The sequence below is a fragment of the Spermophilus citellus genome (assembly GCF_964194105.1).
Source record: "Spermophilus citellus genome assembly, chromosome: 4".
Classification (NCBI taxonomy): Eukaryota; Metazoa; Chordata; class Mammalia; order Rodentia; family Sciuridae; genus Spermophilus; species Spermophilus citellus.
The window spans coordinates 185,724,720-185,796,808 of NC_138185.1; positions in this window are offsets into that span (position 1 = coordinate 185,724,720).

Consider the following 72,089-nt stretch of genomic DNA (forward strand, 5'->3'; position numbering starts at 1 on the left):
ACTTTTTGAGTTTTCTCTTAACTCTAAATTCCCTTCCACTGATCAAATATCACAGTCGAATTTCTACATTTTCTGTTTCCAGTTATTTATCTTTTACTTCTCAACTCTCTCCATTCTGGCTTTTGCTTCTACCACTCCAGCAAAATTGCTTTCAAGTTCCCCTGCTAAATTCTAAGGTAGTAGTTAAGTCCTGATTTTTTTTTTTTTGCCTTTTGACAAGATTTATTTTTTAGCCTTTTATTGTTTTATTTCTTTTTTTTAATTGGTTGTTCAAAACATTACAAAGCTCTTGACATATCATATTTCATACATTTGATTCAAGTGGGTTATGAACTCCCATTTTTACCCGGTATACAGATTGCAAAATCACAACGGTTACACATCCACGTTTTAACATATTGCCATACTAGTGATTGTTGTATTCTGCTACCTTTCCTATCCTCTACTATCCCCCCTCCCGTCCCCTCCCATCCTCTCTCTCTACCCCATTTACTGTAATTCATTTCTCTCTCTTGTTTTTTTTCCCCTTTACCCTCACATCCTCTTATATGAAATTTTGTATAACAATGAGGGTCTCCTTCCATTTCCATGCAATTTCCATTCTTTCTCCCTTTCCCTCCCACCTCTCGTCCCTGTTTAATGTTACTCTTTTTCTCATGCTCTTCCTCCCTGCTCTGTTCTTAGTTGCTCTCCTTATATTAAAGAAGACATTCCTTTTGACAAGATTTGATATGCTTAGTTCTTCTTTTCAAAATACTTTCTTCTTTATGCCCAAGTTAGATCTTACAATATCCATCACACTTTAATATTATTTTATTGGCTTTTCTGTCATTGTAAATTTTGTGAGACCAGGACGATATCACCACTGTATTAGTGTCTAGCATGAAGTTTATATTTAATATTTATTGAGCAAATGGGTAGTTGAATGAGTTTGAGAGGCTTAAAATACAAGTAGGAGTAGTAGGAGTTGTGAAAAAGAAAGTCTTTTTTTTTTTTTTAACATGATAGGTGATTGGGAAGCATTTGAGCATCTGAGTGACATGCTGAGGTTTGAAGGTCAAGTTACTCCAGTGGCAGTGTAAAGAATAGGTTAGATAGGGGATTTAGGGCAACTGACATTACAGTCGCCTATGCAAAAAGGATGATTGCTGTAGAGATGAAGCAAAAATCAATGGGGAACTAATAAGTATTAAAGATGGTCTTCTTACAGGGGGTGGGAGAGAGAAGTCTTGTGTGCATAGGAAGTACAGGAAAAAAGGCAACTTGGGAGACAAATTCAATATTGGACCCAATGAGTTTTAAATTCTTCAGATTTCAGTCTGAGTGCAGAAGTTATTACATTATAAACTCTAGGAGTTCAGGGAACATGTCAATTTAATCACACATGTTGGTGCTAGATAAATTCTTCTGATGGTATTGATAGAATACCACATTTGCTGATCCTAAATTGTTGGTCCATTTAGGGGAACCCCTCTATACAAAGTCCGTGTGTTTATTTACTCACCCCAGTGGGGCTTTATGACTAGGTTGCCCTTTAGATGAACATTATCTATTTTTGCAGATGCTGTTTCAAAATTGATTAGTTCTCCGACTCACCCACTGAAATCATCCAACCTATTGAGGAAGCAGAATAGGATGTGGATTATAGGGTTTCAGATAACACCAAGTCCCTAGTGAAAGGTATGTTATTTCATTGCTTTGTTCTGCTTTTGGAAAAGTGTAGCTGTGTTTTCTTTTCTCCAACTGTATAGGTCACAGCAATTTTTTTTTCCACTGGGAATTACAAGCTATACGGAAGATTTCCAGAGTAGAATCACAGTCTCGAATGAATGCTAAATACAACTAATCAGAGCCTGGAAGGTACACTACACAGAGGGTAATTAGTAGGTTATATTTGGGTCAGTACTAAGGTCATTTATGAGATACTACAAGAATAAAAGACCTTTTGACTTTCTGGGGAAAATGGACATATATTTATTTTGTACATTATAATGTATGCATTAAAATGATTAAAGGCACTTTTGATAATCTCATGTGTCTCTGTAAGATGGTTTAAAAACCAAAATGAAACATTGTCCTATGTTCTTAATAAGAGTATTAATCTTGGGAACAAGAAACTGAATAGCTTGTCCAATGTGCCCTTAACATCAGAGCTAACAAAAGAGGATTCTCACCACTAGCTTAGTATGCTTTCTGCTATGGAGTCATTTATATGATAGTCTTAAAGTCTCCACTGTACAACCAAAACAAATAAATTCATGGTAATGGGGCATGTTTATATTGGATCTTAGTTCCCAAAGCCTGTGTGGGATTTTAGGGGCTTCCCTGACCAATAGGAACATCCAATGAGAGGAAGTAATATAGTTTTTTTTAAAAATTATTTTATTGTTGGTTGTTCAAAACATTACATAGTTCTTAATATACCATATTTCACAGATTGATTCAAGTGGGTTATGAACTCCCATTTTTACCCCGTATACAGATTGCTGAGTCACATCAGTTACATTTCCAATGATTTACAAATTGCCTTTCTAGTGACTGATGTATTCTGCTGTCTATCCCATTCTCCACTGTCCCCCCTCCCCTCCCCTCCCCTCCCCTCCCCTTCTCTCTCTCCATCCCCTCTACTATAAATCGTTTCTTCCACTTATATAATTTTTCTCCTACTCCTCCTTTCCTCTTATATGTAATTGTGTATAACCCTGAGGCTCACCTTCCAGTTCCATGCAATTTCCCTTAACTCTCCCTTTCCCTCCCGCCTATCATCCCTGTTTAATGTTAATCTTCTTCTCCAGCTCTTCGTCTCTACCCTGTCCTTGGTTACTCCCCTTATATCAAAGAAGACATTTGGCATTTGTTTTTTAAGGATTGGCTAGCTTCACTTAGCATAATCTGCTCTAGTGCCATCCATTTCCCTCCAAATTCTATGATTTTGTCATTTCTTAATGCAGAGTAATACTCCATTGTGTATAAATGCCACATTTTTTTAATCCATTCATCTATTGAAGGGCTTCTAGGTTGGTTCCACAATCTTGCTATTGTGAATTGTGCTGCTATGAACATCGATGTAGCAGTGTCCCTGTAGCATGCTCTTGTTAGGTCTTTAGGGAATAGACCGAGAAGGGGAATAGCTGGGTCAAATGGTGGTTCCATTCCCAGCTTTCCAAGAAATCTCCATACTGCTTTCCAAATTGGCTGCACCATTTTGCAGTCCCACCAACAATGAACAAGTGTACCCATTTCCCCGCATCCACGCCAGCACTTGTTGTTGTTGGACTTCTTAATGGCTGCCAATCTTACTGGAGTGAGATGGTATCTTAGGGTGGTTTTGATTTGCATTTCTCTGACTGCTAGCGATGTTGAGCATTTTTTCATGTACTTGTTGATTGATTGTATGTCCTCCTCTGAGAAGTGTCTGTTCAGGTCCTTGGCCCATTTGTTGATTGGGTTATTTGTTATCTTATTATCTAATTTTTTGAGTTCTTTGTATACTCTGGATATTAGGGCTGTATCTGAAGTGTGTGGGGTAAAGATTTGTTCCCAGGATGTAGGCTCCCTGTTTATCTCTCTTATTGTTTCTTTTGTTGAGAGAAAACTTTTTAGTTTGAGTAAGTCCCATTTGTTGATTCTGGTTGTTAACTCATGCGCTATGGGTGTCCTATTGAGGAATTTGGAGCCTGACCCCACAGTATGTAGATCATAGCCGACTTTTTCTTCTATCAGACGCCGTGTCTCTGATTTAATATCGAGCTCCTTGATCCATTTTGAGTTAACTTTTGTGCATGGTGAGAGAAAGGGATTCAGTTTCATTTTGATGCAAGTGGATTTCCAGTTTTCCCAGCACCATTTGTTGAAGATGCTATCCTTCCTCCATTGCATGCTTTTAGCCACTTTATCAAATATAAGATAGTTGTAGTTTTGCGGATTGGTTACTGTGTCTTCTATTCTGTACCATTGGTCCACTCGCCTGTTTTGGTACCAGTACCATGCTGTTTTTGTTACTATTGCTCTGTAGTATAGTTTGAAGTCTGGTATCACTATACCGCCTGATTCACACTTCCTGCTTAGCATTGTTTTTGCTATTCTGGGTCTTTTATTATTCCATATGAATTTCCTGATTGTTTTATCTATTTCTACAAGAAATGCTGTTGGGATTTTGATTGGGATAGCATTGAACTTATAGAGAACTTTTGGTAATATCGCCATTTTGATGATGTTAGTTCTGCCTATCCATGAACAGGGTATATTTTTCCATCTTCTGAGGTCTTCTTCTATGTCTCTTTTTAGGGTTCTGTAGTTTTCATTGTATAGGTCTTTCACCTCTTTTGTTAGGTTGATTCCCAGGTATTTTATTTTTTGGGAAGATATTATGAATGGAGTAGTTGTCCTCATTTCCGTTTCAGAGGATTTGTCGCTGATATACAGGAATGCATTTGATTTATGCGTGTTGATTTTATATCCCGCCACTTTGCTGAATTCATTTATTAACTCTAATAGTTTCTTTGTAGACCCTTTTGGGTCTGTTAGGTATAGAATCATATCGTCTGCAAATAGTGATAATTTAAGTTCTTCTTTTCCTATTTTTATGCCTTTAATTTCTTTCATCTGTCTAATTGCTCTGGCCAGTGTTTCGAGGACCATGTTGAACAGAAGTGGTGAGAGAGGGCATCCCTGTCTTGTACCAGATCTTAGAGGGAATGCCTTCAATTTTTCTCCATTCAGAATGATGCTGGCCTGTGGCTTATCATAGATTGCTTTAACAATGTTGAGGTATGATCCTGTTATCCCTAATTTTTCTAGAGTTTTGAACATAAAGGGATGCTGTACTTTGTTGAATGCTTTTTCTGCATCTATCGAGATGATCATATGGTTCTTATTTTTAAGTCTATTGATGTGGTGAATAACATTTATTGATTTCCGTATATTGAACCAGCCTTGCATCCCAGGGATGAATCCTACTTGATCATGGTGTATAATTTTTTTGATACGATTTTGAATCTGATTCGCCAGGATTTTATTGAGGATTTTTGCATCTAGGTTCGTTAGAGATATTGGTCTGTAGTTTTCTTTCTTTGAAGTGTCTCTGTCTGGTTTAGGTATCAGGGTGATGTTGGCCTCGTAGAATGTCTTTGGAAGTTCTCCCTCTTTTTCTATTTCCTGAAATAGCTTGAAAAGTATTGGTGTTAGTTCCTCTTTAAAGGTTTTGTAAAACTCTGCTGTATACCCGTCCGGTCCTGGGCTTTTCTTAGTTGGTAGTCTTTTGATGGCTTCTTCTATTTCCTCTATTGTTATTGGTCTGTTTAGGCTGTCTATATCTTCCTGACTCAATCTGGGCAGATCATATGACTTAAGAAATTTATCGATGCCTTCACTATCTTCTATTTTATTGGAGTATAAGGATTCAAAGTAATTTCTGATTATCTTCTGTATTTCTGAAGTGTCTGTTGTGATATTGCCTTTTTCATCCCGTATGCTAGTAATTTGGGTTCTCTCTCTTCTTCTCTTCGTTAGCATGGCTAAGGGTCTGTCGATTTTATTTATTTTTTCAAAGAACCAACTTTTGGTTTTGTCAATTTTTTCAATTGTTTCTTTTGTTTGGATTTCATTAATTTCAGCTCTGATTTTAATTATTTCTTGCCTTCTACTGCTTTTGCTGTTATTTTGCTCTTCTTTTTCTAGGATTTTGAGATGATATATGAGATCGTTTATTTGTTGGTTTTTTCTTTTTTTAAGGAATGCACTCCAAGCAATGAATTTTCCTCTTAAAACTGCTTTCAATGTGTCCCATAGATTCCGATATGTTGTGTCTGTGATTTCATTTAATTCTAAGAAGTTTTTAATTTCCTCCTTAATGTCTTCTATGACCCATTGATCATTCAATAACCTATTGTTCATTCTCCAAGTGATGCATGATTTTTCCTTCCTTCTTTTATCGTTGATTTTCAGTTTCATTCCATTATGATCAGATAAGATGCATGGTATTATTTCTACTCCTTTATATTATCTAAGAGTTGCCCTGTGACATAATATATGATCTATTTTTGTGAAGGATCCATGTGCTGCTGAGAAAAAAGTGTAACTACTTGATGTTGGGTGGTATATTCTATATATGTCAATTAAGTCTAGGTTGTTAATTGTGTTGTTGAGTTCTATAGTTTCCTTATTTAACTTTTGTTTGGAAGATCTGTCCAGTGGTGAGAGAGGTGTGTTGAAGTCTCCCATGATTATTGTATGGTGGTCTATTAGACTCTTGTACTTGAGAAGAGTTTGCTTGATGAACGTAGCTTCACCATTGTTTGGGGCATATATATTTATGATTGTTATGTCTTGTTGGTGTATGGTTCCCTTGAGCAGTATGCAGTGTCCCTCTTTATCCTTTTTGATTAACTTTGGCTTGAAATCTATTTTGTTTGATATGAGTATGGACACTCCTGCTTGTTTCTGCAGTCCATATGAGTGGAATGATTTTTCCCAGCCTTTCAACTTCAGTCTATGTATATCTTTTCCTATCAAATGCGTCTCCTGTAGGCAACATATTGTTGGATCTTGTTTTGTGATCCATTCCACTAGCCTGTGTCTCTTAATTGGTGAGTTTAAGCCATTAACATTTAGGGTTATTATTGAGATTTGGTTTGTTCCTCCAGTCATATTTGTTTATTTATGTTACTAAACCTGATTAGTTTTCCTCTTTGATTACTTTCCCCCCTTTACTGTCCTACCTCCCACTGATGGTTTTCAATGTTATTTTCAGTTTCCTCTTCCTGTAATGTTTTGCCAAGGATTTTTTGAAGAGATGGTTTTCTAGCTGCAAATTCTTTTAGCTTTTGTTTATCGTGAAAGGTTTTAATTTCATCTTCCATCCTAAAGCTTAATTTCGCCGGATACACGATTCTTGGTTGGAGCCCATTTTCTTTCAGTGTTTGAAAAATGTTATTCCAGGATCTTCTAGCTTTCAGAGTCTGTGTTGAGAGATCAGCTGTTATCCTGATTGGTTTGCCCCTAAATGTAATCTGCTTTCTTTCTCTTGTAGCTTTTAAAATTCTCTCCTTATTCTGTATGTTGGGCATCTTCATTATAATGTGTCTAGGTGTGGATCTCTTATGATTTTGCACTTTTGGCGTCCTGTAGGCTTCTAGGATATGGGATTCTGTTTCATTCTTCAAGTCTGGGAAGTTTTCTCTTATTATTTCATTGAATAGATTGTTCATCCCTCTGGTTTGGAGCTCTGTGCCCTCCTGTATCCCAATGACTCTTAAGTTTGGTCTTTTAATGTTATCCCATATTTCTTGAATGTTCTGCTCATGGTTTCTTAGCAGTCTTGCTGAACTGTCTATGTTCTTCTCAAGTTGAAATACTTTGTCTTCATTGTCTGATGTTCTATCTTCTAAGTGATCTATTCTGCTGGTAGTATTGTCAATTGAGGTTTTAAGTTGATTTATTGCTTCCTGCATTTCTAGGATTTCTATTTGTTTGTTTTTTATTACTTCTAACTCCCTGTGAAATTGATCTTTTACTTCCTGGATTTGTTTCTGTAGTTCCTTGTCAATGTGATCTTTCATTGTCTGATTTTGCTGTCTCATGTCTTCCTTGAGAGTCCAGATCATCTGAAGCATGTATATCCTGAACTCTTTATCTGACATTCCATCTGTTGCAGCTATTACCTCTTCTAGAGTTGAGTTGACCTGCATTGCTTGTGGTCCTTTCTTTCCTTGTCTTTTCATGTTGCTTGCGTTTCTTTCTGCTTGGTGAAACTGTTGTGTTTTTGAAATTTTTCTCCCTGTTTATTTATGTTGCTCTTGTATAGTTGGGATATCTCTCTTGTAGGGCGGGTAGTGGCTGTGATCCTCCTCTAATCAGGGTGATCTATTCACTACGCTGGTTGGTCGTAGGTCTGCCCGCCCTGCGGGCACGGGTGGCTGCTCTACTCTGCCCCCACTCCAATTGCGGTGACGTTCCTACCACGTCCTCGGATCGTTGGTCCTGATCCGGATGTGGGCGGCAGCTCTTCTCCACCCCTACTCCAATTGATGTGACGTGTCTACCACACTGGTCGGCCTCCAAGCCTGTTCCGCCGGTGGGTCTCAGATCTGCCCACCCTGCGGGCCTGGGCGGCAGTTCTGCTCAACCCCCACTCCCAGTGGGGGTACCTAACTGCCTCTCCAACGGGTCTCTGGGCTCCTTCCGGACGCTGGCGGCGGCTCTGTTCAACCCCCACTCCAACCAGTGTGACGTGACTGCCTCGATGCTACTCGTCTACCACACTGGCAGGCTGCCGAGCCTGTCCTGCCAGTGGGACGCAGGACTGCCTACCTTGCAGGATCAGACGGCAGCTCTTCACGGCCTCCGCTCCAAGTGGGTTGACTTGGCTACCCTGCCGTCGGATCGCTGATCCTATTCCAGGCGTGAGCGGCTACTCTCCTCGGCCCCAGCTGCAGTTGGGGTGTCGCGATACCACACCGGTGGGACCCTTAGCCTGCTCTGGGTGCAGGAGGCAGCTCCACTTTGCCCCCCAGGTCCCCGCAGCACCCAGCAGGACCCGGACTAAGAAGCAGTCCCTGTAGGATCCCCAACCCTGAGCCAGATCCGCTTCGGGAGCCAGGAGCCGGTCTCTCCGATCCCCGCCACGTTCTGCTAGGAGCAGGCTCCTCAGAGCAACCGCTGCGGGTTCCCCAATCCCAGGCCAAAGCAGCCCCGGGAGCCCAAGCCTGGCCGCACCAGACTCTCCCTGTTCGGTGCCCAAGCCTGGCCGCACCAGACTCTCCCTGCTAGGTGCACGCTCCGCTGGGAGCAGAGCCTAAGACGCACTTCCCGCGGGCTCCCCAGCTCCGGGCCAAAACTGTTCCAGGAGACAGAGTCCCGCTGCCCCTCGTCGCAAGTTTCACTTGTGGCTGGCCTCAGCTCGCGGTCCCCGCAGGCTCCGCGGCCCTGGGCTCAAGCAGCTACGAGAGCCAGAACCCAGCCTCTCTGATCCCTGCCACACTCTGCTAGGAGCAGGCTCCACAGAGGTACCCCAGCCTCAGGCCCAAGCAGCCCCGGGAGCCTGAGCCTGGCAGCTCCAACCTCTCTCAGCTCAGTGTATGCTCAGCCAGGGGCAGGGTCAAAGACGCAGTCGCCGCGGGTTCCCTAGCCCCGGGCCAAAACTGTTCCGGGAGTTAGAGCCACGCCGCCCCTCAGCGCACAATCCACTTGTAACTGGCCTCTGCCTGGAGTCCCCGAAGGATCTCCCGCCCTGGGCCAAAGCAACCCGGGGAACTAGAATCTGGCCGCTCAAAGTCCGGCGCCCGCCTTGCCAGGGGTGAGGCCTGAAGAGTATTCTCCTCAGAGTTTCCAATCCCGAGCCTGAGCGATCTGTCTGCGCGACGCAGGCAAATACCAGCCTGGAATCACCTGTTCCGTAGTTGAATGAGCTGAGATCAGTAGAAAACAGGGATGATTGCATCAGCTCTCCATGATGGCGGCTGCTGTCCTCCTCCATGTTCCGACCGGTGTCGGGAATCGAACTGGACCGGTTCTCTCCTCTGTTTCAAAGCTGGAACTCAGCACTCAGCGCGGCCAGTGCGCCACTGGCAGGAGCCTCCAGAATCTGCTTCGCTGTAATCCCACTCTGGTACCTCGCGGCTAATTAACTAGGGCGCATCCCAGACTCCATCCACGGGGCGGTCCGCCGACCAGGTACTGCTTCCCTCCGTGCGGAGAAATCGCCCGCGACCAAGCCCCTGTAGCCGAATCCCGCGCGCTGGAATTCTGTCCTCTAGATTCTGGAGCACCTCAATTTCACTGGGGATTCCCACCAAGGTAGCCTTCAGCCGTTTCACCTCGTGTTTCTCCCGCACAGTGGCGCAGCGCACTGGGGTGCTGCACTCCCTTCGCCGCCATCTTCTAGAACCCGCAACTACTTCCTTTTTCTACCAAATAATAAGGTTTGGTTTGCTTGCATGCGTGCGGCCTGGGTTCGATCCTCAGCACCACATACAAAGATGTTGTGTCCGCCGAAAACATTATTTTGTGTCAGTGAAATAAAATCTGTAATGCTTGCAGAGGTACAATTCTCTTAAGAGAACAGAATTCCTGGAAGATCTTACCGCAGACAGCAGCGCCGGAACGAAGCTCCCGGGCTCGGGTTTCTTCCCCTCCGGCGGGACTCTGTGCGGAGTCAAGTAATATAGTTTTGAAATGATTCCTAGGATACTTAGGCATCATTGAATACAGTGAAGGTTATCATATTGGTGAATTACAGGATTGGACTGAAAATCAAGGCCATAAAGTCCCCATCTGTATACTTTTCTACAAACTGATCTCACCTACAACACCCTCTTTGTTTCAACCACCATTGCTGTGGGAACAGATTTTTCCCCACTTGCTCTATCTAGCTTACACCTTCTCTGCTGAACTCTGTATCCCCAAATCCCGTTGCCAGCCACATCAGTTTCTATTTAAATTTGTAACTTTATCAATATCTTTATATCTCAGTGTGTTCAAAGTTAAGCTAATTATCTTCTCCAAACTTCTCCCAGTGCCTGCCAAGATTTCCAATAACCCAAATGTCCTCTCTCTCCCTCATTGCTGATAACTAAGCAGTCATTTCTTAGAATGATTTTGATTATAAATATCTGTGGAAACCATCCCTTTATTTCCTCCCACTGTCATTGTCTTCATTTAGACCTTTATCATTTGTTCTCTGAATGACTCTGATAATCTGATAATGGTTCTCTCAGCTTCTAGTCTTTTCTCATCTTGTCTCTTTAATCTATTCCTTGAACCTCTATCAGACAGAGTGTTTTAAAGTATACATCTGGCCACGTTACAGCCCTCCTTAAGACCTATTAACTTCTACTTCTCACATAAAGTCGAGCCCATCCAGCCTGAGCTCTCTTTACTTCCTCCCAACCCTCCCCTACACAGATGTACTTGCACCATTACCCTATCTGTTTCCTAGCTGCTGCCAACCTCTGAGCCCGTGATCTCAGTCCCTTTCCTCCCTGCCTCCTTGGGGGCTCTCCGACCATCATTTGTAGGCTTTCTCCTCACCCTCCACTTCTCTACTGATTTGCTGTTCTTAACATACAGACATTTCCAAGTTTCCTTGATCTTATACGGCAAAAGTCATTCCTCAGATGCAACAGGCCACAACAGAACTCACCATTTCCTCACACCATCTGTGGTTAGCTACTCTGGTCCTTCAAGTTTGAGGTCCTGTTGCACTCCCCACCTGACCCCATGTTACTACTCTGTCACTTTGCATATTCATTCTACCAAACATGTCACATACCATAGTTAGCTATTTCCTTGCCTATCTTCTCTATTAAACAGTGAGACTTATCATTTTGTTATTATTACCAAAAATTCACTAATTAACCAATAACTATAAATTTCAAACTGTAAAGAAAGACCTGGACATCCTTCTTATCTTCCTAAATTCCTATTTCAAGTTCTCATTTCATCTTTATCAATTTAGGGTCTCCTACCCTGCCTTTTCCCAGCTCCCAGGGCTGTGTATGGGTTCCACACAGGTTATGAAGTACTGATGCTCCCCATCCCAACCTGGTTTCCATTTGCTGGACATTCCAATGGTTATACTCTCCTGATCTGGACCATAAGCCTCTCTGAATTGGCTTCTCAATCACTTCTATTTCTTCCCTGGAAACATGTAACTGGGATTTTTCTTATTCTTTCTTCTCCCTGGAATCAGGATAAGTGTTGAGCAGGGAGCAGGACTTCTTAGGAAATAACGATGTCTTAGCTTTCTTCCTTTCTGTTTTTCTGTCCCAAGAAATCAGCTTTTAGGTCAAACTGGCTTTGACCTTAGCTTCCAAATATGTTTATTTTGAATTGTGTAGGGACTGGGGTTTTGATTCTTCAAATCCTTCTTTATTTATTCGGATGCTTTCTACCTCAAGCAAAAGAAAACGTAACTAAAAAGTGGCCTCCATAATAAAAAAGTTTAATGATGTCAATGACAGGAGGTTGAGGCATAGGGGATAATCTTTGGGTTGGTTTATAGCATAGCAACGTCGATGAAGATTCAGGCCTTTTCTTTCTCTCCACTTCTCCATCCTTGGAAGATTGACTTTGTTCTCAAGTTTTTTTCCTCATGGTCTCAAGATAGCTGCCCCCTTATTATTAGGGAAGAATATTTAGTATGTTATATTTTTACAATAGGAAAATAAGTTATTACAAGATCAATTGTTGATAATGTAGTAGTACATAAAATGTTTCCATTTCTAGCAATTGGGAAACTGAATGATCAGGGCAAGTTCGAGATCACATGATATTTGCATAAGCAATGTATGTATGCTTGTGCACCTGAAAGCTGTATATGATATGATGGGTGTTATGTAGTTGGCAAACATAAAATCTCTACAAAATATACATATTCATCAAGTGCTATATATAGTGTGTGTATATATATATTGGTAATACATGGTAGTCAACAAATTTACCAAAGAAAAACAAAAAAAGGAATAACTTGTTTAATATGTAATTCCCAAACTGAATGCATTGGAGACCCATATTCTTATGTGAATATTCAAACATCATGCTTTGGTTTAAAAGTTATTATACAAGATTTTTTTCTGGTGCAACCTTTATCTGAAGTCTCATGTTACTTTTCTTATGATAAGCTTGTCCCCATTTTTGCTTACTTACAAAGCATTTTATTTCCATCTTTTAAGTAGTGCTTCTAGACTCATCTTACCTCTCTGGTGATGAATCTCTATAGGCTGCCAAGCCAGGTCCTATAGCAGCCAAAATTGAAGGCGTCTGGTCTCTTTTCATAATCACATTGAATCCCTGGATAGCTATATATTTTACTCCAGAAGGAGGAAATTGTTTATATCTGGCTCTTGTGCTTCCTTAGTTTGCATTATAACCAGAAAATTATGCATTCTTGAGTTGAACCAACTCACAAAATAACGAATGAGTAATGGTACTTGGCTCTTGTTTTCCTTTTTTAATTTTAAAGGACATAATGTGTGTTATCTCAGAGAATGTCAGTTTGCTGATTCAAATTTGGCCATGTGGTTGAATCTAGCTGCCCTTTATAACTCTACTTTCTATATATTTCAAATTTCTTCCACATTCCAAATAGAATCAGTGAATGCATTTTTAAGGCCAAAATTGGGATTCCTACTTGGATTCTTGTTGAGAACTATTCTAGCCTCAGTATTAGCTTCTGTAGGCCAAAACATGCACCTCCCCGCCCCCCAAACCTTAAAATCTGCAGCATGTAGGACTCCTGCATATTACCTGCCAACAAGTTTATCTAGCTGAGAATTCACCCAAATGTGTGTATTTCTTATAAAATGTAAAAATGAATTCCTAATATTATCCTTTGTCAATCATCTACTTATTATTTATTAGATTTCTATAGCACCTTTTCTCAATGTATCTTAAACACATGTTATAATGCACTTTAAATAGGTGTTACCAAATTTGGCATTATATGTGAGAAATATGCTAAAATTATGAATTCCAACTGCAAATTACTAAACGAATGAAAGGAAATTTCAGCATCATTTAAAAATTGTATCTTTCTCTCTCTCTCCTCTCTCTCTCTCTCTCTCTCTCTCTATATATATATATATATATATATATATATATATATATATATATATATATATATATATATATATTTAACAGGCCTGTTAGCCATGTCAGAACCTCTCTCTCTCTTAAAAAAAATTACAGAGGGGCTGGGGCTATGGCTCAGTGGTGGCGTGCTCACCTGGCACATGTGAGGCACTGGGTTCCATCCTCAGCACCACATAAAAAATAAATGAATACATAAAAATAAAGGTATCACGTCCAACTACAACTAAAAAATATTTTTTTAAAAATTGCAGTATTAGCTCTAGAACAGTGAATGTTGCCTATAAATACAATCACTTAAATGGTATTTGAAATGCTATGCAGTTTTCTTTTTTGCAAAGGTTCTGATATTTCCTTTGGTTTCTAGAAATACAACAGCTATGTCCACCTGAATGTCAAGGGATAGGCCCAATAGGCCTTGGGTGTTTATTTGGATGGACTTATAGGGGCTTGCAACTCTTTTGCAGTTAATATACTAGCTATTTTCTTTCCCTTTTGCCATCAGTACTGAAGTAGGACTGAGCACGAGGGAGCCGTCGTCAATGAGCTCCTGTCCCTTTGACAGCAGAGGGAGGAGAGCTGGAGGGTGACGGAGGCAATTACTATGCCCTCTCTTCTCCAGAGAGAAAAATAAACGTATTATAATCTTTAAGTTAGAGGTAATTCAGAAAGTCAGAGGCAGGGAGTGCCTTCTAATTTAGAGACATTTTCTCTTTCTTTGCCATAAAATACCACTCCCTCCCCAAACTACAACAATAATAAAAGAAACCCCACAATCAAAGAACCAACTCCGACCTCCCCATCCTAGATATCCCAAATTGTGGGCTTCAGTTGCATTTGCCCTTTTCTTTTCTTCCTTCTCCTTTTTATTGGGGTGGATTGCTTTCAGTTGGGGCCGTCTTCATTCCACATGAGCTTTGAAATCATATCCCTGGATCTGTATAGAACGGCAGTAGTTCAAGGTATTAGTAGCAGCCTTCCATGGTAATGCTGTCATTAGATCATTATGACTATTCTAAGGTTCTGCCTGTGAGCATGGCATGAATTTTATATATGGAAATAAAATCCTCCCGGGATACCACAAAGCTGCACGCCGGCCTTGCCCCTTCTCCCAGGCCGTTAGGATTGGCTGCCCTGCCTCTGTCTTGTGTTACGCAAGAATAAGTCCTGCCGTGTTTGTTTCACATAAGAACCCCTTCAATTTGTTTATAATGATCTGAATGATATTATTAGGTGAACAAAGCCGCTCAATGGTGACATTTATTAACCAGTCATATCATCTGTGTTTAAATCTCATATTACATTTCAGGGAAATTGTGTGAACCTAACTCCAGCATAACTTTTCTTTGGGGACCATTGCTTTGTATTGAGTTTGAAATAAAATAGAACATAGAAAGCAGATTTTATTTCCAGGACAGCATTTCACTTAAGAGGTTTAGACTGAGCCAGATTATATATAGAGGCCCACAGAAAGGGGACTCTTCGGCCTAGGCCTGGCTGGCTGTGTGTCTGTCTGAGTAAGGGAGCAAGGTCCTTTCTAATGGAGACCTTTGGGAACTGGAGCAAAAAGTCCTGTGAATGTAGAGGAGAGGAGTCAGGCAATGGATAGAAAAAAACTGTGTGTTTAAAAATGAAGTCTTTGTGTGGGGAGAGCAGTGGGCATACTGTGGAGATGAGTGTGCACTTGTGAGATGGTGCTCCTTGGGAAGAAGGCATGCAGGTATCAATGACGGTGGCCAGGTATGTGGGTGGATTAGAACATGGAGCAATTAGATTGAAGGATGATGGCCTTTTTATGTGAAAGCAAGGAGGACTGGCACATGTGGATGAGTTATGAATGAAATTAGAATGATGTGCTTTACATTGTTTTAGTATGGGAGATCATAAATATAACACAAGATTATTAGAGAGGGGGCTGGGGTTGTAGCTCAGTGGTAGAGTGCTTGCCTAGCATGTGTGAGGCATTGGGTTCGATTCTCAGCATCACATATAAATAAATAAAGTTCTATCAACAACAACAACAATAAAAAATTATTAGAATAGTCTAATGAACACTCATATATTCATTATCCAGCTTCAACCATAAACTCATGCCAATTTTTTTTTTTTTTTACAGCCCTGGGGATAGAATCCAGGGTCTTACACATGCTTGGCAAGTGCTCTACCACTGAACTACATCCTCATCCCTTTCAAAATTTCATTTTGAACCAATATGATTCTAAAATATGTATACTCAGAAAAATGAGAAATTATATCCCATCTATGTATGATATTCAAAGCATATAAGTGCATTCTATTGTCATGTATAACTAATTAAAACAAATAAAAAATTAATTTAAAAATTTTCATTTTGAAATTATAATGCACCAATAAAAATATGGGAAAAAATTTTATTTGCCCAAACTGGCCTTGAATTTGCAATCCTCCTTCCTCAGCCTCCAAAATTGAGTTGTCTGGATTACAGGTGGGCACCACTGCACCAAGATTATAGCCAGTTTTGTTTCATCTTCTTCTACATCAATGCTCTATTATTTTGAAGCAAATCCAAGATAACATATCTTTGCATTCATAACTACTTTTGTACAAGCCTATAAAAGACAACCTTTTAAAAGTCATAACCATGGTACCATAATTATACCTATAGAATCAATGATTTCTTAATATGATCAAATATTCAGTAAGCATTAAAATTTCTCTCTTTTTTTTATAGTTGGCTGGTCCAAATCAGAACATCAATAAAGTCCTCAGATTATATTTGGTTGTTATGGCTCTTAAGAATATTTTCATATGTAAGTTCTCCCTCTATTTTTTTCCTTGAATTTATTTTTTGACTAAAAGGAAGTCATTTTCTTTATACAGTTTCCCCATTTTGGATTTTGTTGATTGCACTTTTTTATCTTCTATGAAATACTAGTTAGATTTAGAGGCTTGATGTGATTCAGGTTTGATTATCTGGTTTTAGGTTTGATTACTCATCGGTGATATGGTGTTTTTATATCAAGAGGCACATGATGTAGAGGGAGGGATTTAGCAGATATCCATTCTTATTGCCAACATTCATTATTTTCTTAAGGGCTTGAAACATTGGGTTTTCTTTATCTTTTTATTTTTCTGAAATATGTCTTAGAAACTTTTCCTTTATCACTGTAATTCTCTGTGGGGCAGAATCCACACAGGAAAGGCAGGTTAAATATTTCTATTTAGGAGCTTGCCTAACAGTCTCTAAGATCAATGATGTTTGTTTCCTCCAGTAGTATTATGAATGTGTGGATTTTCATAATTCATTAATTTTAATACATAGAAATTATTTTTAGTACTCAAGCTGCATCACCTTTGGCTAGCAGGAGCCTTTTCAAATTGGCTCTTGAGTTCTTTGGCATATTAGCTTTGGAAAATGTTTTTGCCTTTTGGCATAACTATATATTCTATGCTCAACTTGTGCATTTCCTAAAAAAACACCTGGAATCAACCATTTCTTTAAGAATCTGTTTCCTTTTAGAGGCAAATGGAAATTAGGAGTGTTTATCCTTCTCATTGGTGGAAATGGTATATATGTTTTTGTACTAGGCTATGCCAATGTTTTTGAAGCACCCTGTGTTTGTTCAAATCACATCTGTTCAATGGTGATAATCATAATTGTATCAGGATGCATTGTTTTGCAATAAACAGAGAATCTGACCCAAACTGACATGAAAAAAATAGCAAATTTCTTTTCTTCATTTTTTTTCTTTCTCTTTTTTTTTTCTTTCTTTTCTTCATTTCTATCTTTCTTTCTTTCTTTTGTAACTGAAAAGTTCAAAGATAAGATTGGGTTCAAATGAGGCTTCTATTTTTCTTTCTGTCTCTGCTAGCCTTTCTTAATTTTGGCGGCATCCCAAGACTAGCTCTCCAATGCAAAGATTTCCAGATTCTGTAATTATTGTATGATAGATTTGTTATCATGTTAGAACCTATATTGGAACACTCAAACATTGAAACATTCTGAAAATAATACTCCTCAATGGATTAATCCAGAAAATTGTTTCATGTCTCTAGTATAGTGGTGTTGGCGGTGTAAGAATTAATCTGTGGAATTCTATTCCCATTTGCCTAGAAGAGATAGAATACTAAAACCCTTCCAGAAATGAGAGAAACCTTGGTTCTTAATATGGAGTTATATCTTTCTAAGTTGGTTCATACATCATCAGGATGCTATAGATTTATAAATTGAAAGAAAACAAGATGCCAAATCCAGATTGTTACTTTGGGCTGAATATAAATTTAGGTGCAGTATTTTGGATTACAACACTAAACTTCTCTACCACATGAGTTACGACAGAGCAGAATTTAGTAAGTAAATAGCTCTTAAATCTAATCTAGACAAGACACATTTTATAGAGCAGAGGGTGTTCCTTATAGAGAAGCCCCTCAGTAAAATATCTGGGTATGAGAGTCATAGTGATAAGACTATCATCATTCATTGAAAAATAAAATTTAATATAAATGAAATGGTAAGTAGATCATTAAATAATTTAAAGTAAAAAATCCTCTAATACTACATACTATTATTATTAAATATTATTAGGAAAGGCTCTCGTGATAGTTACTCTTTCTATTTTGTCAACTGGTGTGAGAATCTATTAACAAATTACAACCACAATTTACTCCATTAAATAACAGCTTTATCCTTTAAGTCCATGGAGTGTCACTTGTTTATTTTTTTAAATCCTTAATATGATCCATACATTCCCTTATCAACCCATTTTTTTCATCATTAAAATGGGTGGTACTTGTTAACAACCCTGGCTGGCATGTGTTCCCATTCCCATTTAAGATTTATTAACAATGTCTTAGAGACCTACCACATTGAATTACAGAAGGCTTATTGTGGTCAAGTTTGTGCTAGAAAATGCCCTGGCTGGGGTGGGGGAGGGGGAGTGAACAAAGCCAACAACCTCAAACCCAAACCCAACCATCTGTGCTATTTGCTGGGGCGTTCCTGACTTTGAGCATTAGTCCTAGCTGAGAGGTACCACAGAGTACAATTGTTTATGCTGTGCCACAGTGTAAAGCAGACAATACCACACAATCAAAGCCTTCACACTCAAACAGACATCACACTCTGTAATTATATTTGTCTGACAGATTATTATAATTGTACATGGCAGGTAGTGTAAGGCAGCTCCTTTTTACAGCCTAAATAATGTGGCATATTCTGCATACTCTAAATCAACCTTGCAGAAGGTAAATTATGAAAGCTAACTGCACGTTGAGTGTTTTTATTTACTCTTTCAGTTAGCATCTTATGTGGTGCTAGACAGCAAAAGAGCATTACCTTATTTTGCCTGGTACTATTTCACTTAACACTTTATTGTGCAAAGTTTCTTTCTGGCTGACAGCTTCTTTTGTTTTGGCATATTCAGGGCAACATGAGCAGTGATTATATATAATGCTTTTGCCCACACCTAACTGACCAGATCAGCCTGTGCTAAGTCAGCATAAGGACAAAATGCAATTCTTAGAAAAAGAAACAACACGGAAGTATATAGCCAATTCTGTGGTTTATTACTTCAACAAAGAGAATAAACCAATTCAGGGAGATAGCCACTCAGTCATTTGTAGAGTTCAAGGACTTTCTGTCAGCCTTCTGGATGAAGAAACATGCCTTGTGGTAGCAGGTCTAATGGTTTTCTCCATATCTAATTCTCCCTCCTTCCAAGCACATGGGAGGATTACTTTTATCTAGAAGAAACCATGGCGACCAGTGTTTGCAGTTGGTTGCAGGTAGAAGTGACATGTATCATTTCCAGTACTAATATGTACTTACCAATGTGAGACTCTCTGGTACCCTCTTACCGTGTTGGTGACTAAGGATACTACATGTTCCTGAAGGGGCAACTATTGGTCTCCTCTACCACCTCCAGTCCTCTACCAGCTCCAGACCATGAGTAACAGAAGCCCAGATCCTGCTAGCTGGATATAGATTTGTATAGTGGATGGGAAACAAACCTTTGCCCTGTTAGACCACTGAAATTTGGGCTTAATTTGTTATGTCAGCATTAATTTAGCCCTTTTCTGATGGATACATGACTCTTCAATATGTGTCTATGGTGGCCACATCTTACATTAGATTTGTGAATGTTATATCAATTTGTCATAGTTTCTACACATCTTTTCTTACAAAAAGTATGTCTGATAAAATAATAAAAGCTACCATATACTGAAGAGTTGACAAGTGCTGCCATTATATGTTCTCTATATACTTTATGGCTCATCCTCATACAAATTTGCAGAATGAGGTAATTCAGGTTAAAGCAAATAAATGATTCCCCATGTCCACACAGGGGCACTGTTCAAAACCAGTCCTGTCTAGCTCCCTATTTGTTCCATTTCACTACATTGGCTCAAATTATTTATATCCTGAAAATATCAGGTAGATTTAAAAATAAGAATATAAAAAGGTACATATAAAAAAGATTTTTATATTTCCCAACATTTGATAGTGTCCTCTTTGTCTATTAGGTACTGCATAAAACTAATCTTTTATATATATATAAAACTATTGTTAAATAGCAAAGCACTGAGACGTCAGAAACTGTTAATATAAAAGAAAGCATGAAACAAACACAGACGTATTCAACTAAAATCATTTCAAATAATCAATGCAACTGGGTAGTTTTATCAGATGTTTCCATGAACTTCTTGGACATACTCTTTAAAATAGAGATCGGTTGTGATTTCTGTTGTTACTAAAACTTCTTTCTGATCTGATCTTGAGGTCTCTTAAGAACTGCTATAAACCAAGATAGCCACTCTCTAGGAGAACCCTGACCAGAGCATGTTATGTGTGGGGGTCAAGTGTGTCGGTTCTGGTGAAATACAATGGTGAATTTCTGGTGAAATACAAAGTACATGAAATAGAATGAATTTATTATTCACATGTTCCAGAGATGTTAGGAATGTGGACAGCAGGCTGGAGGAAGTCTGGAAGTGGCAGAGAGCTCAAACTGACGGTAAGAATGAGAAAGGAAGAATCTGTAGACTATGCTTGTGAAAGGTCCCTGATGTAATCCCTCAGGCTTTCCCTTGGGTGTTGTGGATCTGATGGTTTGGAAGACACATGTGAAGGGGGAGTTTACTTACCTGACTCTGGTTTTGACCATGAAGTTTTATCATGGTTCAGTAAGTACCCCTGGAAGATGTTGGGTTTTGAGTTAGTTGGATGAAGAACAGATGGGCTATATTGCAAACAACCATATAGACAGGAGAAGTTTTAATTAGGTTGAAGGTGACCAGGTACGACTGGAGTTCAACCACTGAAGTCAGGCCTAAAAATGAATGTTGGAGCAGTGACTATATTAAACAAATTCACAACAAAGTTATCTTCACATGTTCATATCAGAGGAACCTATTCATGCTGCTACTGAAGCCCACTTTAACATTTTCTTGATAAGAACATTTTCCTGATTTCTCCAATTTTTCTTGTTGTTCTAGTTTTTATTGTTGTTGTTGTTGTTTAGAAGACAATACTAAATTTTTTAAAAAGATTTTATTACTAACTTATGGAAATAGATTTCCCTACCCCCAAACTGCTTTTGAGGTAACATTAAAGTATTAAAAATTCTTTCTGCCTTTATGTATTTATAACTTTCTTAATGTGTGCCATTTGATATGAAGCTGCCCTCAACTGCCAAGTTAGATTAGATTAATGGTGGGCACTTAATTTAAGGGAAGTTGGTCCATTGGAAGTTAGTCAACTTGGATTTTGGCCTGTATATAAAATTTGTATTTATTTCTGAAAGTAGAGCATTAATTTTCAGGATATATAAGGAACTCAAAAAACTTAATACCACCCCCCCCAAAAAAAACCAAACAAACAACCCAATCAATAAATGGGTTAAGGAGCTGAAGAGACACTTCTCAGAAGAAGATATACATTTGATCAACAAATATATGAAAAAAACGTTCAACGTCTCTAGTAATTAGAGAAATGCAAATCAAAACTACTCTAAGATTTCATCTCACGCCAGTCATAATGGCAGTTATCAATACAGACAACAGTAAATATTGGCAAGGATGTGGGGGAAAAGGCACACTCTTTCATTGTTGGTGGGACTGTAAATTGATGCAACCAATATGGAAAGCAGTATGGAGATTCCTTAGAAAACTTGGAATGGAACCACCATTTGACCCAGCTATCTCATTCCTCAGTCTATACCCAAAGGACTTAAAATTAGAATACTATAGAAATGCAGCCACATCAATGTTTATAGCAGCTCAATTCACAGTAGCTAAACTGTGGAAACAACTTACATGCTCTTCAGTAGATGAGTAGATAAAGAAACTGGGGTATATATATACCCATTGGAATATTGCTCAACATTAAAAGAGAATAAAATTATGGCATTTGCAAGTAAATGATGGAGTTGGAGAATATCAGGCTAAGTGAAGTAAGCCAATCCCCCAAAACCAAATGTCAAATGTTCTCTCTGATAAGTGATCCATAATGGGGGGAGGGCATGGGAAAAGTGGAGGAACTTTGATGGGCTAAAGGGGAGGGAGAGGGGAGGAGTGGACATGGAGGCAGGAAAGATGGTGGAATGAGATGGACATCATTATCCTAGGTACATGTATGACTGCATATATGGTATGACACTATATCGTGTACAACCAGAGAAATGTGAAGTTGTGTTGCAATTCTGTACAATGAATCAAAATGCATTCTGCTATCATATATACCTAATTAAAATAAATTAAAAAAAATAAATAAAAGAATAAAAAAGAAACTAAGCCAGTACCTATGGCAATTAAAGGTGTAGAATTTATCTGAGTCCTAGATTTTTTGCTGAGAATCAAGTATTATAAACTTCATCCAGGAACTTCTTGCAATGTAGAAATTACCAAGCTATTATAAAGTCAGGAAAGGATGTTCTTGCTGAGAGCAGGAAGCTTTGAGATGGAATAAAAATGTTCCATGGAATATATAGCAGCAACTTAACATTCTGTGAAGCATTAGATCTCTTATGAAGACAATCTCTACTGCTCTGGGACATGGGATCTGCTAAAATATTACTAGACCCAGACTGAAAAAAAATACTCTAGAAACTCAGTCAGAAAAGGATCTGAGGAGATACCCAGGTCTGTAACTTTTGGTAGAAAGTGAATAGTCTGATAGCAAATAATTGTACTTATAGTTCATATATTTCTTTTTTTCTTGATGGTTTAACAATTTGACTTTGACTCAAATGTAGAAATTTTATTGTATTGACTCAAAAAAATTAACCCATACATAAAACATAAAAATTATCTATATTATGTGTCTTTATAATCAGGTTAGATATTTCTGTCTCCTCATCTCTTCACAGCAAAAACATTCAAAAATCCCCCTTTTCTAGCTTTTTGAGATATACAGTACATAATTGTTATTTATAGTCACTATATGATAAAATAGCACAGTAAAACTTATTGCTTCTAATTACAACTTAGTACTCATTAATTCCCCTCCCAACCTTTCAACCCCCAGACTGTGGTAACCATCATTTTATTCAACTTCTATGAGTCAAATTTTATATTCCATATGCCAAGTGTAGAGATTAAATAATTTGTAGGTAATGTCAGAAGTTATATAGACAGTCACCTTTTATATATGTTTGATTCAGTTATCTTTTATTACATGATTTAAAAATTTATCTGCACAGTTGTAGAAAAATCAACAATTTCTCACATTTGGTTTCAAGATCCACCAAAGTAAACTTGATACTCATTGCTGGGGGGTGGGAGAGAGGGTGGTGGGGCAGATTGTACTGGAGCAAGAACAAGAAAATTAAATTTCTGGACTCAGCGCTGAATTAATTTGGTTACTTCTCTACCTCTCTTCAGGGGGATTGGATTTAAATCCCATCTCGTCACTTACTTGAAGATTTTAGGCACATTAGTCTGTCTCCTTGTTTAAAAAGAGGCTATAATATCATCTATTTCACAGGATTGTTGCAAGTATTTTATATATGAACACATTTAGAGCCCTACTTGGTGCCAATAATCCTTGGGCCATGGCCTGGCAAGAATGAGCACTAGAGTAGGGAATTCAAGGAGGGTTTTGTGCATCTCTGAGAGTGAGCACCTCCTTACATTTTGTTCCCTCGTGCTTCTCCTGTCATTCTCTAGTTCTGATCCTGGTTAAGCTATTATTATTAATTTATTTATGTGCACTTTATTGTGAAAGACAGAAGTAAGGTTTTGGTAGGCACCCAAGAATAGTGATAAAATTCTTACCCTATGAATTTTTGTAAGGGTCATTTGAGATACTAAATGTAAGGAGTTTAGCAAAGTGTGTGGCATATAGGAAATAATAAATGTGAGCTTTAAAAAAAAGAGGAGGATGGACAAGATAACCTCTAATCTCAATGTCACTGCCAACTCTAGCAATCTCAGTTAGATCTCTACCAACTCTCAGTTAGATCTAACTAGTTAAGATGTAATTACTGGATGTGTAACCGACATGATTCTGCAATCTGCATTTGGGGTAAAATTGGGGGTTCATAACCCACTTCAATCTAATGTATGAAGTATGATATGTCAAGAGTTTTGTAAAGTTGTGAACAACCAATAAAAAAAAATAAGATGTAATTACTGATAGCTGCCTTGGAGAAAGGTGGCACCAACGTTTAGCAGTATGACGCTGTCAGGGTGGGATCATTATAGCACAGAAACATGTTCTCCGTCTTTAAGGCCTCACAATCAGGCTGAAAAAAGGCAGGTGAATAAGTAAAACATATTCTCATACATATGGAACAATACTATCTATATCCAAATACACTTTCCATGGAGAATGGCATGCTGTTGAGATGGAACTCTTTGGAAAGCTGCTTTTCCTTCCAACCATTTAGGGAAGTTTTTGAGGTTGACTCTGAGTGTTTTTTGAAATATTTAGTAGAAGGCCATTGCTTGGTCTGATGGTAGTCTGGAATGTGTTTGTAGACTGGGGATGGAATGAAGAACTGAATCAATGAAGAACTGAGGCATTAAAGAAAATTATATAACAAAGTGAAATAATGAGATAAAGGAATAAAAACTTGTATGAGAATATGAATAGGAGGTTTTAGATGGATCTTGATGCACAGGTCCTAAAGCTTTGTGGTAGGACCCTTACAGATTATTAATATAACTGTTAACATTTTCTCATCTCATTTATTATCATGAGCCTCTTGCATAATATATCAAAGGGTTACAGGAGTATAGGGAATGGCAGAAATCCCTGGGAATTTAGCCCAGATCGGTATAATTACTTCTATCAAGAGAGATTCATTAAAATCAATTAATCAGTCAACAAATAAAAATGGTCTACAGATAGTCAAAAGTAAAATGACATCTTTATATAACATAAATTAAGCACCATTTTTGATATTTGAGTAAAATTTAGGCATAATGCGTCTTTGGCTTTGAATACATACCCAGAGTAGATGTTTAAATATTTTTGATTTGACATATGACACATTGCAAGTTATACAGTAGCTGTTCAATAACTATTTGTTGAATAAATCAATAAATGGGAATTGTCTTTAGATTAAGTGGATGTAATTGTGCAGTGCTTCTTAACTATATTATTTCATATCATTTATGAATGATGTTGCAGAAACAAATATATATGAAATGCTTAAACAGAATTATCAAAGAAAAATGTCAATTGATACAGATGCAATTATTTTATGGGTTTTATTTAGAAACAAAGGTGTGTGTGTGTGTGTGTGTGTGTGTGTGTGTGTGTGTGTGTAATGCATCCTTATAACTAAACAGAAATCAATGGGAAAGTCTGAGTCAGCAAATTTACAAGAGTCAAGAGAATTTAGAAGATGTCTCTTAAGGAGTGGAGAATGGGAAGGCTTTGGCATTTGGAAGGAAATTACTAAGTATAAATTTGTCATAATTTTAATTAGATTGTGGAGACACCTAAATGTCCAACCATAGGTAGCATAGTGTTCTGTAATGGAGCTGTTACTGAATTTGGATAATATTTAACTATATAAAAAGATTTTAGCAAGATATTAAGTGAAAAAAGCAACTTAAAAATCAATATGTGCCAGATTAATTTATTAAAATAAGCATAGAAGAAATATATAATAAGATATAAAATCAATAAAAAGAATCATTTCAGATAGAACCATAGATTTCTTCATGCTTGTGTGTTTTTCAAATTTTTTTTTTTTTTTACAATGGATCTATATTTTTTAAAATGCTACTGAAGTATTTTGTAAAGGACAGAATGAAAGGGACCTGCAAGATTGGACTTTGAACTCCATGTTAACCTCCATTATCTCTGAAATTGGATTTACCTAATGCCAAGGATTCTCTCTCTTTCTTGTGTGTGGATTCAGTGTCTCCTGATATTTTAATATAGCCACAGTGCATAGCCTATTAACCCTGAATTTTACTTCTAAACCAGATTTACAAACTAGACACCACATCTACCTTTTGGTACCTGAGTACATTTTTGGTTACCATGAATATTCATGAGTATGGCTCATAGCTGCCCTACACTGCCCCATGGCCTTCAATAAGACGAGGGCAGCATCTGGAGTGATAAGCTCAAATGGTCTGTGGGACCCTTGTTGATGGATAGGATATAAGCAGAAACTCAGAAAGAAGATGATTCTAATGGTTCATTTAGAACTGACCAGTCCTCGTAGAAAGGTCAAATTAGGCTACTTAGCATTTTAAAGAAAATGATTTGATTTGTTTGCTTAATATGGTGTAAGTACCACTGTCAACACATATAGTGTTTTAACATTATGAGCTTATTAAAATAGTAAATCCGTGGAGAACTTTCAAATCTTCACACAATTATGCTTGAACCTAGTACAAAAGTGAAAATAGGCGATGGTAATAACATCAGACAACACCAGAGACAATTTCTTAGCCTGCAGGTACAAGAAAAATGACTGATTGCCCAAGCTTTATGCCAGCTCCTTTTTATCTGTCTGCTTGCTGTTTTTCATTCAAATTATAACACCTTTTCCTGAACGATAAATTAACAGTGTTTTTTGTTGTTGTTTTGTGTTTTTTAGTTTTAAGTTTAGATCCTTCGAAAAGCTTAACATAAAGTCATTAAGCTTTGGTAAGTGGCCAAATTTAGGCAAAGCAGATACAAAAATACTTCCTGCAAAATAAAAATCAAATAAGAGATGAATGCATGGAGCTGCCTGATTATTGTATTTCTGAGGGTCTGCAGGTTTGTTTTAATTTCTTCCTGCATTCATGAATTCTTATTTTTTATTTATTTATTTATTTATTTATTTTTGGAGTCCTTTCTATTACTGTGGGGGTTTGTATTTTGCTTTCATTTCCCCTTCCTGGTTCTTTTTAAAGGAGGAAATGAATGTTTTCTTTTCACTTATTAGGCTATTTTGGGCAAGGCTAAAAGTGTCTTTTAGTCTTGAGTAAGCATTAATTGCACTAGGGAAGAAGTTGCATCTTCTTGACTTTGAGGGGGTAAGGTGAGCTTCTTGGTTTGGAGGTGGAAAATGGGCACCATGAGAAAAAAAATGCTGGGGATAATGACCTTCCTTTGACCCTAATGAGAAGCTCAAAGCTTCTTATTTCAAGATCCACACAGCCCTACTACACCACGTCATGTACTCCTGAACAGGCATTGTTTTTAAAGTGTATCCAGGTGGGGCGGGATTGGGGCTGGGATAGGAGGGAAGTGCTATCCTCAGGGGAGGATGTCACATTACTTTTCCTGACATCATGGTTGGACATTATTTCCCCAAAGTTGTGAGAGGTCTGCCTGTGAATATTTGACATGGATTTTAAAATATCTGTTATGTGCAATCACTGAGATATGTATATAAAAACAAGATGCATGGTCCTGCTTTTAAATCCAGATGTAATATCATACTATTAGAGAAGACTTTAGAGATTCATTCATTGGCTCCTCCTGATAATCCTAAAATGTAGTTGAAGCAGATATGATGATTTTCAATTTGTGGATGGTAAAATTGGTCTCAGAGAGGGTAAATTGTTTAGATTCACACAGCTAGTAAGTGGCAGAGCTGGGACCTGATGTCAACTAGCCTGATTTTGAGTACAGCTAGCTTAATGATTCTCACTTAGGGCAGGTAGGAATTAGGATGCTGAGAAAATATTTTTAAGTGTTCATTGCTGGTGCCTTCGTGTGTTCTGGTACATGCTCTTGAGGTTTAGCCCTCTAACTCCCTCTATATATATGAGATTATGCTAGAAGGCAGAGTGATGTGGGGGAAGGTAATCTCATGAATATAGAGTCTCAGGTGTATAGATTCACCTTTTAGGTGCTCTTGACATTCCTGCTTTACATAGCTGACCCTACCAATGAAGAGCACTGAGGTTTTAAATATTTGCATTAGAAGTAATGTAAGGGATTGATGATTTTCAAGGGCTAACAGACAATAAGAATGCTGTGAATTCAGGAATCAGAAGTATCATTTCTAATGCAGGTGGTCAAGAAAGTATTTAGAAAAGTATGATTCAGGGAATTCCTCAGAGTAAATATTGAGAGTCTCAGCCCTATATTCTTCTGAGTACCACCCTATGCTTGCTGTTTGAACTTAGGCACATTGCACAAGTCCTCCAAGGTTCAGTTTTCTAATTTATAAAATTGGGGAAGTCTGCTCACCTCACTAGGATGGTATGGGATTAAATGAGAGCAGATGTTAAGTGCCTCATTTGGTATGGATTATAATAGCAACCCTTAACAAAGGAGTTCCCCTCCCCTTCCCTAAATTCCAACAAATAAATTTTTCCTATTTCTGGGAGAACTTTATACTGTGTCTGTCCCCCCTTAGCAGGTGAATCCCCTCATCTCCTCATCTATGGAATTCTGCTCTGTTGGTAGGTACACTCTCCAAGACACCTCCAGGATTCTTACCGTGGAATGTGATTTTGTCCTTTCTGAATCTTCCTGCCCTGGCTCACCTTCTACTTCATCTAGAGTTGTACTCCACACAATCTGCCTCCTATTTGCAGGCCTGTCTTTACCTCCCTGCAATACCTGGTGCAGGCCCTTACTTTTATTAGCAGCTGAACAAATTTTGCATCAACAGAATTCATGAGTTTTGATGTTCCCTTTGGGCCTGGCATGATCACACCCCTATGGTAGGTCCCTTGAGTTGAGGACTTGCTCCAGTCACTTGGGATTTTTCTCTAATGTGTAACAGTTACAACTAATCGGATTTAAAACTGACTGAACACTTTTATTATAGCCTGCCAGAGGTATGCATTAAAATTTAACACTGTTTCCTTTTTGAACAGAAAGAAAGTACTTATGGTGTGATTATATAGGATTAGAATTTTTCATTAAAAAGGGTTTTAAACACTTCGGCAAGTAAAAGGCAGAATCCCATTTAATGAGTTTTTAAAGGTAGTGAGAGTAAGCAAAGTTTCACAGAACCATTTCCCCTCCCCCAACATAAAGCCCCTTTCACTGTGATGTCCCAGGCACAAAATGTGGCCTTATGACTTGGAAAGGGATGCTAGTCACACAGAGCAATGAAAGACAAAGACCACCACAAAACTAGTGAAGACTTAGACAGAAACCTGAGAGCAGATCAGAATGCATCACAGCCTGGACCTTGGAGAATTTCTGAATTATAAAAAGGTGATTTTATAAACTCTGCACTTTGAATGGAAGGAGGAGGCACTTTGTGATCTGTGATCATCTTAAGAGGCTTATAGCCAGCATTCTTGAAGAAAGTTAAAAGTCTGGGGATTTGAAGGCAGTCACTGAGGTTTGATGTCATCTGCTGGTGTGGCCCACAGTGGCGAGAGGTTCCTAGGGCCTTCCTGTAGGGTGTGGATCTCCTGGAGGTTGGCAGATGTGGTGCCATTTAATACTGCCCTAAATGCCACGTGCAAATGCAGAAGTTGCCGAATACAAAGCCTTGTCCTCTGACAACAGGATATCTAGCCAAAATATTTAACCAAGTAATTTTATCACTGCCTTTGAAATGGCTATGGTATGCATTTTAGCTGGGTTTAGGAGCACACGTATATCGAATAAAGGGCTTGAGTTGAAATAAATCTACCTCAGATCTATTTACCCAGAAAGATCTAAAGAGTCAACTTTCTAAGCAGTTCAGAAATGGGAGTTGCTGGAATTGGAGCACGGCAGCTCATTGCCAACAGTTTAAGTTTCCTGTGATGTGGACTTTGATAGAACCATAGTGGCTACTGGAAATGTTGTGTGTACATTCTCATTTATGGCTAATTAGAAGTATTTTCATGACTGGATTTGGGAAATAACGTCGTGGGTGTCAGCACACTGCATTGCACAGTTAATAAGAATTGGCACTAAAGTTACATGTATCATACTCAGAAGCACACTTTGACGCAGACACAGTTTCAGAATTGTGTGTACATTCTCAATTATAACTAATTAAAAGTATTTTTTAAAATCTGGTATCTAGGAAATGTGACATGAATGTCAACAAAATATACTATACTAACAGTTGCATCTCAATTAAGAAAAAATATATCACCAACATGAACTTGCATGCTTCTTGAAGAATCAGGGTGACCAGAAAGTTGGGAAGAGAATTTTTCAGGCCAGGCAAGACAGCTTCTTTTCCTCTCTTTCTTCCTTGTGCTTTTCTTTCTTTCTTACTCAAGGTAGAAACTGCCTTACCTGAGGAGCAGAACAGAAGTGTACGAATGGCTGACCAGATAATGACTACAGTGAAGTGAGTGTATCTTCTCTCTCTGCCCAATTAAAGGCTGTAATGTATATTCCCGTTAGCTCTTCCCCTTTTTACAATCAATTATAAAGAACTTATAATATCTAACTTTATAGAGCATTTACTATGTGACAGGCAACATTTTGAAGGCTTTATCCATGTTTCTCACTTAATTTTTTAACAGCCTAATAAAGTAGATTCCATATTATAATTATCTTCACTTTACACAAGGGAAAATGGTAGCCCAAAGAAATGAAATAACTTGCCCAAGTCGGCACAGTCATAAGTGATAGAGTTAAGATTTAAACATGGTCAACTATATCTAGAGTATAGACTCTTAACCACTTACTTTTTTGGTTCTTCGTTTTTTTTTTTGTGTTGTTTTTATATTTTTTTGCCTTAATGTTACTTTTTTTTCTGATTATCTAATTAATCAATGCTTCTTATAAAAATTAAACAAGAAGGAGGAAGAAAGTAAATGCCTACCTGGAATCCAGGATCCCAGTGGTAATTACCATTAGCATGTTGGTGACTACTTTTTCATTCATCTGTTATTTATGTATGTATAATTTTACATGAATGAACTAATATAATTATGTCATATATGTGGAATTTCTTTTTGAAGATCTCTTTTTCTTTTACTAAATCTCTCTCCTCCATTCTTTTACCCACACCTGCATTTTTTTAATAGAGAGAGAAAGAGAGAGAGAGAAAGAGAGAGAGAGAGAGAATTTTTTAAAATTTATTTTTTAGTTTTCAATGAACACAACATCTTTATTTTATTTTTATGTGGTGCTGAGGATTAAACCCAGCGCCCCGAGCATGCCAATCGAGTGCGCTACTGCTTGAGCCACATCCCCAGCCCCACACCTGCATTTTTAACAAACTAGTAATGTATCATTTTTAACCTTATGTATAACTAAAAACATAAATGCTCATACATAAATTTATAACTAAGTTTATTTATATCACATATAGGATGTTTTGGAAGTTGTTTTTTACAAAATGGGATCCTATTATATACATTGTTCTCAATCTTTGCTTCTCACCCAACACTGGATTTTTTTTTATGTCAACTGGATTAATTTACTCTTTTCAATGGTTGCATATTTCATTGGATGGTCAATTTTATATACTCATCCAATAACAAAATTCTGCCAACTTACTACTGTTCTATAGTGGTTTTTTTTTTTTAAGGGGAGAGAGAGAGAGAGAGAGAGAGAGACAGAATTTTTTCAATATTTATTTTTTAGTTTTCCGTGGACACAACATCTTTATTTTACTTTTATGTGGTGCTGAGGATCGAACCCAGTGCCCCGTGCATGCCAGGCGAGTACCTACTGCTTGAGCCACATCCCCAGCCCAAGTGTTTTAACCTTTTATATTTTGCTCCTCCTACAGCAAGGCCAAGGCAAAGGCTTGTAGGCATAGGTTCATTAGTGATGCCATCCCTGTGCAGGGAGTGAGGGACTAAGGAACGTGAAACAGAGAAGACAAACATCCTTAGCTGAGTTGGTCCCTGCTGTGTACCACTATGTTTACCCTGTTTGAGGGGCATTGAGGAGTCTTAGAAATCTTTGGCCAGGGTACATGGGGAGAGAGCATTTATCCTCTGGCTCATGTCCCAGGTTGGTCAACACTTGTTCCAGGGTGGTAACACTTGATGACAGCAGGTTGCACGTGTGTGTGTGTGTGTGTGTGTGTGTGTGTTTTCGGTACTGGGGATTGAACCCAGGGCTTGGTGTTTGCTAGGCAAACACTCTGCCACTGAGCTCAGTCCTGCAGCTGTGCTTGTGTAAACAAAGGTAGGAATCTTGCCAGGCCCTGGTGGGGGTTTAGGGTGCAGGGAAGCCTGGGTGGAAGGTGTGGGACACTGGTGTCATTTAGGCAGGTGTGTGCACAGTCTCCTTTATTAGGCTGGTTGAAGCAACGATGGCTGAAGTAAAAACTGGAAATGAAGTATCAGATAAAGAGAATAACACTTGCTCTCCTCTGGCTTTGCTTGTCTTGGGGTTCTGTGATTTTCATATAAGGGTCATTTGCTGTGACAGCAACAAGGATAACAAGGTAGCACTATACCAGGTGCTTTAAGCAGAACATCCCCAGTCTTCACAACCATCACATGGGGTAGGAATTTCATGCAGAAGGAAAATGAGGCCCAGAGAGATTATGAGGGATGACTACTTGTACTGTGTTCTCTTTGTATTCCCATGGTTTAGCACAATGCCCAGTGCTTAAAGGATATCCAGTCTATGCTTTTAAATGAAGGTTGTTGAAGTCATTTGTGTCACATCACATACCCAATATGTGGCAAGCCTGGCAATCAGACTCCTAACATCTAAACCCTTGGTGTCCTCTGTTAAAGTGGTCTCAAGACTCCCTTATCTTTCTCTCTTGGGTTGTTTTTTATTTATTTCATTTCCATGAAAGCCTATTATGGATTGACACATCAACTAAATTCTCCCAAACTGTACATTATGTTTCCAAAATATCCTGTCTTCTCATAGCGATTTAAACTAGAAAATACATTCAAACACATATAATTAAACAGAAGAATAAAATTATATCTGGAAGCTAATAACTAAAAGAGCCACCTCTGTGTCTTTCACCCTAATTATTAGGCCTACAATAAAGAATGTGTTTCTATCCACCCAGGAGCAGGGCTTTCTATGTGTTTCTTCTGAAGTGAAGAGATTTACCTTCTGGCTGTTGGAAATAATGTTCTAACAGAAGAAACTGAAAAAAAAAAAAAAAAAACCAAAGCATGGGCTCAGCACTTAGCTTAGGCCTGGGTTCCAACAGCTCCATGAATTATGAGACACTAATATAGCAAAGGATTAATCTTTGATTAACAATGTGCAATCAATCGGGAAGAGTTGCTCCACAGGACAGCACACTTGTGATTGTCTTGCCCAAACGGTCTCAAGTCATAAATTAAGAGTTATTTGGAGAAGGCAGCCTGCTCTTCCCTATGCTTAAATGCATCGAGGTGGGTTAGACAGAATAGCATTCCCCCTATGAGTGCATACCTGAGGTCCAGGAACCATAAAAGCTGAAGTGCTTCATTCCAGTTACCTGTACCTGCTGCTGTGTAGCTCGCTACCATGAAGCCTTTTCAAAAGATCTTAGAATCTTGTGGGCCAGGAATTCAGGCAACTCTGTTCCATGTGCTTTAATTGGCAACACTTGGTGGTATTCAGCTGGCATTTAGTCGGTTCTGGATGGTTCAAGACAGCTCTACTCACATGGAGTCTGAGGGCCTTGTGCAGTGGTCTCTCCATCAGAGTTGTTGGACTTCTTACATGTGGCATGTAAATAGAAGTGGATGCTGCCCTTGTCTTAAGGTCTGTGCCTATAGATGGACTCAACATTACTTCCACTGTAGTCTGTTGGTCAGAATTGTTACGGAGCCCATGCAGATTTAAAGGGAGAGAACAGAGATTCCCACCTTTTGACAGAGGCATGCCAAGAACTGGATATCATCTTTAATCTGCTATTTCTATCTTTTGCTCCCATTATTGAGATACTGGAAAAGGGAAGAAGGAAAATGTCAAGAAAAGGGGTCCCAGACCCCTTGCCTGGTCTGTCAGCCTGGAGGGTGGGGTGAATGATTTAGGTATAAAGGCCAGCATTAAGGCCCTACATTTAACCAGGGAGACAAAGTGCTCCCAGCTCCACAGTCAGCCTCCTGCTGTGTCAGCCTCTGTGATGTTAAACTAGAGGGAGCTGAGATTTCCCAAGATGAGGAGGCTGTGACCCATTTCTTCAACCTGGAAGGTCCTGTGTCCCTTTGTAACACCTGCAATGAGCAGCTGGAGAACAGGAACCACATGGTTTCAGGAAGAGCTTTCTGCCACAAAGTGTTGAGCACTCTGAGCTTCCTCATCCACAGAGGAATTGTTCCAAGGTGTGAGGAAGGAGAAAGGATTGGCGGTACGGGATTAAAAACAACAGCTGCCTTCCTCTTCTTAAGAAAGAGACTAGAAGTTGGGATGAAGTCTTACTATTGTGCTTCAAGATCAGTTGCATCAAAAAAAAATACAAATTTATAACAGAGTGTGTTATTTTAAGTCAAAGATGTCATCTCAGAATGATTGGTACAAAAAGAGAATGTCAACTTCTAGTTTTCTGAGAAAGCACTCATTATGGTATTGGGGACTCAAGTGTGGGTTCCGGGAGTCCAACTGTCTGGGGTTGAATTCCAGCTCCAACATCTATAGCAATGTGATCTTGGGTGTTCCTTGGTTTCTTCATCTGTGAAATGGCAGCAACAACAATAGCAGTAGCTGCAGAAAATAACGGTAATAATAAATATCCTCTTCATAGGACTTATTTGAGGATTAAATGAAAGCCCTCAGTACTCTGCCTAATGCTTATTAAGTGGCCAATCCATAGAAAGTGTTCAATAAATGTCAGTTTTTATCACTGTTATTGGAGCAGTGGCCCCCGCCCTGCCGGTGGAACACAAGGGCACTGGGGGACTGAAGGGAGGGAGAGGTTGAAACTCAAGAAAGACTTCTCATTCCTCTCTCTCCGATTCTACCCACTGGGGTATAATGTGATCTATAAACTCTTCTGTCTGTTGACATGCCAGCAAATGATACGTTTCTCTGATCTACTTAGGTTTTCAAGCTTAATGTAAGGGCCCAGGTGCTGGAGGCTCAGAGCAGAGAGAGAGCTGGGGGCTGGGGGCTTTCCTGGCCCTTACAAACCACTGCAGACACTAATAAATAAAGCATTCACTCAGAGAGTCTGAGAGCTGGGGAGCCACATCGCGTGCAAATCCAGATCAGTGGCTGAGCTTCTTCCAGGTTGAAGTTAATCGTAACTGACATGTTAGAGTAAAACTACTTTATAAAGTCAATATTAAATTTACAACCTTTGACATCCTAGGACATCAAAGATAAAGGGGGAAATAAGCCATGGAATAAACAGTCCTCTAGCTATGCCAGCTGCTCAAGGAGACCCAGAGATGTGGGAAACCAGGAGCCCAAATCAGACAGTGTTAGCCTTGTTTTTGTACCAACGTCTTGACATCAATAAAAACATTAAAAAAAAATCACACAGACATTTACACACAGAGAAGATGCCCAGAATCATTCCACAGTGGAGTGACTGGATTCCTTCTCTGACGGTGAGGCTTGATTTTCCTGGACAGAGGGATCCTGCGATCATGGGGCCCAAGTCGCTTAGAGAGGCTGGAAAATCCCCTGCTGAGGACCCTAATCTCTCTCACCAAGGACTTTGCTCTAATATAAGTCTGCACTTCTCTAATAGGTCCTATCTGTATTCACAGACATCCAAATATAGCAGCAGGGGACAACTGGAAGCAGAGTGAACTGCAGATGTCACCATCAGGTGAGAATGTGCATCTCTGAGTGCTCTTCAGGGGGACTGACTCTCCGTGGCTTCCCATCTTGGTGAAATTCTTATCTCTGGGAAGCAGATTTTAATTTTGGCCTATAGAAGCAGAAAAAGCCTTACTCCTCCCAGGAGGAGTGGATCTGGAGCATCCCCCAGCATCCAGCAAGGGCAGAAAAATGAAGGTCTTCCTTGAACCCTGAAGCATTTTCTTCTGGGTCTAGTCAGAGAACTGTGTCACCTCTGTGGTGGCCTGAGTACCTTGAGTTCATTAAGTAAATTAGCAAGTGCTCAAGGATAGGCAAATGTTATGGTTTGGATGTGAGGTGTCCCCCAAAAGCTCACAATGCAAGAAGGTTTAGAGGAGAAATGATTGGATCACTGCGTTGACCTAATTTCTGAATTAATCCCTGATGGGATTGACTGAGTGGTAACTGGAGGTAGGTGGGTTGTGGCTGGAGGAAATCGTTCATTGGGGGTGTGTCTATGGGCTATATATTTTGATATCTGAAGAGTGGAGTCTGTATCTCTCTGCTCTCTGATTATGATGTGAGCTGTTTCCCTACACCACACTCATCGGCCATGATGTTCAGCCTCACCTTGAGAACTGAGGAATGGAGCCGGCCTTCTATGGATGAAGACCTCTGAAACCATGAGCCCTCAAATAAACTTTTTCTCCTCTAGAATTATGCTGGTCAGATCCTTTTAGTCACAGCAGCAAAATAGCTGACTAAAACAACAGAAGAGGATGAGGCCAGACCCTGCTGCTTCAATGGTATAAACAGACCCTTCCCTTGTAAGTTCTGTAGTTCTTTTGGAAAAACAGCTGGAATTTATGCTCTGGCTCATGTACATGAATGTGAACTTACACTCATGTTATGAATGTGAACTTACCAATATAGATATTTTTCAATGTTTTTCTCTATGAGACCCTGAAGGGGAAGGGCAGTCAATTCATTCTTATTCCCTATTCCACCCACCCATATAGCCCCTTCCCCAGCTCCCTGAGTCTGCTGGTCCCTGTCTTCCATCCAACCTTCTAAAGAGGTTGAATTGAGCCTTTCTCTTTTGTGTCCATTAGAGGTCTTAGTGATAGTTTTGGTCAGACTTTGGGTTTTGTATGATTGTATGAGCAGAGACAGGCATGCTAAGACCAAGCCTATCAGGAATGTTCAATTTTCATCTGCATCCTGAATACAAAATTCGACATAAATAAGTTTCTCCATTTAAAGTTTTATAGAAGGTACTCACCCTAAGCAAGCAGGGTAGGACTTGTTGATATAGAGGCCTTTGGTACAGGGTTGAGAAGAACAAATGCCTACTTGAGCCTGGTGTGTGTAGAAAGTGATAATTACCCCAAGTATATAAAATAATGTTGTCCTTTGATTAGGATATGAGTTCTGTGAATCTGGTTCTTCTTCTTCCCCTCCCCCTGGCCTTCTTCTTCTTTGAGAGTGAATGAATTTGTCTCTTAGATAAATTGGAGGAAACTTCTATTTGTTTAGGGCTTAAGCTGTTGTGCCAGGTACCATGGTAGGCCCTCTTCTTACACTTTCTTACTATACCTGTGTATTGGTTTTTTATTGCTGCTGTAGCAAATTACCACAAGTGTAGCTTTAAGTGACACAAAATTTTAATTTTATAATTCTGCTGGTCTGAAGTCTGATGCAGGTCTCACTGGAATAACATCACATTGTAATCAGGGCCATTGTTCTTCCTGGAGACTGTAGGAAAGAATTTGTTTCCTTGCCTTTCCCTGTTCCCAGAGTTCATCATCATTCCTTAGCTCTTGGTACCTTCTTCCATCCTGAAGGCCAGCAATGGTAAGGCTGAGTTCTTTTCACACAGCCATCTCTGTTTCTTGTTGCTTTGCCACCTTTCTTCATAACCACAGCCTGGAAAGGATCTCCCCTTTTAAAGACTAATGTATTAGATTGGGCCCAAGATGACACTCTCCCCACCTCAAAGTTGGTATACTGCAAAGTCTCTTTGGCCATGTTAACTAATATCTTCACGGTTTCCAGGAATTAGGGAGTAGACATTTAGGGAGGCTCTGATTCTGCCTACTATAGCTTCTATAAGACAGATATTATTAACCTTATTACAGGGAAGAGGAAGCAGAGTCTCAGAGAAGTAAAATAGTTTGTTCTATTATGTGACAGAGTTGAAATTCCAACCCAGGTCCTCTGTCTTCAAAGCCTAGACATTTTCCACTGATCCAGGCTGCAGCAAGCCATCAATAGCATGCTCTGGATGGGATGGGAGCTAGACTAGATATTTGAGGGAGAAGACTCACTAGAGGCAAGGCAGAGAGTCAGGGAGAGTCTGTGAGAAATGTTCTCATAGAAGAAGACATAGATTTGTATTTGAAAAATGTAAATTCACTTTTCTGAGGAAGAAGGTAATTAAGGGATGGGGAATCAAGTCTGTGACTCAGATGTGTATCATTTTCTCTGTCTGGACCTCATGGATCCCATGCTTTGTGTTTATTGTACCCACTTCAACAGACATTAACCTAAGCATGGGGACCCAACATGCTACCCGTCTCAAGAGTTTTACATATTACCCAAAGGCACATTCAGGGACTTTAGATTTCTTACTTTTTTGAACTGATAGGAAGCTAATCAGGGCAGTGTTTGTGTATTTGCTGTCATGAGCTAAACTGGTTTTGTTGGCATTTGTTTTGGTGATGGATGGCTTTCTATTGCTGTCACCCAAGCCAGGAGATGCTCTTGATCATGAAAGCCTTCCAGGTACTGCCTAGTCTGCCTTCTTGAGGAGAATAATATATGTAGGTAATAAAAGCATTAAAAAAAAAGATGGTTGTAAAATTTTAAAAAATTATTTTTGGGTATTTGCTCATAGCATGACACCATGAGGGAATATACTTGACTGCATAAGAAAGGTTGTTTGGGGAATTGGGTTTCATGGGACTTTTGTCAGGCATTAGGCAGGGACTGTCCAAATAGCTAGTGTTCAACCCTTTTTCTGTTTTTCTGAGGACAAAATATAAAACCAACCTTCTTGAATTTCATTCTCTGGTGCTAATAGGAGAGAACGGCGATGACAAACCACAAAAAATAAGAATATGCTTTAGGGGTGAACCAGATGGTTCCCATCTCATCTCATTGAATTGTTATCTTTTGAAGAGCTCTTTTTTGTGGATTACAAAGAGAATGTAATCACGTTAGAAATCTCTAGAGAGTTTCATAATGAACCCTACTTACATTGTGTTGACACTAATAGTAACTATAACTATGATCTTCAAATCCCTATGTAGGAGGCAGGTTTATTGAAATTAGAGCATGGGCCAGTAATTCATTTAGAAACATACTTTTAAAAATGAGCTTTATGCTGACCAAAGCCCACTTAAGACTGCTTCGCTTACAAATATGAGGTGCCATATTAATAATGAAATCAGTGCAGTGTAGCTCATGAAAAATAACATTTTGCTGACAAGTTTGCCCAGTTTAATTTCATATCAAATTAAGAAACTAAATAAACTAAACATTTATATGACTGACTCATACTGTGAAAAAAATATGATCACAGCTTCATATCACAAAACTATTACGTTCTGTTCAAGTAATTTCCTCTGAGCATTTCCTTTCCTCATTTAAGGTTTCCTTCTTCACCCAAAAGCATCAAATTAGAAAGCTTAAATGACTGAAGTATTAACACTCCCAAGGGAAAAAAAAAAGATTGCCTTTCAGAACAGGGAAAAACACCCCACCATCCTCACTTACCAATGTAAATAGTCACAAAGGAACAGGAATAGAATGGATTTTTGGTTGTTGTTATGTTCTCTTCTAATAGTTTGATTTTTGATTTCAAATTTCTTCAAAATGAATTCTTTAAAATCATTTCCAGCAGTGTGCAATTTAGCAAGTTTGAAGAAAAAAAAATGGCTGGAGTATTTTATCATAGAGGGTTGGGTTTAGACTAGTGGGATTGTATTGAAGTAACTTTTGCTATTTCGAGTATGATAAATTGTAACTCGCATATGGTTCAATTAGCATTCCTGTGAATAAATCTATCTCTGTCTGAATCTTTGTTTAATTTTGGTCTGCCTCGCTACTCTGAATAAAAGTGAATTTTTGAAATTTTACCTATCTTTTCAATTTTATGTTTATTCATGAACATACTTGGCAATTTGTTACATGAGGCAGATGTATATTAAGGTGGCAAAAGTGTAATCCCTTCTCCCAAGACAGGCACAGAAAATCTTTTCCACTGAGTGGACAAAGTCTCCATGTTTTTAACACTTTGTTCTAGGCAGCCATTGTGAATTACTGGAAATAGGCATTTGGTTATAAAATAGAACATGCTTTAGATATTTTCAGCAGAAAGGGATGTAAGAGAGGGAATTAAGGGTTTGTAAAATTTCTAAAAAGGAGAGCAGGTGTCAGTCCTGACTTTCAGGAATGACTCCCAGAACACTACACAACTGAGCCCCCAGGGGAACTGTTAGCTCTTGCAATCAGGAATGGTAGGAATCAGGAGGCTACAGTGGGAAATTCTGTATTTCCCAGAACACATTGCTGTAGCTGCAATCCAGGGAGGGATCAGAACACTGGGATCAGGAAGCAGCCACTACCATCCCTGCCTCTTAACATTCAGGAAGCTGTTGATTGGACAGAGGTTTACAGAATATGGCTGCTGCCACCACTGTTGCCACTGTCTCTTGACACTTAGAAAGCTGGAAACTGACCCTGAACACAAGCAGAAAAGCCTCATGCTATACAGCACTGTTATTTACACTTAATTGGGGAAATCTAATTTGCATCTAGAATCCTAGCTTTAAGAAAGCCTGAGAGAGAGTTTCAATGCAGGAAAGCATAATGAAGTCAACATGTTTACTGAAGACAAGTCCGTGGCACAACTTCTTGGCTGTTCTTGACCTTGCGGGAGCCTCCCTGAAGGGATGTGCAGAACTTTCGTGCAGAATAAGAAGATGGAAGAAACGGGCCTTCCTTAGAAGGTATCTTGACTTCAGTGGGTTCAATCTGTGACTTTGACTTAGAGAACACGAAGAATGATAATTCTGGCTTCCTAGAAGAGAATTTGTTCTCGCTTCAGTGGTTCGCTTTGCTCGGGAACTTAATTTTAGATTTTGAGCAACTTGTTATTGCTGAGTTACTTAAATCTTTGCATCTGCTGACCCTGCCTTTCCTTCTCACAAGAAAGGAGGGCACGTCCTGTTTTTAGTCTGTTTCTTACCTGAATTAATAAGAATGAGTTCTGTATGTTTCCTGTGGCAGCTTACTATGCTAGCGTTCAGTTAATGTAATTTCATAAGAGTTAAAATCAAATGCAAGTTCATATGAATATATTATCCAAATATTAAAGATTGAGGCATAAAATGCGCTCTAATCTGAAATCTACAGCTACATTCACATTCTCCTGAGAAAGAACCTGATTCAGAGTATACAAGAACAGCATTGAAAGTACTTTGACTCTTCAATAACTCTTCTCTGGCTGTGTGGGTAAGATACCCAACTTTTCTTTAAGTGCCAATCTTTATGTACTAATCTGGTACCCCACAATGGCAGGATCAGAGTGCATAATGACCTGCTCCAGACCAAAACATGTCATTTATGCACCCTGAAACCTAGGCTTTTGAATTCATAACAAAAATTGGTCTCTACTTCACAAAAGAAAGTCAATATTCATCTTCTTAGAGGAATGTTAGTACCAATAATTTGTAACCAAATCTTTAATATGTCTAGCAAATATAAAATGCCTGAAATAATCACAGTAATGAAATTTGACATAATATTAAAATTTAATTTCATATTTGTAATTTTATACAACAGGAAGAAGGATAGTTGTATGACTTTTGCACCTTGGTTATGTGAGTTTCACTTCATTTTACAGTGTAATGTCTAGTTTAGATGATATAGCTTAATAGGCATTTTAAATTAACTATTCATTTTTATGGATTTTTTTTCCTAGGAAAAGTGTGAGTCTATAAAGAGCATGACTATGTAGGTGTAATCTTTCATAGCCTCTCTCATTGTCCTGGGGTCACTCCCATGTTTGTGCCCACACATAGCCATTCCCTCTAAGGCTGCTTTGAATCATCATCTCCAGCCCTGCCTTTGCCCCTTGGGGTCAAAGCTTCTTCTAAGGTTTCCTCTACCTTGCCACATCTCAGAAGACCCAACCACTTCTTAGTAGTTTCCCATCTAATGTAGTCTATCACACACTTGGCCTTAGAGGACAAGTGCATTGGAAATGGCTTGTCATTCCTAAATTCTTTCAAAATAGATTCCTTCTGGAAGCAGATAAAGGGGTGGAGGGAGCCACCTGTTTTATAAACTGTTTGATATGAGAATGAAATACATCTTTCTTTAGGATCTAAGACTCCATGAATAAAGGATATAGTTTTTAATTTGGGGTAGGTCAGAAAACATAATGGAGGTGATCTGAGAAATTGTCACAAGGCAGGACAAGGCCTTGAATACAAAAAACAACAACAACAACAACAAAAAAACAACCAAAAAAACCATCAGAAACATGATGTAATAAAAAGAAAAAAAAATAATTTGCATGCTAATTACTTAAGCTCTTAATACTAATTTTCTTGACCCTATCACTATCCCCCTTTCTTTATGGAAAAACTTCATAAAGAAAGGCACTCATGTAAGTTACTTAGAAAAGTTTCTTTGGTTTCATTTTTTTTTGTCTTCATTATTGAGAAGCTACCTTGAGTACTCTCTATTAAAAAAAAAAAATATATATATATATATATATATATATATATAAAATAAACTTTACAAGTTATTTGCATCCAAGCAGCCTGTAGGTGCCTGACTAATTTAGTTGGTAGAAATGAGATTCTGGGAGATACAATAAAGGGATGAAAGAGTGCTCTTGGCTGGTAGTTTCTGATGGGTTATAAGATCACACAGTGCCCTAGATTTTGGTCTCTGTTAATAATCTGTTGTGATGTACAGCAGGTTCTGATATACAGAGTAATTCAAGTGCTCTTCTGTTGGGCATATGGTGCTTTTAAGAACACTCTAAGGGTTGATTTGACTGCTCTGGTTGATAAAGGATGGCACAGTGGGAAGGAAGGGAACTAGCTATGGATGGTGCATGGGATTGAGGGGAGGAAGGGATGCATGTGAGAACGGATTTGTGCAGCAAACAACACATAGTGACTTAATTAAAAAATGAATTTTGCCATCATTTAAAATTGACCTTTGCAAGTTAATGTTTCTTATATAAAATTTATGTACATGTAACCCACAGGCATTGAATATTTATGTGTGTGTGTGTATATATATATATACATGTATGTATTTAAAAGAATATACATTATGTACGTGTGTGCTTATAAACATATACATATATTTCACAGCAAACTCATGTGAGGCAGAAAGAACAAGATTTAACCACAGCTGCTATTACTGTGGATGGGGAAAGATACTTGATAAGAGCACAAAATAATTTTAGGGGAAAGTTGAGTACACAGATGACTTTTCTAGATGACTTTTCTTAGTTCTCATTCTTCCCATGTAAAGACAGGGGAAATCATAAATTTTTTTTTCTCATAGTTGCACCTATAGATTCCACTCAGGAGGAGGTATTTTGTATATAAAACTAACAGGGTAAGTTTACAATCAGAAAGTGTTATCCGTCTAGAATTTTCTGTGTTATAGGGACTTGTATAACAGCAAATAGGATAAAAATGGTCAGAATAATTGTAATATGTCTGATAAAATCTGTGTAGTTGTAGAAAGTCTTTATATTCCTAATTTGAGTAATTTCAGGCAGGGAACAATCAAAGAGTTAGCTCTGACACACAAACTGACTGGATACCAACCAGTATGTAACAGAGAAGGAGGTCTCAGGTTCTCACAATCTTAGGAGGTGAAAGAAGAATTGTCTAATGCAGGGGCATGATAGATACTAACTAGCCATTCCCAGCAAACACAAACACACACACAGTCACACACACACATATATATTTAAACCATGGTTATCCAATATGACCTGTGAACCAAATCAATACTACCTGATATTGGGTTGCAGCCCCACCTGAGATTTTGAATAAATAATTGTTTCTCCTAATTACCTAATGTCTCTATTCCAAGAAGCTGGCACACTCAGTGAGGCATTGACTATTGCTGGATTTTATGTTGAAGGCTTGGATCAATAAATGTAACAGAAGCCAAAATCATCAGTTTCATCCTTGTGAGTTGCTCAAGTTTAAATGCATACTATCATATCATGACCTGTTATAAATGAGTGTGAAATGAAGCAAAGTTAGCATAAGTAGATCTTTGACGGAGACCACCCATGCTTGACTTGAGTTCAATATTCATAAAACTCACTATTATTAATTAAATGAGTAAGTAAATAAGAAAATAAATGTTACCTACTTTTTAAAAAAAAGATGGACACAATATCTTTATTTATATTATTTATTTTTATGTGGCGCTAAGGATCAAACCCAATGCCTCACATGCACAAGGCAAGTGCTCTACTGCTGAGCTATAACCCCAGATCTCTGTTACCTACTGTTGAAGACAAAATGTGCTTCTAACCCAATAGCAGAGAGAGAGGAAGTAAAAGTGAGAGTTGAACTTTACTAAGTGTCACTGATGGGTCAGGTCAGGAATGCCTCTAATTGCTTTTCATATATCTCTTCTAATGCCCCACAAAGGCTTACAACATACAGATGATTATTTCCACTTTATAAATTAGAAATTCAAGGCATAGAGAACTTACTTATCTTGACCAAAGGTACAGAGTTTGACAAAGCACACAATCAGTTCTTGGGATGAATAGTTCTAAAGTCTGCCTTTTTATGTGCTACATATTACCTGTATTTCATTGCATGCATGCATTTTGTGATACATTAATTGCTCCTAAAGTTTATGTAATTAATTTATTATTTTAGATTCAGGTCTTCTTGGCTGTAATTGTAACATAAAATAAAAATTTGTTAAGATTATCAATAATTTAAAATAATGTTATTATACAATTGATAATGATGTTCTTAATAAAATAACATTTTTATTTTCCAGAATACTATAAGTTGAAAGAGCTCAACTAAATTATTAAGAATGATTATTTTGGGAAAGTGGGATAATGGGTGATTTTTAAAGTTTCTCCTTTGTGCTTTCTCTATGATGATCACAGATCATTTTTTTAATCTAAGTCAATATTATTTTTCAAATAAAACTGGGAGATATCAATATAGAAAACTAACCAAAATAGGCAGATCCAAATATCATTTATAATGTTTTGTTTGGATATCATTAGTAAACCAAGAAAGTGCATACTGCTGGAGCAGGATCCATTCCTTTTTGAGTGTGTTACCTTTTCAATTTGATCATCTTTGTGATCTCCAAAATTCATTCCAAGGACTTTTTGTACTCAATTCAGTTCAAATCCTATGCAGAAAATGGCAAATCGTAGGTATGCACTTGGGCCCAATTTTTATTTCACACCTGAAATAATAATATCACTGTAAGAAAGATTTAGAAATTATGAGTGCAGGATAATGTTGAAAATATTGTGGGAAGATTGATGGCAGCTAGAGGACCTTTAAATACCTAATAATAATAGTTAACAATAATTGAGTACTTTACTATGAGCCAGCACTGATCAAAGCACTCTCAATAAATTAATCTTCTCAACAAACCCATGAGACAATTATTATAATGCCATATGCTATACCTCTGTTTTACAGAGGAGGGAACTGGTCTTCAGAAACTATACATATTTTCACAACTAGTTAAGACATGGAATGGGAATTTAAATCCAGGTACTTAAAGATAAATTATGACTTTCCTATCAGATGGAAACAATGGTTCAATGAAGACAAATATTTGAAAAAGTAAGCATAGCTGTTGACTTAAGTGGAGAGAGGTGATATTCAGAATTTCCACCAGCTGGTCAGCTCTGGAATAAATTCTGATCAATTAGAGTGGATGACACCTGTGAACAACTGGCTTTGTGTCTTGGTGTGAACTGGGTGAACAGTAGCTCTGACTTTTTAGAGATAAGAAAGAATTTGTTTGAAAATTATATCATTTCATGTCTTCAAAAAGAAAATTGATTAGAATAAGAGGACTCAGTAAAGGCCATATCAAGTACAATATGTAATACAGGTAAGTTCATTCTCCCAATGCACACCTTGCTCAAAGAGGCATGTTTTAAAGATGTCGGAATTATTTGACTCTATTTATCCCCAGACAGTGTGGTTTTTCCTTGCTGGTACACATGAATCATGGCCAAGTGTTTCCAAGCTTGAGATGGTGAAAGTGGTCTTAAAGTGGCCCTGCTTTCCTCCAAATCCAGGGAGGATTAGAAAGGATTTTGACTTGAATTCATTTAATTGGTTTTGTGTCTGCTTGGTCATTAAGAAGGTAATAGGGGGCTGGGGTTGTGGCTCAGTGGTGGAGCACTTGCCTAGCACCTGTGAGGCACTGGGTTCGATCCTCAGAACCACATAAAAATAAATGAATGAAATAAAGATATGGTGTCCATCTACAACTAAATATATATTTTTAAAGATGGTCATAGGGTAATGGGTTTGAAACAATAAAATTGAGACTATCATCCATTCAGTATCAAATGATGAATTGGGATGGTGGACTGCAGTTTGCTATACCCTGATAGACACATCCACATTTAGTGCTTTCAGTCTTACTCTCCTGCATTAGTACTTGCACATATTCTCACTAAGGTTTTCTTCAGTTTCTCCTGTGATGGAGAAATCAATTACTCTGTCTGGGCATTTATTATCTAAAGTGCAATATTAAATCATAGGAGAACAAAATCTGGTCCTTGCCCTTGTTCTGGTCCTAATCCTGCTTCTGACAGGCCTTGGGCAGGACAATTGTTGTGAGAAATATTTCTTACCCTGGAGACCGGTGGGAGAGCGTTAGGACATCAAGCACACAGAGCCAGCACTTTCTTTCTTAGACAATAAATATATTCAAACACTTGGAATTCCTATAGCATGCTGTTGAAAGTACCATGGTCCTTGAAAATTACTTATATTTATCATCCTTCCTGAAGCATTTTTATTTCCTTGTGGGATTATTGTATTAAACAGGCACAGTACAACCCTCATTAAGATATCCATCACCACAGGCTTTCCCGCTGTATGTCTTCTCTCTGTTTTGTCCACCCAGACGTGTGCCTGAGGCCCTGTTTGGCATGTCCCCAAAACCTAATCTTGTCATCAGAGGGGAATTGTTTAGGGACTGAAAAGTTTATTTTACTTTTAGAGTTAAGAAACTACATTATTTTTGGATTGATTAAAGATTTTCTGTTTCATCAGAGTTTAGAGTCCCCCTTATAATTTTCTTAACAAAATGACAAACCCCAGGTTTTACACTTGCTTTTATTCCTCTGGGCAGTTTTCTCACAACTTGGTATTTTAAATGGACGCTTGTTAGACGTTTTGTGTTCTTATATTTCATCTTCTAATTTAGAAAGCACAAGCAAACCACAAAAATCTATTTAAGCTGGAATCCATCCGAAGAAGGAATTGATACTCTATTACTACTTGGTGGATTTTTAAATTCTTAATTCTCAACTCCCTCCTCCTCCTCCTCCTCCTCCTCCTCCTCCTTCTCTCTCTCTCTCTTTCTCTCTCTCTCTCTCTCTCTCTCTCTCTCTCTCTCTCTCTCTCTCTCTCTTTTAAGTTGATCTAGGCTTAGGGGGACCATGATTTGGGCCTGTGGATGGTGCAATATCTAAGGAGAACAACAGACAACAGAGGTGGCTGAGGGACTCAGCCTGGGCCAGGACAGCTCATGGAAGACAAAATGTAGGAAAATGCTCTGAAGTGCAGGGTAATTTTGTCAGGTTCTTGGCACCTGGCTTTTCAATTAATACTGTTTCTTGAGGGTTTTTTTTTTTTTTAATTCACACAAACTCTTGCTCTAGAGCACCTGGAGCAAGAACAGTATCCACCCATCTCTAAAAAATATCTCCCAGTGGATAAACTCTCAGGAAAACATGTTTGTGTTCATACTTTGAATAGAAATATTTACTATTCAGACTCTGTACTCAGTTTCTTAAAAATATCAAGTAACTAAGTTCTAAATTGGATTTTTACAAAATGATGACCATATCAGGGCACTGGGTCAGCACCTTTATAACCAAAGCAAGAGAGCAAAAATTTTGAGCTTGGAGATAATTTTCACAGGATTGACTCCTATTGTACCAAATTTGTTTGTTTTAATTTTAAAGCACAATCCTTCAGGAGAAGAATATGATAGAGATTAATTCCTGAAAACCTGAAAGGCAATGACTATTTGATGATCTATTGAAGCTTTAATGAATGACTCTTGCATTCTTTGAAAATTAGCTCAGAAGATTCTGGTTCTGTAGATGAGTGTTTGGGCTGATGGGTATAATTAATGACATACAGTTTTTCCCTAGTCAAATTCATTCACAATCTATGTATATTTTATACAATTATTATTCTGAAAATATTTATTTAATTTATTTGGGGATAGAATGGATATTTTATGAATATTTTTGAAATAAAGTAACTTGATAGCTCAGCTACCCCAGACTTTATCAAGTATCCACCAACTCCTTATTTCATGTGCTCACCATCAGTCCCACACAGAGACCTTTGGCTACTTTAATAAATGATCTAACTTTAAAATAGGACAATTTGCCTGTATATGAAAGTGTTTGGAATAAAGGAAAACTTTCCAAACAGTTTCATTTATTCTTTTTTATTATTAATTTTTTATTTATATATGACAGCAGAATGCATTACAATTCTTATTACACATATACAGCACAATTTTTCACATCTCTGGTTGTATACAAAGTATATTCACACCAATTTGTGTCTTTATGTATGTACTTTGGATAATGATGTCCATCATATTCCACTATCATTTCTAACCCCATACCCCCTCCCTTCTCCTCCTACTCCTCTGCTCTATCTAGAGTTCGTCTATTCCTCCCATGCTCCCCCCCCCCCACCCCACTATGAATTAACCTCCTTATATCAGAGAAAACATTCGGCATTTGGTTTTCTGGGATTGGCTAACTTCCCTTAGCGTTATCTTCTCTAACTCTATCCATTTACCTGCAAATGCCATGATTTTATTCTCTTTTATTGCTGAGTAATATTCCATTGTGTATATATGCCACATTTTTTTAATCCATTTATCTATTGAAGGGCATCTAAGTTGGTTCCACAGTTTAGTTATTGTGAATTGTGCTGCTATAAACACCAATGCGGCTGTGTCCCTGTAGTATGCTGTTTTTAAGTCCAACTTTATAGGGTAAGGGTTTTTAGAATGGGGTCATTTATGAAACATACTGTTCTGCATATATTTTTGTTCTTATTTTCATATCATGGTTGGTACTTGCTGCTTAACTGCTCAGCATTTAGCTCATTCAATGTGACCTGCTAAAAATAACCTTCATTGCTCTCCACTTTGCTGTTCATGAGATGAATTCCATGGATAATAAAAACAAGGACATTTGGATGATAAATAACAGGAATATATCAAGCCAGCCTGCTTCATGAGACTCAACACCTTAAGGTGTGATTTCTAGGTAACGGGGCTACCTGTGGTCTTGGTCCAAACGTCTGAGATAGGAGTGGTGTGGGGCTCCAACACCACCACAGGGCAACTGACTTAAGTTCACCATCATTCACATTTTCTGTTGTTGGAGGGAAGAATTTTGTTTCAGCTCTAAATGGCACTTAAGAAAAAGGACGATACAATTCTATATCAGTTAGCATGGAGACTCTGTTGACATGGTTTACATTATTACAATTCCATAGTGTATTTAAAGCTGTATATGGTTTTTTTATATCATTTTTTCCCCTGAGACTGGACTGTGCCAGAATTTGTGCTAAGTACTGAGAAATAGGTAGAATGTTTCTCTACTGGTTCACAGCTTATTTGAAAATAGATTTATGAAAGAATGAATATTGGATTTCAAAGTATCACAACCAGAATCCTTTTTGTGGCTAAGGTTTATTTAATGTGTTTCACCCCTCATTTTCCATTTTCCCCCACCTATTTTGAGGCCAAATTGGAGCAGTGAAAGAAGACTGGGAGGGAGGTGGTGAGCAAATGTTTGGCAATATTGCTTCAGCACTCTCCATGTAAATTCAGTAATGGAGGATCAGAGGGCCAGAGGCCCGCTGGCTTATTCCCGGGACTCCAGCCATTCTTATTAATGAACTCCAGCAAATCCAAAATCACAAAATCATTTATTCCTAGCTGCTCATCAGAGCTGTCAGAAACAAGTTTTCCAAACTTTTCTTTCATTCTTGATTTTCTTCTTTCTCTTCATTCCTCATTTTGGGGAGGTACCATTGAGTTGAGATTTTTAAGAGAGGTCATTAAAACATCTAGAGATTAAGAAAGAGATAACTGGGAAAAACACAATTTGTAAGCCCTCTTGGACTTTGAGAGAGTTGTCAGGAAGGAAATAATAGTGGTTTCCACGGAGAGAACATTTTAGTTGGAACTTTGGGGGTAGTGATACATCTTAATGTTTGGAGAACATTGGGAACATTTTAAAATTAAAATACTATAGTTTCACATATTCTCAAAAATGCAATCAGATAATCTACTATAGATAGGAATAAATGCATAAATTCTATTGCAATAAAAGACTGAGCAACAGAAAAAGATTTAAAGGTCTTAATATGACAACATGAATTTCACAAAAAGGAATTCATAGGAAGCAAGAATTGAGACAATTTTTATGCTGTCAATTCAAATTAAGAAACAAAAATGAAATGAAGGATTTCTCCTAAAACAGAGGGAAAATTAATTCACTTCCTACTTCCTTGCCCTCCAGCAACATGGAAATATTAATTTAGAAGTTTTCTTCTTGCCCTTTTCCTCCCATCTCTGACATGATACCTGAAACTCAATGGAATCCGATAATTAAAGAATAACTTACTGATGTTGAAATACTTTTCATTTCACTAAATAGATTTGAAAATAGAAACCCACTAGCACTGATAATTTCAGGGATCCTGATGCCAAGAATGGGTGACATCAGCGGGGTTTTTGTGTGACTATCTTCAATGACTGCTCAGGCTTTTGGGGGTTAGCCAAAGCCAAAACATGTTCTCCAGGCTGTTGCATTTTGCATTAAGAGTGCTTCATTTAGCAGGACTACAGGCTGCATAAAGGAAGTGGAGAAGGCAAAGGAAAACTCAACAAGAGGAAATACAGCTTTATCTATTTCTACAAGAAATGCCTTTGGGATTTTGATTGGCATTGCATTGAACCTATAGAGAGCTTTTGGTAATATCGCCATTTTGATGATGTTAGTTCTGCCTATCCATGAACAGGGTATATTTTTCCATCTTCTAAGATCCCCTTCTATTTCTCTCTTTAGGGTTCTGTAGTTTTCATTGTATAAATCTTTCACCTCTTTTGTTAGGTTGATTCCCAAGTATTTTATTTTTTTTGAGGATATTGTGAATGGAGTGTTTTTCCTCATTTCCGTTTCAGAAGTTTTGTGGCTGATATACAGAAATGCCTTTGATTTATGCGTGTTGATTTTATATCCTGCCACTTTGCTGAATTCATTTATTAGTTCTAGTAGTTTTTTTGTAGACCCTTTTGGGTCTTCTAGGTATAGAATCATGTCATCCTCAAATAGTGATAATTTAAGTTCTTCTTTTCCTATTTTTATGCCTTTAATTTCTTTCGTCTGTCTAATTGCTCTGGCCAGTGTTTCGAGAACTATATTGAATAGAAATGGTGATAGAGGGCATCCCTGTCTTGTTCCAGAGTTTAGAGGGAATGCCTTCAATTTTTCTCCATTCAGAATGATGCTAGCCTGAGGCTTAGCATAGATAGCTTTTACAATGTCAAGGAAAGTTCCTGTTATCCCTAGTTTTTCTAATGTTTTGAACATAAAGGGATGCTGTACTTTGTCGAATGCTTTCTCTGCGTCTATCGAGATGATCATATGGTTCTTATCTTTAAGTCTATTGATGTGGTGAATAACATTTATTGATTTCTGTATATTGAACCATCCTTGCATCCCAGGGATGAATCCTACTTGATCATGGTGCACAATTTTTTTGATGTGCCTTTGTATCCGATTCGCCAGAATTTTATTGAGGATTTTTGCATCTAGGTTCATCAGAGATATTGGTCTATAGTTTTCTTTCTTTGAGGTGTCTTTGTCTGGTTTCAGAATCAGGGTGATGTTGGCCTCATAGAATGAATTTGGCAGAGCTCCCTCTTTTTCTATTTCCTGAAATAGCTTGAAAAGTATTGGTATTAATTCTTCTTTAAAGGTTTTGTAAAACTCTGCTGTATACCCATCCGGTCCTGGGCTTTTCTTGGTTGGTAGTCTTTTGATTGCTTCTTCTATTTCATCCATTGAAATTGGTCTGTTTAAATTGTGTGTATCCTCCTGACTCAGTCTGGGCAAATCATATGACTTAAGAAATTTATCGATGTCTTCACTATCTTCTATTTTATTGGAATATAGGTTTTCAAAATAATTTCTAATTGTCTTCTGTATTTCTGTAGCATTCATATGGAAAAATAAAAGACCCAGAATAGCAAAAGCAATTCTAAGCAGGAAGTGTGAATCAGGCGGTATAGCGATACCAGATTTCAAACTATATTACAGAGCAATAGTAACAAAAACAGCATGGTACTGGTACCAAAACAGGCGGGAGGACCAATGGTACAGAATAGAGGACACAGAGACTAATCCACAAAGCTACAACTATCTTATATTTGATAAAGGCGCTAAAAGCATGCAATGGAGGAAGGATAGCATCTTCAACAAATGGTGTTGGGAAAACTGGAAATCCATATGCAACAAAATGAAACTGAATCCCCTCCTCTCGCCATGCACAAAACTTAACTCAAAGTGGATCAAGGAGCTAGATATCAAATCAGAGACTCTGCGTCTGATAGAAGAAAAAGTTGGCTCCGATCTACATATTGTGGGGTCGGGCTCCAAATTCCTTAATAGGACACCCATAGCACAAGAGTTAATAACAAGAATCAACAAATGGGACTTACTTAAACTAAAAAGTTTTTTCTCAGCAAGAGAAACAATAAGTGAGGTAAATCGGGAGCCTACATCATGGGAACAAATTTTTACTCCTCACACTTCAGATAGAGCCCTAATATCCAGAGTATACAAAGAACTCAAAAAATTAGACAATAAGATACCAAATAACCCAATCAACAAATGGGCCAAGCACCTGAACAGGCACTTCTCAGAGGAGGACATACAATCAATCAACAAGTACATGAAAAAATGCTCACCATCTCTAGCAGTCAGAGAAATGCAAATTAAAACCACCCTAAGATACCATCTCACTCCAGTGAGATTGGCAGCCATTATGAAGTCAAACAACAACAAGTGCTGGCGAGGATGTGGGGAAAAGGGTACACTTGTACATTGCTGGTGGGACTGCAAACTGGTGCGGCCAATTTGGAAAGCAGTATGGAGATTCCTAGGAAAGCTGGGAATGGAACCACCATTTGACCCAGCTATTGCCCTTCTCGGACTATTCCCTGAAGATCTTAAAAGAGCATGCTACAGGGATACTGCCACATCGATGTTCATAGCAGCACAATTCACAATTGCTAGACTGTGGAACCAACCCAGATGCCCCTCAGTAGATGAATGGATAAAAAAAATGTGGCATCTATACACAATGGAGTACTATGCAGCACTAAAAAATGACAAAATCATGGAATTTGCAGGGAAATGGATGGCACTAGAGCAGATTATGCTTAGTGAAGCTAGCCAATCCCTAAAAAACAAATGCCAAATGTCTTCTTTGATATAATGAGAGCAACTAAGAATAGAGCAGGGAGGAAGAGCAGGAAGAAAAGATTAACATTAAACAGAGACATGAGGTGGGAGGGAAAGGGAGAGCAAAGGGAAATTGCATGGAAATGGAGGGAGACCCTCATTGTTATACAAAATTACATATAAGAGGTTGTGAGGGGAATGGGAAAATAAATAAGGAGAGAAATGAATTACAGTAGATGGGGTAGAGAGAAGATGGGAGGGGAGGGGAGGGGGGATAGTAGAGGATAGGAAAGGTAGCAGAATACAACAGCCACTAATATGGCATTATGTAAAAATGTGGATGTGTAACCGATGCGATTCTGCAATCTGTATTTGGGGTAAAAATGGGAGTTCAAAACCCACTTGAATCTAATGTATGAAATATGATATGTCAAGAGCTTTGTAATGTTTTGAACAACCAATAAAAAAAAGAGGAAATACAGCATTTGCCTGCTGTTCTTTGTGTGGTAATAATCTTCAGGATATCTGGAAGTCATAGGAAAATCAAAACAAAGTTATGAAGAGTAAACCCAGACAAGGTGGGACCCTAGGGGTAGACTTTACTAATTCTGCACTTGTTTTAACCTTTATAATCAGCTGTATCATGAGTGATGTCATACAGTGACAGTCAATAATCTGTTACATGAACAAATGAATGGCCAAACCAGGAAATAGGCTCATCCATCTCAGTAAAACAAAACAAAACAAAACAAAACAAAACAAAACAAAAAAACCTGTTGAAGCAAATTCCTGAAACTATTAGGCAGTGAAAGGACTAAGAGAAGACCTGGTATCTTCTCTCAAGTTACCTCTGAGCAGTTCATCTTTTTGGTGTCTATTGTCTTGGCTTGATTTGATTTTTTCCCCTGCTTTGCATAACCCCACATTACTTGAATTATGCCAGTGTCAGTAATGCAAATGAATAACTATTTCCCCCAAACCCTTCCTAAATATACCAAATATTAGGGAAGACTTCACAATCCATCATACCTTGAAGTAGCAGGTACATATTAACTTGAATCTACAAATGATCTGGGTATAGAACTAAGCTCTTCATTTCAATTTTGGAAGGGGATTTGAAAACCGTGGGGTATACATTCTCCCAGTGAAGCATTATTATTTCCATCTGTACTTGCCCTGCATTATTTTTCTAACTTTAAAAGGCAACCTTCTATCAATTTTTTTTTCTTCACAACAAACTAGGGAGACAAAGAAAATGTCCCTTGGTGAGGAGAGAGTTTGTGTCATTTAGTGGTTTATTGTGAGCCATTTTAGCATCGTTGAAATATAATACATTTTGAAATGGATGTCCTGTCTGGATAACTTCTTTCTTCTCTTGGTTATTTTAACTGCAGCTAAAATCTGAGGAATAAAGGGAATCTATTGCCATTTTTTTTGTGTGTGTATGTGTTTTCAAACTTTAAGCAGTGTGATTAAATGAGATGCCACTTATCTTAGTACTTCAAGGATGCACTTTGGAATTTATCTGGGAGAACTCTGGAGAGGGTTAGTCTAGGTATGGTATAGTGCAGAATTCTGAACAGTTAGGATCCAAGGTTTTAATACACACTGAACTTTAATTAAGAGTTTATATCGAGAGAGAGAGAGAGAGAGAGAGAGAGAGAGAGAGAGAGAGAGAGAGAGAGAGAGATGCCCCTGGTTCTCTGTAGTTAAGTATTCTGCTGAAAAGGTATATATAAGTCAAAATATGCCATGGGGGTGAATAACCAACTCTTAAAGACACATTTTACTCCCTTGCTTGGTCAATGTCAGAAGATTAAATTTTGGATTGATCCCTTATATTGAAATATTCAACAGTGAAAAATCTTTCCTTTTTTCAAGATGACAATGAAAATTTTATTATTTTCTTTAGGTTGTGTGGTTTCCATAAAAGAAGGTAAATAATGCATTTTATATAAATCAGAAACTAGTTCAAAGTCCTGAGAGTTTCAGGTCAAATCCACTTACTATTCTAAACAGGTAAGGAGGTAGGCAGATGATAGGTCTAAATACCACAAACCTTCAATCAGAGGAACCATGAAGACTTACAAATAACTAAGAGAAAACAAGCATTTTATTATCAGAAAAAAAAGAAGGAAGAAAAAAGAGAGGGAGAGAGGGAAGAAAGAGGGAGGGGAACAGAATACAAAATGGCTCATCAACATAACTCAGGCTACAGTATTGTGTACACTGGTTGCTACTTAGATTTTGATCACAGGAACACTGCTAGGAGATCTTATAAGCTTTTGTGACCCATACAGGCATTCTGGTAAATTTTCTTCCAAGCAGCCATAAGGAAACTTTATTATTGCAGCCTCAGAGGTAAAAGGCAGTCCAGGGACTAAGAAGACAAGGGAAGAGCTCTAAGAGAATGGGGGTCGGGTCCAGTTGTGGATGCAGAATGAGGTTAATAGAATGCCCTGGAGAACTGTACCAGAAAAGATTGTTGTTGTTGAATATGTTTATTAACCATTTATAGGATGAGGTGAATAAAGAAGTGATATTACTCAATGACCCTAAATTTTCAGCCCAATAAGGACCACAAGGGACTCCACCAAGACTTAACAAAACTAGGTAATTGGACAATCTGATGAAGATGAAATCTGAAACAGGTAAGTGAGAGGTGATGCACATCTGAAAGAACAATTTAAGCTAATCATACACAGTGATGGGCATTGAATTAGCCATCACCTTCCAAGAAAAAGATCATGAGCTTTGCTCAATGTGCAACAGGGCTAAAAATACGTCTCTGGAAGAGGAGTGAGAATAATGTGGAAAATATTAAGGTGCCATTATATAAATTGACAGCATATCCTTGTCTAGAGTATTACGTTGAGTTTTTGTCTCCTCATCATAAAAAATGGAATGGAAGAAACAGAAAAATGCACTGAAGTTCAGCTAAACTAATTGGAAATATAGGACAAGCTTCATTACAAAGGGAATATTTTATATCCCATTTAAAAATTTCCTGTTGCAAAAATCCTACAGTGATGTAAAAGACAGGCATTTATGACTCTCAATAGCATCTGAGTTATTCCCATTAAGGAGAAAATAAGCACTCACATTTTGTACAGTAGCCTCTAGACTTGGGTAATCAAGACATTTTCATCCCCCAATAATGTCTTGAGTCCTGTTGAAAGTAGTAGAAGTTGGTGGTATCTTAAAAAAAAAAAAAAAAAAAAAAGAAAAAAGAGAATGTCTTTGAAAACTTTTGATGCACACTTCTGCACCTATAAAATGACAATTGATATTTATAATAATTCCAGGTCACTGCACAATTCTTAAAACACTTTCAGAGTCATTAAACACACACACACACACACACACACACACACAGTTTTTCAATGTAACTAAATAAGTAAAATGTGACCTAATTTCCTAAAACTTAATTTCTGGTAGATATAATAATTTACTAACCATAGTGTTTGTTTTACTTAATCTTCGTTTAGCCTGAGAACCCCATCCAAATTAACAAAGATAAAATTGGGGTAAAGAGGAAATAACACCATGAGACTGAGAAGGAGAAGTTAAGCAGTGGGGCTCATCTTTCTGGGGGGTGGGGCAAGATGGGTTTTCTATTTCCATTTTTATTTTGGTATGTACACACACAGCCCCGACTCTCAGAATTTTCTTTGAAGGAGGAACTGGGAAATAACACCCAAGATGAATTAAAAAAGAACTGAGAACAGTGTGTTGGCACATGCCTGTAGTACCAGTTATTCAGGGGCTGAGGCAGGAGAATCCCTTCAGTCCAGGAGTTCAAGGTCAAGGTCAGCCTGGGCAACATAGTGAGACAAAACAAATAACAACAAAACAAAACAAAACATCAAAAACAAAAACCCTGAATTTAGTTACTATATACAATCCCTGACTTACAGTGGTTTGTTTTATAGTTTTTGAACTTTAGGGTACAAAAGCAATATGTAGTCAGTAGAACCTGTGCTTCAAGTTTTGATTTTTTAAAAAATCTTTTCCTGAGCTAGTGATATGTGGCACAATGCTCTCTTCAGATGGCAGGCAGCAGCAGTGATCCATGACAGCTCCCAGCCAGCCACAGATCAAGGCAAACATCTCAGCTTTTGTGTCTCTGTGACCAAAATACAAGAATAACTTAGAGGAGAGAATGCTTAGTTGGGACTCAGCATTTCAGAGGTATCACTCCATTGTTTGGGGTCTGAGATGAGGTAGCATATCATGGGGGAAGGGCCCAGCAAAGGAAACCTGCTCAGCTCATGGTAGGGTCAAGAAGCTGAGATAGTGGGAAACCCGGCAGCAGAGAAAATGCGACCTTTCAGGGCATGCCCCCAGTGACCCTTCTCCTCCAGCCACACCCACCCATCTCCAGTTACTACCAGTCCATTCAAACTAGAATGGTCTGATTAGGTTACAGCTCTAAGATCAAATCATCTCACCTCTGAACATTCCTGCATTAATGCAGGAGATTTGGGGGAGGATACCTCATATCCAAACCATAACAATAGTGTTACTGTTTTGCTAAGCTATGTTTAGAAGAATAGATGGATTAACTCTACTTTTGACTTATGATATTTTGAATTTATGATAGGTTTGTCAGGATATAACCCCATTTTAAGTTGAGGAGCATCTGTACTTGGTAGTGAGAGTAATAACCAAATTGGGCTATATTTCTCCAAGAATCAATTCAAGAAACAAGTTACTGAGAAATCAGTTTCATGATTATTTATAATAGTTTGGCTCATACATTCTTTTCCTGGGAAGTCTGTGTATATACACAAGTGGCACCTTGGGAATAGTTTCTTCCAGAATAACATAGACCCTTTATTGCCTTAGGGGATAATCTCTACCAGAATCTAAACCTTAACGGTACTTTCCATAAACTACATGAAATGTATTTCAGCATTTGCTTTTGTGTCTAAAACATCATCTGGTTTGATCTTGAGGAAATAATTGGAGACCAACCAAATAAGAAAAAGTAAAGTCCATGTACTCAGAGCTTTCTATGGCAAGGCAGTCAGCCACTGTTGCTTGGTGTTTTGGCAGAGACTCAAGATGGGAAGAAGAGTGGGAAAGATTTATAGTGTAGAAAAGGAAAGGCTTTCCCAAATGGGAAGGTGTAGGTGAACTAACTAGAAGCAGGGCATCTCATGTGATTGGTTTGGTGTACATATTGGGAGTTTGTTTTGGTAGGTACTAACTTGAAAACAAAGATGGAAATTAGAGAAGATGTCAATTACTAAGTCCCCACCATTTAGGGATGACTATTCCAAAGATTATCATTTGGATGCCTGAGTTAGTAGAGACAGCAGTCTGATTTCCTACAAGTCCAACTTATAGGTGGTTGGCTGGTGGTGATGGGTTAATTTTATGGGCAGGTTGTTGCAGGTTGTGAGGTCAGAGTTCTATTTTTATATATGGTCTGGCCATTGTCCATCTGTCTCTCACTTTGTAAAACAACATATAAAATAACTTTACATTGTAAGAGAATTGAACTCCCATAATTATCAGACTTCTATTTTTGTGTAGAATTTTTACTTTGCTAATACTTGAAATAAGTCATTGCCAAAAGAAAAAAAAATCTTTTGGAAGTCTCAGATTATGGCCGCTTCTCCTTTGGGTAAGAGATGACTTTTTCTTTTGGAAAAAAAGCAAATTATAGAACAAACAGTTAAAAATATGGCAATATTTGAGGGAAAAAAGTCCATCTTACATTTAAAACCAAGTCTATAGTTTTATAATATCAAGTAAAGAGCGTAACTTTTGAGTCAAATCTCACTGTGAATTAGGCTCTTTTGAAAGAAAAGTTGTGGCAACTATTTTCAGGCCACCAGGGTGCCATTTTGGAAACTGTTTCAGGGAACCTGTTGAGTCTAACAGGGCCAAAGAATTTGCATGGCTTCTCAAGGGCATTAGCTTCCTCCTCCCAGGGAAATGGTATAAACTGGGAAGATTTGTTTTAGCAATGAAGAAACTTTTACTGATAGATTGTGTAATACTCAGTATCTTCAGTTGAAAGGTATTAAGCAAACAGAAAATACTAATTTCCGTCTAGGTGCTAGTACTGACATTTACCCATGTATAATATACTAACACAATTAACTAAAATATACCGTTCCTGAAATGTGCTATAACCAAATGCACTATATTTTTCATATGATTTGCAATTTCCATGGAGAGCTCATTTGGATTACGTTTATAATATTCATTTAGCGAACTCCATTAGCAATGTTTACAAGTGCTTATGGATCCAGTAAATGAGTTTGCGGATGTGCTGTGAACGAAGCTAAATGCATCCATTTGTATATGGGATCTAATGCATAAACTCATTCCAATCAGGCAGGGTGTAGAGCACATTAAACTAACTTGGGAGTCTGGATTTTATGTGGTTCCTACTTCCCTCACATGACTGAATTGATTAACCTTTTGGTTTCTTGATTTTCCCTGAAGGGGAAATCTCATTGAAACACTGGATTAATATGAGCAGCTGAGCATGAGAATCCTTAGGGGCAGGTAAACAAACAAACAAACAAACAAACAAACACACAGTGTAGATGTTGATTCAGTCTCTTCCTGGTTGTAAGTTATATTTTTTAGTGGAAAAGTGTTTTATCACATTCACTTTCCTAGAACACTAATCACATTAATAGAAATGTAACTTTTTGAATTATTCTGGTGATTTGAAAAAATTTCTGCGTTTTGCAAAAGGGACTAACATCAAAGTTACAAATCTCAAAAATTATTACTATGGTAAATTTTATGGTACATGTTATTTTTTTTAAACCACAATTAAAAAAAAAAAACAGTAGCAAAACCAAATCACTTTTAAGCATTTATATTTGGGTGACTGATTATTTTGATGGGAAAGATCTGGAGGCCTATTAGAAAGGAGAACAAAGTCCTTTGTTAGAGCGATGATGATCTGTACAAACTAAAAATTTACCAGTTCTTGAGATGTAGACTTCTAGGTCATTGTTCACCCTAGGTCAAGACAGGGGTGGACATATGGGACCCGGAGAGAGTACACCAGGAATTCCCAGCCCTGTGGAGAGTTCTTGGATTAGGAAGAAATCCCATAATCATAATTGCTAACATTGACCATAGGCTCTAAGTACTTTACAGGTAATCACAACAATCCTACATTGGCACATGCTATGATTTTCACCTTCATTTTACAAATGAAACTTAGGTCTAGAAAAATTAAGTGACATGTCTTAAGATCACTCAGCTATAAAGGGGCAGTGCTGGAATTTTGACTTAGGCTTTCTGTCTCCAGAGCCATTGTTCTATACCACTGTATAACAGGTAACGAATATTTTCTTTATAACTTACACAAAGGTACAAAATCGGCTGAAATAAAAGCATCCGAAATTTTTTGCAGGGTCAAGTAGTTGTTCTTCTAGAGTTCTAATTTTGGCTTACTGAAGATATAAGGTCTAATTCTCCATCTTGAATCTAATTTAGATGCAGGATCCAGCAATTTGAGTAATCTCTGATTTGATAAGAAACTTATCAAACAGTGCCATCCAACGAGGATATTTTCTTGTCTTCTTTCAAAATCGAGTTGGGAATTTGAGTTATTATTTAACATTTTTCACAAATATAGTTTTTTTTTCATAGAACACAGATGCTCTTGATTCCCTAGCAGTCACCATCTGTACCTCAATTTACATTTCCCAAAACACTGCTGACATCTGTTTAAATGCCAATCTCTCCCCAACTTTGTAGGATTTTTAGCTCAAAAATGATATCCTTAGACTGATTTGGAATTTCAAAATTGCACTAATTTTCATCGAAGTGCTCAGTGTCCACAGGTACACAGGCTTTGTCTGCTCCCTCTGAGAAGGTTTCCATAAAATGGAGTTAATACTGAAAGTGACCTATTGTTTTCAAGGGGACGTGGGTCCAAATTATTAGGTTAGAACTATCATCTATGAGAAAAGGAAGGAAAATGCTCTATTTCATGGAGAGATTTCTGGGGAAGTAGCAATTCTCCCAATGCATCCCTGCTCTGATTCCTTCCTTTAGCTTAATGTTACTTTTCTACATCAATGTCTGACTTTCTCCAGTGAAACATAACATCAGACGAGGCTTGGAAAATACATCTGGGGATGGAGACAGTGTGGAATGGAGTGGAGGGCTGGGTGAACAATGGGACTGAGAGAGAAATGAGCTGTGGGATACTGAAATTTTTAAAAATACATAGAGAACTTATGACCCTAAATGAGTGTTGCTCCTTCATGATAGGCACACTGTAAGGGTCCGGCGAATCATTGGAGAAAGAGACCACAAGAGACCAGCTTCATGCAATGAGCAGGAGGGAGTTTATTGAAGATGATCCTAATTCAGCGCGCTGAGGCTCAAGGCTCACTCAGGAAGGGAGAGCGGCCCAGAGCCCAGAGCAGAGGTCAAGCAGAGCTTAAGTACACTTTTTGGGGAGGGCAGGGGGGGGGGGCTTTGCATACATCAGAACAAATCATCATGAGGCGGGAAAATTGAACAACAACTCTGAGACGTGATTAGCACATTCATTGGCGGGAACAGGCGTGGGGGGGTGATTGGTCACTCCTAAGCGGGTACACATTCAAACTGATTGGTTCGGGGCCCTGTGACAAACTGCACAGGGCCCTAGGCTAAATGGCCAGTAGGGCGTTGTTTTAACTATCTCAGGAATTTCAGGTTCTGGGTGGAGCAGAGGAACTTAACAATACCTAGTCTTTTACATTTTAATTCAGGCTTTCCAGCTTAGAAACTTTACCCTTTCAGCACAAACTATAAATTTAATCTGATGGTAATTACTCAAAACATTCTTGCAGTTGCTTTAAAATTAGGGGCACATTCCTTTAAAAATTATCAGTGAGGTCCAACTTTTATCCTTTCAGGGTAAATTTGTCTTGTGGAAAAATCCCAAAGCCGCCAGGAATGTTGTAAGGCTGTAAGTGGATTTAAGGGAACCATTTTTTTTTTTATTGTTCCTGTGCACTTCTCAAACTGATTTCCAGACCATAATTTCAAAAGATGAACTCTAAAATTATTTTACAATAACAGCATCAGAAGACTAGGTGTGTCATCTCTCAAGAAGAATTCATGGGAAGTATGCATTGGTCTTCTTTGTGTTTCAAAATCAGATGGAAGTGGGCTTTAGATCTGGCTTCATACATTTCAAGATGTATGACTTGGGTTTAACCATGTTAGGCCTCAACTACTTGGCTCATATGTGAAATAAAGATGCTATCAACCTTGTGGTGTTGTGAGAATTTGAAAGGGTGGTGTATGAAAAGATCTTTGCCCTGTGCTTAGCTTAAAGTAAGCTCTTACTATAACAATATTCTTATACCCTTCTTCATAGCTCAAAGTAGAAATATGGATTCTGTTCTCATGGTACACAATGTGTCTTAGTCTATTTTGTGCTATTACAACAAAATATATAGGACTGGGTATCAATAAAGGATAAATACTTATTTCTTATAAGGCTGGGAAGTCTAAGATCAAAGTACCAGCAGGTTTGGTTATCAAGAAGGCTGCTTTTTGTTTCTAAGAAGGCACCTTGATGCTGAATCCTCTGGAGGGAAGGAGTGTTGTAGCGTCACATGGAAGAAGGTGGAAAGGCAAGCCAGCCAGCTAAGACAAATGCTTCAGGAAGCCTCTTTTGTAGGGGCCTTAATCCTATTAATGAAGAAGGAGCTCTCATATCCTAATCACCTCTTAAAGGCCCCATCTTTTAACATTATTACCCTAGCATCCCTGAAGTTTGGAGGAGATGCATTCAAACCATCACAGGTGTTGAAGCCAGATTTAAAGTTAGGTAGTCAGTGTAGTTAGGTAAATCAGGTCTAATATAATATCCAGTGAAATCTAAAATGGAGGCCATGCTGACAATGATTCGGGAAACACAGGACAACTCATGGAATGTTAATGAAGTCCCAAAAAGGCCCTAGGCCAAAGTCCACCCCAAAGGAATGTTAATGGAGCCCAGGAAACAGCCCCCAACAGATTTGGAGATAGCCCATCCCAGAGAAGTGATAAGCCCATCCCAAAAAGTGATAATTAAGTCCTTCCTGCCCGTTTAGCCCATCTGTGTCCTAACCCTTCTCCCTTGCATTCCATCACCAAACCTATAAAAAGGGGAACACATTTGCCTGCCAAATGGATTCCACCTCTTGGGTCCCCTTCTTCCTCCGGGAGAAGTCTTTTCTGCTGTCCTTTAATAAACTTCTAATTTCTACTCTGGCCTTGCCTCGGCGTGCTTCTCTGGTGTTATTCTTCAACATTGGGGAAGCAAGGACTCGTCACCAGCCAACAGCGGTAACAGTGTGATGCACCAGAAGAAAGGGAACTGGAGCTAAGTTCTACTATATATTTGGCTATAATAGTCCTAAGAAAGTCATTTAACTTTGAGTCTTGAATTCCTCTCTGTAAAGTGGGTAGTCTTACCAGATTCCCACAAATATTAGAAATAACACACATAAATAACTTAGAGTGGTAATTAAGGTTATTTTAGAAAGGAATCTTAGAATAATAACCTTTTAATTAGGGCCATATTATTCTACAAAGAAAACAACTTTAATATGGTGCTAATATTAGCAATTTAAAACTGTCAAAATTTCAGGTTGCCACTTGGGAATATTTCAAGGTGGGTATGGCTGCATCACATATAGATTTATTTGTTTCTAGTTTGCAAATCTGGATACCATAGGTAAAGCTGGTCCTACTTGTATCTCTGAGAGGATTTGGTAGGATTCCTTGTGCTATCAACATAAGGTCCTGGCTAACTATGGAGCCCAAGAGAATCTTGCTTCCAAGGTTAGAGGTTTTGCTGTCTCTACAAACTAAGACCTTAAAGAATAATTTCAGTTGTGAAAAATTCAAATTCATCCTTTAAAATATAAATAATTTAATAGGGACAGAGCATTGCTCTCTTCTTCATTTCCAGTATTACATTTCCCCCAGTAAGTCTTTAAGAAAATCTTACAAGAAAAGCAAATCAGACCTGATAGCAACATCTCTCTTTCAAGAGGGGAGAATATTCATATTTTCTTTTCATTTTGTTTGGCAAAAGTGTCTCAGTTAAAATGAGATGTCTGACTCATTTCTACAGCCAAATATTTCTGAAATAAAAGTTTGGAGTTGTAAAAATAAAAATAAAATAAAATTAAAAATCCAGTTCAATTTAAAAATAAGCTTGTAACTTGCTGATTTCAAATCAAAATGTTTAGGAATAAAATTGTAGTTAAACAAGTAGTTTTTTTAAAAAAAGGAGCAGAATTCTTGCCTCAAGTTGAATTTTGCAGGGAAGATTAAAAACAAGAAACAGATAAAAACAAGACTTCTCTGATAAAAGATGGAAGGGAGAGGCCCTCTTCTAATTCTTTCTTCTTTCTCTCTTCTACCTCATAGTATCTTATGACACCATCTCAGAAACCCCAGGGCTCCCAGAAACACAGTTTGAGATCCAGGGCCCAGTTGTTCCTTTGGCTTTATCTCTTCCTCTTATTGATAAAAACATGGGGGAAAAAGGGAAAAGCAGAAAAACAGCCTTTTAGGCATTTAGTGCTAGTCCTGTCAACTTGAGTAGACAGGAGACAGACATGTTTATAGGCTGACAGCTCAGTTCTCTGTGCTTTGCCCAGTGTCTGGGAGTAGGGGTTCTGAATATAGACAAGATTGATTTGTGTTGGTAGCAAAGTTTCTCCTGGTTGACTAGGCAGATTCCCTTTAATGACTTTCAAATCTAGAGGACAGTGACCATGATCTACAAAGTATCTCTACTCATATTTGATTACATTGGTCATACTGGTACTTTCCTTTGTCAAAGTGAGGTGGGGTGAGAATCTGAATATTTAAAAACAACAGGCAGAGACTCCTCTTCTGTGTATCTCTTTAGTTAGGAAAAGTTGTTGTTTCCTCCCCTCAGTAAATTGCCCTTGGTGAGGAAATAGACAGGAAAATGTCACCACAGCCCAGCCGCTGCCTCATGCCTTGTAAAATGTTGATGTAGCCCCTGCAGAGATCTCCTTTGGTGTCCTTTCATTGATAAATGAATTTTAGAATGCAATTGCCAGAAATCATCCCATTCAAGAAGTAGGACTAAAATTGCTGTGTAGCCTAATGTCCCAGACCCTATGGTAATTGGGATTGGTGCTCCAAACAGGCCTGCTTGAATGGGACCTGCCTGATGGAAGGAGAGACAGGCAGGATGGTGAGAAGGGAGCTGTGGAGAAAATGCTGAAGGTCAATAATGGGAAGCTGGTTCTTCTACTCCTGGCTCTTTGTTGAGAGCAGCCAAATTGAAACCCAGAGGTTGTGAAAGGAATGTGAAAGTTGTTGAAATCAAAATGGAGTCTCTTGTGTCAACCCTAACAAAAACAAAGCCAGGACATTATGAAGAAAGGGTTCCTGCAAATGATTGCCTGATAGTAGCTATCACAAAACACTGTCAGAACCACAACCTGCCTAGACGCCACCACCACCTTATACAAAAAGTGCTTCTACAAGGACATCTGCCCAGCAACTGTCCACCCTCAGACTAATGTCACCCTGATAACTAATCATCACTGTCAAAGATGATTGTTTCAAAATATGTGATGTAATCCTCTTCATTTTTTGCCTTTAAATCCTTAAATTTTATTTTTTGTTTGTTTGTTTGCCTCTAGCTCCTTTGAATACATCCATAGTTTGCCTTTACAGTGCTCTGGTATTCCTGAATAAGTATCATTATCCTTTGGAGAATCTTTAATATATTTTAAATGACAAGGATTTTATCACAGACCCTTAAGGATGCAGCAGAAGAAAGAAATCCACCTCATGTTTAAGAAAGAAATTCCAACCTCACATTTAAGAAAAGATAACTATGTTACATGTTCTTTAGGCTGTGTGTCTTTGGTCAAACTACCTAACCTCTCTAGTGAAACATTTGATTCTTGGAATGGTAAAATAAATTCCAGTGTTTCTCAAACTGTGTGTGTTGAAGGACCAGATTTATTTAAATTTCCAGTCTGTTATTGGTTGACATTTTTGTAAAATACAATACAAATTGGTTCCTAGAAATACTTTAATCTCCCACTGGGAGCAGTGGTGCACATTGCAATCCCAGAGGCTCAGGAGGATTACAAATTCGAAGCCAGCCTCAGCAACATAGCGAGGACCTAATCAATTTAGCAAGATCCCACCTCAAAATAGAAAATGAAAAACAGTCTGGGGATATGGCTTAGTGGTTAAGCACCCCTGGGTTCAATCCAAACAAAGAAATACTTAAATCTCTTATTCTGAAGTTCAACATAGTTACTCTGTCAGGTTGCATTTGAAGTTTATAAACCACTGCTTTCCATTTCTATACCATTTTTTTTTTTTTGCACACCAGTAATAGTTGCAGCCTGGTACCAGCATGTGGACTAGATGTGGCATTCTCTTTGGTACAAATGCCATGGTCCTCACCTAGTAGGGGTAGATGAGGCTAATGGAATAGCAGAATCTGTATTTGACAATCATTGTCATGATTTTTATATTTCCTTTTGGTTTAACTAATAAATCACTACCTTTCCAAGTCCATACAGAGGCAGGAGGAAGAAGGAATAGTTAAAATCAACTACTCTTGAAAGACTGAGAAATGGTATATTGTAGGGACGCCAACTGATGCTTCAAGTTTTTGGAGTTAATCCACCAGTCAGGCACAAATCCTGGGACAGTACTTTAAAAATGTCAACTGAAAGCATCCCAAACAGACTTTCAGTATGGAGGATAGTTTTGTATTTGCACCACAATTTATTATCATGATGCTCCTCATGGATTTCCTCCTTCCCCCTCCCCTCATTGGGGCCACCAGGCAGCAAGGGTAGGGTAGTGTTAACACTCAGGCTTGGAGGCACATAGACACAGGTGTGAATATCTACTTATTGCTAGTGAGAGAACACAGGTGTGGTTATTCAAACTCCATTATTTATTATTTATTTTTTATCCAAGCTCCCATTTTTTCCCCCCCCGTGCAAAGTAGGGGCTAATAATATTGCCTGTTTTTCTTGGTGCTGCTGAAAGGATTAAATGAACTAATCCCTGCTAGCGTTCAACAATTTTTAAACAACTCATGATCGCTTTAAGACCAGAGTGAATGGCTCCATTTTAGTGGCGCCAAGCTAGCGGATGGCTAGATTTTCCTGGCAAGATGGACCAGAGAAGGCAGTGGCAGTAGCATAGCCTAGACATAGTAGAGGAAAAGAACCCCAAATCTCAGCATATCGTCATTAAAAGGTTTCTGACCCTTAAATTATAACTTTCCCTGTAGCTATCTAACACTCTCTCTCCTTCCCTTCACCCCAGCTGTGAAAAAGATGGTTATAATATGGAAAAAATGAGTGCAAGTCCTGAGTACCTCCTCTAAGGTGAGGAAAACCGCAGGGGTTGAGCACAAGTCTGGGGAAGCAGGAGCCCCCTTTTTTCCCTATCTGCACAATGCGCACAGAATATCTGCGATTAAAATTCTTAACACGGTTCCCAAGCATCACCTTCCTAGGTAGATGGCTTGCAAAGGCAGGCAGAGATGAGGAACGAGCCGACCCGAGTGGCTCATTTGTAAGAGCTCAAGTAATGCTCCATAATGAATTTGCTATTGACTGTTAGAGCAGTGCATTCATTTGGCATTAATGGGCAGGGCCAATGTACAGTCATAGTTATTTTATTTAAATTCAAGCTTTGCTACCAGGCAACTAAATTGCTGCCAAAGGAAAGTGATATGTCAATTTCAAAGGTACTTATTGCCATGCCATCTAGTAGCTGAAAAATATAAAGAAAATATCAAAAAAATAGGGTGCAACTGTACATGCTAACTAATGGTGATGACGCTAGTAATAATATCCTTTATTTAGAAGGCATAATTAGTGAAGGGGTTATTCTAAAATGGCATTTGCCCACAGTGGGTAAATTTAAGCTGTAAGGTGGGCCAAAATGGCTTCAAACACTTCTCCCAAATTGTATAATTATGGGGGTAATTTCATGGGGTGTCATTTTAAATTAGGCTTCGGTGGACTCAATCCTCACTCTACCATCATCCCCAAACTCTTCTCTAGTTATTTCTGAAGCCCTTAGTCCAGGTGTTGTCTCATATGTGACCTAAATTGAGCCTCCTCTGATGTTTTGTTCTCTTGGTCAAAGGACCTTGATGTTGTCTCTGTTCTGGTGGCTCCTATGTGAAAGCTGCCAGGCCAGTCCAACTCCCCTCCCCTGGATGCTGTCTGGATTGACCCTGCAGGCTGTGGTCTAAGAAAGAGTTGGCATAATAGTTCTCTATCACACAGTCTTTCTGAAACACAGGTCCTCTTGTTTCTTACATTAACCTCTCTGTTATATGGGCTGGAAATCAGCCTCCCAGGCTGGGTTTTGTGTGTATGTGATGGGAAGGCAGGTGAGGATAGGCAGGTGATGGAGGCTTCTCTGCATCTGATCCCTCCCCAGGGACCTTCTATAAAGCCCACAGCATGGATTTTACTCATGCAAATAAACATTGTCAAAGTGAAGAGGATCATCCAGTTCCCACTTGCCAGATGCATCTACCTTCTGGCTCTGGTCCAGAATAGCACCAGAATGAACAAAAAAATTCAGTCATAATTTGTACCTTCTCATGAATGAGTTTTAAGGATATTTTTCTAGGAGCAAGTTTGGATAGAAGAGGACCTAGAGAATATGGGTCACTAAAGTAGAAGAGAATGTGATGAAGGTGCAAACTGATGACAGGATTGAAACCAACTTTGACGATGTCGCTGTGGTACTCTAAGACAGCCCTGCTCATGCTCGCTGTAAAGACCAGGCTGGAACGAGATGGGTAACAGTAGCTACAGTGGACCAAATACTGAAAGAAAAATTGGAAGTTCAAGCATTCTCATGTGAGTCGGCCACTGTGTGTGGCTTCAGTGTGTGGCATTTCTAACAATGAGTTTGAATTAAGACTGCCTTTAAAAAATTGAGATGAAAATCTCTGTCAGAGAACAATTACCACTCATTTGCTGATTATGAACAATCTCCTCTCAAAGAAAAGTCAGACATTTCTACTTCTCATGTCTGTGGCTTAATATCTTTTATCTCATTCGATGTTTCTATAAAGGATTCCCATGTTTTGACCATAGTCATTCTGGGAAATCTGATCTGCGGGTCACTTCTGCTCTACCCTTGTTTTGAGGGTTAGGAGTGAGGAGAGAGGTGGGGAAGAGGGGGCCAGAAACGACTTGTTCAACCCAGTATATGCCTTACTATGAGTCGCTTGGCCTCACTCTGTCATTTAATGAAGTGAACCTGGGGGGAGGAGGAGTTGTATGGACAGTTGGAAACATAAGTACAGTCAAGGGCAAGGTTCCTCATTTTGCTATCACAAGGGCTTCTTAAAAATCAGTTTTCTCCCCTCAGGGACCTCACACTTCCACAATTTTATTTACCAAAAACCATCCATCAAATAGCACTTGCTTTGTTTTCCCTGTTCATTAAGATAAGCTAGAGATAACTGCCAATCAGAGTTTCTGATTGACATATGATAACCAGGATTACTGATTTGATATAATGCCATAAAAATTAAGCAAAGCAAAAATGAAAGAAAACCTGGTGTGCATATTTATGTTTATTTTAGTTAGATGTATGTTTTCAATTAGGCTTTTAAAGAACTAAATATAACTCACAGATGCCTGTGACTATCTTGACTCAATTTTTGAGAAACACTCAAATTTCACAGTGCAGGATGAGAAAAACTTCCTGGGATCTAATAGGGTTGAGGATAACTGGAGAGGCATATAGTACCTTTGGGGAGTCTTCTAGGCAATTTTAGGATGAATGGCAGGGGCATGCTTATTCCTGAGGTATATTCTAATTAAGAAGTTACACCCAAAGAGCTGAAGCAATCAGTAAGAGTAGCTTTTCAAGAGAGAAAGACTTTCTTTCAAACCAATTTCATTTAAGTTTCTAGCCTTGACACCACAGAAAGAATATTAGGTTAAACTGATTTGTCCAAAATTAGTGAACTGGGCTGGTAAACTCAGTCTATGTGACAATTTTCATGAACTACACCCTTAAGCCCTCCACCTTTCAGATGAGTCCTCATTTATCAATCTTTTCTGATGACATTACTAGTGTAATGAAAGGTAGGGGCACGAAAGAAATAAGCAGTGGGACATGGGGGCCATGTCAGCCACTCCATGCATCTGTTTTAGTCAGCTTTTTTGCTGCTGTGACAAAAAAGACCCAACAGGAACAATTTTAAGGAGGAAAAGTTTATTCAGGGGCTCAAGGTTTCAGAGGTCTAACAGCTGGCTCCATTCCTCAGGGCTTAAGGGGAGGCAGAACATAATGGCAGAAGCATGTGGCAGAGGGAAGCAACTCGTATGATGATCAGAGAGCAGAGAATTTCACTTGCCAGATACAAAATAAATACCCCCAAAGGCACACCCCCATTGCCCTACCTCCTCCAGCCACATACAACCCTCCTTTGGTTACCACTCAGTTAATCCTTATCATGGAATTAATTCACCAATTGGGTTAAGGCTTTCACAACCCAATCATTTGTCTTCTAACCCTTCTTGCATTGTCTCACACATGAGCTTTTGGGGAATACCTTACATCCAAACCATATAGGTACCTGTTGTGAATTCCTATCTGCATTTGTCAAAAGAAGAGAGTTGATTTTTAAAAAAATGAGTTCAGCCTCCACAGAGGAGATGTCTGCTAAGGTATTTGCATCTTCTGAGTGGTTTTGAGAACACTCATCTACAAGTGCCTATCTAAAAATCTCATATCATCTTTAAAGTGATGAGGACAGCAGGATAGAGAGTGAGCAAGTAACTTGGACTATGGTATTTTTTAGAGGAAAGTAGAACTCTGGATCAAGTAGATTACAATATGAGTGGCTGATTAAAAATACATATAACCGGCAAATACACATAGAAGACTTTTTGCAAGTGACTGTGGCTCAACTGCCTATTTAAACCAAACATACATTTGATTGTTTTTAAATATTGATGCCTTTGCTGTTATTACAAAACACTGAGTAGGAGTTCACACAATGAGGGTGACATGTGAACGTGTCAAGCTAATGTCAAAACAACAGCCTTGAGCAGCACTGCCATCTGACAGGTTTCAGAGCAGAGTGACTGCTGACTGGACGACTCTGAGGCTGCATTAGGTCTCTCCTCATAGGGACTTTGTTAATTTTTTGGGTGTCTGCAGCCTGGAGTTGTGTCAGACTTCACTGATTCTATCTCTGGGTAGAGAGGGAGGGCATGAACTTTGCCAACAGGAGGAATGAATGAATATGTATAGTGTTTTCCTTTGGATCAGGCTGAGCGCGACCTCTGCTGAGAGAGATTGTGTGACAGCATGCTTGACTTCAGTCATCGGAGGGCTGCCAAATAAAACATCTAGGTTCCACCTCTCATGTGAGGACCATCAACCAGCCAGCGCTGAACTTCCCAAAGAAAGTTAGGAGGACCCCCTGATATGTGTACCCAATAGAACCCTCCATCAAACCCTTGTATTTTGTATTCAGAGTTCTATAGAGGAACACAACCAGAAAGGAAGGTTGTATGTAGAGGGAGGGAGAGAGGGAAGGAGGAGAGAGAGAGAGAGAGAGAGAGAGAGAGAGAGAGAGAGAGAGAGAGAGAGAGAGAGAATATGAATGCATGTGGAAAGAGAGAAAAATATTTATTA